At 41.4% G+C, this 72,089-nt stretch overlaps 1 long non-coding RNA gene across 1 annotated transcript; it reads right to left on the bottom strand.

The window, feature by feature from the left end:
* Window positions 1-47,001: 47,001 nt before the first annotated feature.
* Window positions 47,002-48,532, bottom strand: LOC138369847 (uncharacterized). The gene is made up of 3 exons (XR_011229989.1): window positions 47,772-48,532; window positions 47,501-47,629; window positions 47,002-47,120 (listed from the first exon to the last, which is right to left on the bottom strand). It is a non-coding gene; the product is annotated as an uncharacterized lncRNA (long non-coding RNA).
* Between the last annotated feature and the right edge of the window lie 23,557 nt (window positions 48,533-72,089).

Below are 72,089 nucleotides of genomic sequence, written 5' to 3'. Positions count from 1 at the left end.
CTAGGAGAACTACTTATGAAATGTCATCTCTGTGTAGAAACTGACCCAGGTGACGTCTACAGACTAGCAAGTTCCATAAGGAACGCCATTCAAAATTATGATCATGTAAAGACTGTAATCGAGTCCCACAGGAATTTACTCCAAGTCGGTCATACTGTCTCAGACCACTTACGTCTAACAGAATCTGATCTTGATAACTATGAACATTACGTTCAAACCAGGTTAGACCGATATAAGGAGAGGCTTGCGAGACAAGATATTCCCGAGTGGATGGAGTCGATCATTAATAGACCTGTATCCAAGTTAACACTCAGCTCAGATGAAATACCTGAACTACCTCAAGACGAGGAGAATCCTCTAATCAATACTGATCACTACACAGGATCCACAACTGAAGTTCAACCTTCATTTTCTAACCTCTCATCTAATACAGCTTCATGTGATGATTTGTTTATAGAGTCTGATCAAATTTCAGACCACTCTTCTCAATGTTCCCTGGATTCTATAAGTTCAATACATAAGGCTACTGAATTAACTAGCTTATCACCAGAACCCAGAGAAACAAGTGAAGCTGCAGATGAAACAAGTGAAGCTGCAATAATCAGTGAATCTGAACCAGAAAATGATAAAGCTAATGCTGCAGCAGCAGTCGAAGCTGTAATCAAAGCTGAGGCTAAGCAAGAAGCCTTGAGCAACACAAGTAATGGTCACAATTGCTCACAACAGCCTTCTAAAGCAAGTGCTAACAATGAGAAGACTATTATAAACCTTGTGCACCAATTATTAAATTTATCTTCACCAGAGCAATCAGTTGACTCTTTACAAGCCTTTAGTTTCCAGCTTGAGTCACTGATAAATTCTTTCAGTAAAGAGGTGGATCACCCAACTACTGAGTGGATGACTAAAATTATCATCCAGAGAAAATTGTCTGGTGACACACTTAATAAATTATATGTATGCCAGAATGGTAATACCCTGTCAATGCAGGATATATTTACAGGTTTGCGTAATATGAGCAATCATACAGCCGACCAAGCAATTAATGCTAAATCTGAATGCACCAAAACTGTACCTACATCAGTTTCCTTACCTGAAACTCCTAAAGTGACACTGTCACTAGGTAACAAAGGTGCTAATACTCAATGTAGCAACAATCAGTCAAATACTGATTCATCAGTGAGGCCTAAGAGTCCCACAGGTGCTCCTAAGAGACCTAATAGTCCAAAGAGCACTGCTAATAACTCCACAGGTGCTCCTAAGAGACCTAATAGTCCAAAGAGCACTCCCAAGAGCCTATTAATGGTTCCCCAGAGTACACCAAGTACTCACAAGAGAATAAATAACAAGCAAATGCAAGCAGTAAAACCATCACCACCTGCAAATACTGTTTTACCTAAATCGGTAACACCTAAACGATCTGTAGGATGGGGAATGTGCTTGTTTTGCAATCAAAAACATTCTCTGTACAAATGTACTAATTATCCTAATAGAGACACCAGAGTCAGACGACTCAAACAGTTACACAAATGTACTAGGTGTCTCAAACCACATAATGTTAACAGCTGTGACACCCCACTGAACACCTGCAATAGGTGTAGAAGGGGCAAGCATCATGCTGCACTGTGCAAATTAGTTAGGACTAATTATGTCAATCCTAGAATAGGACGTAGAGAATCTACACCAGTACAGTGCTGCAAGGTGCGAGATGTGTACAGCGTAACTTCACAAGCATCTCAAGTGGATGCTGCTTTGCCTACTGCCCAACTTCAAGTGAAGAACAGAGGAACCAAGATCACCATACGTGGACTATTTGATCAAGGTTCCCAGAGAACTTTCATTACTCAAAGGGCAGCAGAGGCACTTAATTTACAACCAATAGGACAGGTAAAATTAAACTTGTCAGGGTCCATGATAAATCGAGGAACCCATGAATACTCAGTAGTTCAACCGCTTGTACGACTAGGTAGTCATGCCAAGGCTGTCCAAGCCATTGTTGTAGATCAAATACCTTTAGACTTAAATATTAAGGGTCTGGGGTACACAGCCCACTTCCTGCAGGAACGTGAAATTAATTTGGCTGACAACAAGTTAACGTCTGACCGCCTTAATAATGTAGATGTACTAGTAGGAGCCGACTACTATTACCAGTTCATAACTGGACATGTTAAACGATTGGGAATGAATATGCTCCAATCTGCAGGTGGCTACTTACTTACTGGTAAAGTTCTGAATGTGAACAAGCCTAAACCTGCCAATAATAATAAATTAGTCAGCAGTAAATCAATTCTCCAGCAGCAAGCTAAAGGGAGAAACACAGCTGAGTAATAATCTCAGATTGAATGTAGTGCAATTGATACTCGCCGAGATGTTTCATAGCTCTCAGTGAAAACCAATGGTCCGTACTCAAACAAGTACAAGTCACAGCGACCAAACCATTGAATTCACTGCAGACCTAGAATTATTCTCGACAAGTAGTAATTGACCATACTCAGTCTTCCTAGGTAAATTATAATGTTGGGCTAGAGAATCTAGTACTCCCTAGGTAATTAATAATGTTAGGCTAGAGAATCTAGCACTCAATGCCACTGGCATTTCCTGAATTTAGTAATAAATTCACTAGGACCACTGGTCCACTATACTTGCGCTTAAAGGTTTGCCAAGAAAACCTTCTTAATACCATGTTTTCTGCACTAAGAGTTAGTGATAAATACTTGCATCAATTGTTTGAGTTGTTTTTTCTTTCGTTTCTGCTTATTTAGTGTAGGAGCGCAACACGAACAAACTTGCAAACTTACTAATACGTAAGCGAATTTACAGAGAACTAATATGTTTAATGCATTATCGTTAAACATCAGCATTGTTAATTAACATGCTTCATGAGCTTAATATAGCTCACCTTAGAATTAACGTAATAATATGAGTGCTTGTTCCCCATGCGTACGAGCTTAATATTGCTCGCCATGACAATCGAACGCTTTAATGTTCCCCATGCCACGAGCACTGCTCGTCATGATAAATTGAATGATGCAAAACTCCACCTCGTTAATTCGAGTTCACTGAACTCACCCTGTTAGCACTGCTAACGAGCTCACTGCAGCTCACCCTGTCAACACTGTTGACGAGTTCACTGAACTCACCCTGTTAGCACTGCTAACGAGCTCACTGTAGCTCACCCTGTCAACACTGTTGACGAGTTCACTGTAACTCACCCTGTTAGCACTGCTAACGAGCTCACTGCAGCTCACCCTGTCAACACTGTTGACGAGTTCACTGTAACTCACCCTGTTAGCACTGCTAACGAGCTCACTGTAGCTCGCCCTGTCAACACTGTTGACGAGTTCACTGTAACTCACCCCTGTTAGCACTGCTAACGAGCTCACTGCAGCTCACCCTGTCAACACTGTTGACGAGTTCACTGTAACTCACCCTGGTAGCACTGCTAACGAGCTCACTGCAGCTCACCCTGTCAACACTGTTGACGAGTTCACTGCAGCTCACCTTGTTAGCACTGCTAACGAGCTCACCGTAGCTCACCCTGTCAGCACTGTTGACGAGCTCACTGAAGCTCACCCTGTTAACACTGTTAACGAGCTCACTGTAGCTCACCCTGTCAACACTGTTGACGAGCTCACTGTAGCTCACCCTGTTAGCACTGCTAACGAGCTCACTGCAGCTCACCCTGTCAACACTGTTGACGAGTTCACTGTAACTCACCCTGTTAGCACTGCTAACGAGCTCAATATAGCTCACCATGTTCACGAGTTCAATATAACTCGTGAACAATGACCTGTTAATGAGCTCAATACTGCTCACAATGTTAATTCGAGTACATTTTTTGCTCACAATTAGCTTAGTCCAGGGGGGACTAAGGACATAACTCCGGGGGGAGGATTCTAGGGTCGTAGTGTACTGTGGAGTACTGACCTATCCCGAAGTGATATTAAGATTAGTATATTAGTATGTTAATATGTTAGTATGTTAGTACACACATAACGAACGTCCTGGATTTATCAAGGACTTACAAGAACTTGAGTCTTGCTATTTACATGTCAAATGAAACATGTTACTTATAGCCTACACAATATTTATAGAATTGAATAGAATATTTATAGAATTGAATATATATATATATATATATATATATATATATATATATATATATATATATATATATAATATATATATATATATATATATATATATATATATATATATATATATAAATATATATATATATATATATATATATATATATATATATATATATATATAATATATATATATATATATATATATATATATATATATATATAAATATATATATATATATATATATATATATATATATATATATATATATATATAAATATATATATATATATATATATATATATATATATATATATATAAATATATATATAAATATATATATATATATATATATATATAAATATATATATATATATATATATATATATATATATATATATATATATATATATATATATATATATATATATAATATATATATCATATATATATATCATATATATATATAATATATATATCATATATATATACCACGTTACATAAGAACAAAGGTAACTGCAGAAGGCCTATTGGCCCATACGAGGCAGCTCCTATCTATAACCACCCAATCCCACTCATATACTTGTCCAACCCGTGCTTGAAACAATCGAGAGACCCCACATCCACCACGTTAAATATATATATATATAAATATATATATATATATATATATATATATATATAAATATATATATAAATATATATATAAATATATATATATATTTATATATATATATATATATATGTCGTACTTAGTAGCCAGAACGCACTTTTTGGCGTACTATGCAAGGATTTGTCTTTGAAAAACACACATATACTCATATACTCAGCACAAAATTTGTGCTGAGTATACGAGAATACGCAAAATTGCAGGCAATGAGTCACAATAACGTGGCTAAAGTATGTTGACCATACCACACACTAGAAGGTGAAGGGACGACGACGTTTCGGTCCGTCCTGAACCGTTCTCAAGTCGAGATACGATCAAGCTCGTAGCTTGTAACTCTATCATTACCTAGCCTCTGAACTTTACATTTATCAGCATTAAACTGCATCTGCCAATCTTTTGACCATTTCAAAACCCTATTTAGAACACCTTGAAGTGATAATAAAAACATTAGAACATAAGAACAAAGGTAACTGCAGAAGGCCTATTGGCCCATACGAGGCAGCTCCTATCTATAACCACCCAATCCCACTCATATACTTGTCCAACCCGTGCTTGAAACAATCGAGAGACCCCACATCCACCACGTTACACGGCAATTGGTTCCACAAATCAACAACCCTGTTACTGAACCAGTATTTACCCAAGTCTGTCCTAAATCTAAACTTATCCAATTTATACCCATTGTTTCGTGTTCTGTCTTGTGTTGATATTTTTAATACCCTATTAATATCCCCCCTGTTATAAGAACATTAGAATATAAGAACAAAGGCAACTGCAGAAGGCCTATTGGCCCATACGAGGCAGCTCCTATTTATAACCACCCAATCCCACTCATATACTTGTCCAACCCGCGCTTGAAACAATCGAGAGACCCCACATCCATCACGTTACACGGCAATTGGTTCCACAAATCAACAACCCTGTTACTGAACCAGTATTTACCCAAGTCTGTCCTAAATCTAAACTTATCCAATTTATACCCATTGTTTCGTGTTCTGTCTTGTGTTGATATTTTTAATACCCTATTAATATCCCCCCTGTTATAAGAACATTAGAATATAAGAACAAAGGCAACTGCAGAAGGCCTATTGGCCCATACGAGGCAGCTCCTATTTATAACCACCCAATCCCACTCATAAACATGTCCAACCCATGCTTGAAACAATCGAGGGACCCCACCTCTACAATGTTACGCGGCAATTGGTTCCACAAATCAACAACCCTGTTACTGAACCAGTATTTACCCAAGTCTTTCCTAAATCTAAACTTATCCAATTTATACCCATTGTTTCGTGTTCTGTCTTGTGTTGATACTTTTAATACCCTATTAATATCCCCTTTGCTATGTCCATTCACCCACTTGTAAACCTCTATCATGTCACCCCTAACTCTTCGCCTTTCCAGTGAATGCAACTTAAGCTTTGTTAATCTTTCTTCATATGAAAGATTTCTAATTTGGGGAATTAACTTACTCATCCTACGCTGGACACGTTCAGGTGAATTTATATCCATTCCATAATATGGCGACCAAAACTGAACTGCAAAATCTAAATGGGGCCTAACTAGAGCAAGATATAGCTTGAGAACCACACCAGGTGTCTTGTTACTAACGCTGCGATTAATAAATCCAAGTGTCCGATTTGCCTTATTACGAACATTTATGCATTGATCCTTTTGTTTTAAATTCTTACTAATCATAACTCCCAGATCCCTTTCGCAATCCGACTTCGCAATCTCAACACCATCTAGCTCGTATCTTGTAACTCTATCATCATTACCTAGCCTCAGAACTTTATATTTATCAGAATTAAACTGCATTTGCCAATCCTTTGACCATTTCAAAACCCTATCTAGATCAACTTGAAGTGATAGTGAGTCCTCCACCGAATTAATTTCCCTACCGATTTTCGTATCATCGGCAAATTTGCAAATGTTGCTACTCAAACATGAATCTAAATCATTTATATATATTATAAACAACAGAGGTCCCAGGACAGAGCCCTGAGGTACTCCACTAACAACATTATCCCACTCTGACTTAACCCCATTTATACTAACTCTCTGTTTCCTTTGGAATAGCCATGCCCTAATCCAAGTTAATATAGCACCCCCAATACCATGAGCTTCTATTTTTTTAATTAGTCTTTCATGTGGCACTGTATCAAAAGCTTTGCTAAAGTCAAGGTACACAACGTCACAATCCTTACCACTATCAACTGCCTCAACTATGCTAGAATAAAAAGATAACAAATTTGTTAAACATGAACGGCCATTTATAAAACCATGTTGCGACTCAATTATTAATTTATGTTTTTCAAGATGAAGACGAATTTTATTTGCTATTATAGATTCGAGTAACTTTCCCACAATAGACGTTAGGCTAATTGGTCGATAGTTAGATGCAAGTGATCTATCTCCTTTCTTAAAAACTGGTATCACATTAGCAACTTTCCAAAACTCTGGCACTCTGATTGCCTGACTCTATTGATTTATTAAATATGGTTGGCAGTGGGTCACAGAGCTCCTGTTTGCATTCTTTAAGCACCCTGGCAAACACTTCATCCGGCCCTGGGGATTTGTTTGGTTTGAGTTTTACTATTTGTTGAAGAACATCCTCCCTGGTAACTGCAAAACTCGTCAACCTGTCCTCGTCCCCACCCACATAGACTTGTTCGGCTGAAGGCATATTGTTAAGTTCCTCTTTAGTAAATACAGATACAAAATATTTATTAAAAATACTACTCATCTCTTCATCACTATCTGTTATTTGACCTGTCTCATTTTTTAATGGACCTATCCTTTCCCTAGTCTTAGTACGATATAACTGAAAAAAACCTTTAGGATTTGCTTGCCCTGCTACGCTAACTTCATAGTTTCTTTTTGCTTTCCTTATCTCTGTTTTAACATTTCTAACCAGTTGTATGAATTCCTGTTCTAAAGTGACCTCCCCATTTTTAATCCTTTTGTACCAAGCTCTCTTTTTACCTATAAGGTTCTTCAAATTCTTTGTTATCAACTTTGGGTCATTAGTATTCGATCTATTCAATTTGTATGGTATACTACGTTCCTGTGCTTTGTTTAGAATATTCTTAAATAAGTTGTATATTGAATCCACATCGAAATCCCCATTTACGTCACCTATCGCTGGGTTCATGTCTCGTTCCAAGACCGGCCCCCACCCCATACCCAAGACTTTCCAATCAATTTGACCCTAAAAAATTTCTTAGGCTATTAAAATCAGCTTTTCGAAAATCTGGCACTTTAACAGAATTTTCTCCTATAGGTCTATTCCATTCAATGGTAAATCTGATTTCTTTGTGATCACTGTTCCCTAGCTCACTCCCTATTTCGATGTCATTAATTTGTGTTTCCCTGTTAGTTAACACTAAATCTAAAATATTATTTTCTCGTGTTGGTTCCTTAATGTGTTGCGTAAGAAAGCAATCATCAATTAATTCTAGAAAATCTTCTGCTTCACTATTCCCTGTTTTGTTCAACCAGTTTATTCCACTAAAATTAAAGTCACCTATGACGTAAATACTGTTAGATCTAGATGCCCTAGATATTTCATCCCATAGATGCTTTGCTAACATTCTGTCTAAATTTGGTGGCCTATATATAACTCCTATTATAATATTATTTGCTTTATCGTTTAATTCTATCCAAATAGTTTCTGTGTGTGGCTCAGTTTTGATTCCCTCTTTGAGACTACATTTCAAATTGTCCCTAACATATATGGCTACTCCATCTCCTCATCTAATATATCTATCTGTGTGAAATAGTTTAAATCCATTTATTTGATATTCAGCTAATAGTTCTCTATTTTCTACATTCATCCACGTTTCGGTAAGTGCAATAATATCTATTTTTTCTGTGCAGACAAGAGTATTTAATTCGTTAATTTTATTTCTTAGACTTCTACTGTTAGTGTAATATACCCTAAGTGAATTGTTATTTTGAGGCCCTTCTCTTTCCCTGATCATTTTGCTGGTGTTGATAATGGTAAGGATTGTGATGTTGTGTACTTAGACTTTAGCAAAGCTTTTGATACAGTGCCACATGAAAGACTAATTAAAAAAATAGAAGCTCATGGTATTGGGGGTGCTATATTAACTTGGATTAGGGCATGGCTATTCCAAAGAAAAGAGAGTTAATATAAATGGGGTTAAGTCAGAGTGAGATAATGTTGTTAGTGGAGTACCTCAGAGCTCTGTCCTGGGACCTCTGTTGTTTATAATATATATCAATGATTTAGATTCAGGTTTGAGTAGCAACATCTGCAAATTTGCAGATGATACAAAAATCGGTAGGGAAATCAACACGGAAGAAGACTCGCTATCACTTCAAGTTGATCTAAATAGGGTTTTAAAATAGTCAAAAGACTGGCAGATGCAGTTTAATGCTAATAAATGTAAAGTTTTGAGGCTAGGTAATGATGATAGTGTTACAAGATACGAGCTAGATGGTGTTGAGATTGCGAAGTCGGATTGCGAAAGGGATCTGGGAGTTATGATTAGTAAGAATTTAAAACAAAAGGATCAATGCATAAATGTTCGTTATCAGGCGTATAGGACACTGAGATTTATTAATCGAAGCGTTAGCAACAAGACACCTGGTGTGGTTCTTCAGCTATATCTTGCTCTGGTTAGGCCCCAATTAGATTATGCAGTTCAGTTTTGGTCGCTGTACTATAGTATGGATGTAAATTCACTTGAACGTGTCCAGCATAGGATGACAAAGTTAATTCCCCAAATTAGAAGTCTTTCATATGAAGAAACATTTATAAAGCCTAAATTGCTTTCACTGGAAAGACGAAGAGTTAGGGGTGACATGATAGAAGTTTACAAGTGGATGAATGGACATAACAAAGGGGATATTAATAGGGTATTAAAAGTATCAACTCAAGACAGAACACGAAACAATGGGTATAAATTGGGTAAATGTTCGTTATCAGGCGTATAGGACACTGAGATTTATTAATCGAAGCGTTAGCAACAAGACACCTGGTGTGGTTCTTCAGCTATATCTTGCTCTGGTTAGGCCCCAATTAGATTATGCAGTTCAGTTTTGGTCGCTGTACTATAGTATGGATGTAAATTCACTTGAACGTGTCCAGCATAGGATGACAAAGTTAATTCCCCAAATTAGAAGTCTTTCATATGAAGAAACATTTATAAAGCCTAAATTGCTTTCACTGGAAAGACGAAGAGTTAGGGGTGACATGATAGAAGTTTACAAGTGGATGAATGGACATAACAAAGGGGATATTAATAGGGTATTAAAAGTATCAACTCAAGACAGAACACGAAACAATGGGTATAAATTGGGTAAATTTAGATTTAGGAAAGACTTGGGTAAATACTAGTTAGGTAATAGGGTTGTTGATTTGTGGAACCAATTACCACGTAACGTGGTGGAGGTGGGGTCCCTTGATTGTTTCAAGCGCGGGTTGGACCTGTCGGTCAGGTGAAGTCACACGTCGGTCAGGTGAAGTCACAGTGAGAGGTTGTGTTAACCGGAGCTCCTGAGTGTTGTTATATTATCATAGCAATATGGAAGTTGTAGTGAAGGACCTGGTGACTCTAGTGGGAGCCCTGAGGACAGAGTTGGACTCTCTGCGGGAGGAGGTGCGTCAGCTTAAAAAACAACGAGAAGTAACGAAGGAGGAGACCGCAGTAAAGGAACCTCGTCTTGGAGAGTTGCGAAAGACAGGGGCCTTAAGAAGACTTTGATAAAGCCGCCTTCAAACGCCATAGCAACTTCAAATTCATTTGACGTTTTGGAGGACGAGTGCTGTGGAGAGACTGTGGATCGCGCAAAAGGGAAAGCAACGAAGAGAAAGGAAGCGCAGGCCCCTCAGAAAGTAAAGGAAGTACCTAAGCAAACATTAGTTGTGGGAGATTCCCAGATAAGGTATTTGGATAGAACGTTTTGTGCTAGAGATAGGGGGAACAGGTTAAGGGTTTGCTATCCCGGAGCTGGCATTGGTGATATTATAAACAACATGAATGATATTATGGCTGGTAATGGGAACAATCCCATTATTTGCATTAGCGTGGGAGGAAATGATGTTGGTCGAGTCAGGAGTGAGGAACTGATTCAGAGGTATAAAACAGCCATAGAGTTAGTTAGGAGCAAGGGAGGAATCCCGATCATATGTGGCATTCTTCCAAGAAAGGGTGTGGGAAATGAATGGATATCGAGGGCACTTGGTGTCAATTGCCGGCTGGAAAGATATTGCAAATCAAATGCAATATCTTTCATAGACAACTGGGAACACTTCTATGGAAGAAATGAAATGTATGCTCGTGATGGGGTGCATCTATCGAGAGCTGGGGTTGTTGCTGTTGCGAACTCGCTAGAAGAAGTGGTTAGAGGTGTTTGTTTGGGTTTAAACTGTTAGTAGATAGAGGTATGGGAATTGATTTGGAGGAAGGAGGTAATAAAAGTATGTGTTTGTGGGAGAAAGGAATTGGCAAAACGATCAGGGAAAGAGAAGGTCCGCAAAATAACAATTCACTTAGGGTATATTACACTAACAGTAGAAGTCTAAGAAATAAAATTAACGAATTAAATACTCTTGTCTGCACAGAAAAAATAGATATTATTGCACTTACCGAAACGTGGATGAATGTAGAAAATAGAGAACTATTAGCTGAATATCAAATATTTGGATTTAAACTATTTCACACAGATAGATATATTAGACGAGGAGGTGGAGTAGCCATATATGTTAGGGACAATTTGAAATGTAGTCTCAAAGAGGGAATCAAAACAGAGCCACACACAGAAACTATTTGGATTGAATTAAACGAAAAAGCTAATAATATTATAATAGGAGTAATATATAGGCCACCAAATTTAGACAGAATGGAAGCAAAGCATCTATGGGATGAAATATCTAGAGCATCTAGATCTAACAGTATTTATGTCATGGGTGACTTTAATTTTAGCGGAATAAACTGGTTGAACAAAACAGGGAATAGTGAAGCAGAAGATTTTCTAGAATTAATTGACGATTGCTTTCTTACGCAACACATTAAGGAACCAACACGGGAAAATAATATTTTAGATTTAGTGTTAACTAACAGGGAAGCGCAAATTAATGACATCGAAATAGGGAGTGAGCTAGGGAGCAGTGATCACAAAGAAATCAGATTTAGCATAGAATGGAATAGACCAGTAGGAGAAAATTCTGTTAAAGTGCCAGATTTTCGAAAAGCTGATTTTAATAGCCTAAGAAATTTTTTGGGTCAAATTGATTGGAAAGGCTTGGGTATGGGGTGTGGGCCGGTCTTGGAGCGAGACATGAACCCAGCGATAGGTGACTTAAATGGGGATTTCGATGTGGATTCAATATATAACTTATTTAAGAATATTCTAAACAAAGCACAGGAACGTAGTATACCATACAAATTTAATAGATCGTATACTAATGACCCAAAGTGGATAACAAAGAATTTGAAGAACCTTATAGGTAAAAAGAGAGCTTGGTACAAAAGGATTAAAAATGGGGAGGTCACTTTAGAACAGGAATTCGTACAACTGGTTAGAAATGTTAAAAAAGAGATAAGGAAAGCAAAAAGAAACTATGAAGTTCGCATAGCAGGGCAAGCAAAGACAAATCCTAAAGGGTTTTTTCAGTTATATCGTACTAAGACTAGGGAAAGGATAGGTCCATTAAAAACTGAGACAGGTCAAATAACAGATAGTGATGAAGAGATGAGTAGTATTTTTAATAAATATTTTGTATCTGTATTTACTAAAGAGGAACTTAACAATATGCCTTCAGCCGAACAAGTCTATGTGGGTGGGGACGAGGACAGGTTGACGAGTTTAGCAGTTACCAGGGAGGATGTTCTTAAACAAATAGTAAAACTCAAACCAAACAAATCCCCAGGGCCGGATGAAGTGTTTGCTAGGGTGCTTAAAGAATGCAAAGAGGAGCTTTGTGACCCACTGTCAACCATATTTAATAAATCAATAGAGTCAGGCAGAGTGCCAGAGTTTTGGAAAGTTGCTAATGTGATACCAGTTTTTAAGAAAGGAGATAGATCACTTGCGTCTAACTATCGACCAATTAGCCTAACGTCTATTGTGGGAAAGTTACTCGAATCTATAATAGCAAATAAAATTCGTCTTCATCTTGAAAAACATAAATTAATAATTGAGTCGCAACATGGTTTTATAAATGGCCGTTCATGTTTAACAAATTTGTTATCTTTTTATTCTAGCATTGTTGAGGCAGTTGATAGTGGTAAGGATTGCGATAATACCTTGACTTTAGCAAAGCTTTTGATACAGTGCCACATGAAAGACTGATTAAAAAAATAGAGTCTCATGGTATTGGGGGTGCTATATTAAGCTGGATTAGGGCATGGCTATACCAAAGGAAACAGAGAGTTAGTATAAATGGAATCAAGTCAGAGTGGGAAAATGTTGTAAGTGGAGTGCCTCAAGGCTCTGTCCTGGGACCTCTGTTGTTTATAATATATATAAATGATTTAGATTCAGGTTTGAGTAGCAACATTTGCAAATTTGCCGATGATACGAAAATCGGTAGGGAAATTAATTCGGAGGAGGACTCACTATCACTTCAAGTTGATCTAGATAGGGTTTTGAAATGGTCAAAGGATTGGCAGATGCAGTTTAATGCTGATAAATGTAAAGTTCTGAGGTTAGGTAATGATGATAGAGTTACAAGATACGAGCTAGATGGTGTTGTGATTGCGAAGTCGGATTGCGAAAGGGATCTGGGAGTTATGATTAGTAAGAATTTAAAACAAAAGGATCAATGCATAAATGTTCGTAATAAGGCAAATCGGACACTTGGATTTATTAATCGCAGCGTTAGTAACAAGACACCTGGTGTGGTTCTCAAGCTATATCTTGCTCTAGTTAGGCCCCATTTAGATTATGCAGTTCAGTTTTGGTCGCCATATTATAGAATGGATATAAATTCACTTGAACGTGTCCAGCATAGGATGACTAAGTTAATTCCCCAAATTAGAAATCTTTCATATGAAGAAAGATTAACAAAGCTTAAGTTGCATTCACTGGAAAGGCGAAGAGTTAGGGGCGACATGATAGAGGTTTACAAGTGGGTGAATGGACATAACAAGGGGGATATTAATAGGGTATTAAAAGTATCAACACAGGACAGAACACGAAACAATGGGTATAAATTGGATAAGTTTAGATTTAGGAAAGACTTGGGTAAATACTGGTTCAGTAACAGGGTTGTAGATTTGTGGAACCAATTGCCGCGTAACGTGGTGGAGGTGGGGTCCCTCGATTGTTTCAAGCGCGGGTTGGACAAGTATATGAGTGGGATTGGGTGGTTATAGAATAGGAGCTGCCTCGTATGGGCCAATAGGCCTTCTGCAGTTACCTTTGTTCTTATGTTCTTATGTATATGAGTGGGATTGGTGGTTATAGATAGAAGCTGCCTCGTATGGGCCAATACTCCTTCTGCAGTTACCTCTGTTTTTATGTTCATAAGTGATCTATCTCCTTTCTTAAGAATTGGTACCACATTAGTTACCTTCCATCTTGAGATTATCTTGAAATTATTTCGGGGCTTTTTAGTGTCCCCACGGCCCGGTCCTCGACCAGGCCTCCACCCCCAGGAAGCAGCCCGTGACAGCTGACTAACACCTAGGTACCTATTTTACTGCGAGGTAACAGGGGCATGGGGGGTGAAAGAAACTCTGCCCATTTTTTCTCGCCGGCGCCTGAGATTGAACCCAGGACCACAGGATCATAAGTCCAGCGTGCTGTCCGCTCGGCCGACCGGCTCCCGGGAACATCCATGACTCTGGCACTCTACCTTACTCTATTGATTTATTAAATATGGTAGAGAGTGGCTCGGAAAGCTCCTCTTTGCATTCTTTAAGCACCCTGGCAAACACTTCATCCGGCCCTAGGGATTTGTTTGGTTTTAGTTTTACTATTTGTTTAATTACATCCTCCCTGGTAACTGCTAAACTAGTCAACTTGTCCTCGTCCCCACCCACATATATTTGTTCGGTTGAAGGCATATTGTTAAGTTCCATGGTTCATCAACGAGTTTTGTAATTTCTTTTCACTTGAGAATGAACCTTGGAGGTTCGAAATGTTGTGCAAATTGTATAAATAAGTGTAATACATTCTATAGTAATTCACTTTTTTCTTCACCTTGAAATACCGAAAATGAGTTTTGGAGAACTTCTCTTTCAGCTAAGCCCTGATGTTAGGAAAATAGTTTGAGGGATAGAAGCTCTAAATCAGAAGATAGTAAATACAGAATATGATGTCATATTCAATGAAACATATTAATATATGCGAACATGCCTGAATGGTCCCCAGGACTATATGCAACTGAAAACTCACACCCCAGAAGTGACTCGAACCCATACTGCCAGGAGCAACGCAACTGGTATGTACAGGACGCCTTAATCCGCTTGACCATTCAGTCCTGGGGACCATTCAGGCATGTTCGCATATGTGTTTCTCACGTGTGGAACACACACACACACACACACACATATATATATATATATATATATATATATATATATATATATATATATATATATATATATATATATATATATATATATATATATATATATATATATATATATATATATATTATATATATATATACCTACCTTTAGTAGTATATATATATATATATATATATATATATATATATATATATATATATATATATATATATATATATATATATATATATATATATATATATATATATATATATATATATATATATATATATATATATATATATGTAACCTCTTGTTACCTTTTTTGTGTAATGACATTTTCAAATAAAGTTAGATAAATATACACACATACCAAAAGAATAGGGGTGATAGGAGAAGAAAATATCAAAGTGTTCAGTGAGGATCCACAAGGTCTTCTCTGAGTACTCTTTATTTTCTTCTCCGAGGCTATGGGTCCCCACACTTGCACCAGAGGTGGTACCCCTTCTAGGTTTAAAAGAGAATATATATATATATATTTTTTTAAGCAAGTAATATTATCATTTTATTAAGTCTTCAAAAGCTGGCATATTAAGAGAGATTGCTGACTTGGAGAAAATACATCGCATCGAATACATCCCAATAACAGAGATGCCAGAGACCTTTAACACCTTTATAAGAAACGGTCACCACATCCTTATTACAATAAATTTAATGGTCAAAATATCAATTGGACGTGATTTCTCACAAAAAGGTATTTGATATACAATATTTTTTTATTCAGATTCAGAATTTTATTTGACTTAGAGACAGTAATGCAAATCAATAAATATTTGCAACAGATTTAAATTTAATCGTGACTATTTGGCTCTCATTTAGAAGCCTGGAAGGAGTTAATAACACTGGAATAAAAAAGTCTGATTACATATAGGTAAAGTTTTATTTAAGAAATTGTGATAAAAATTCAACCTGTCCTCCTACAAAGAACGTCACTTTTCGTTCATATGCGTTACCTAAGGCTAAAAATTGTCATACTAGAAAATGGAATCGTGCAAAAAGTGTGCGTAATGTCACATTTTCTGCTTTGGGTTCTCTGGTAGGTTCGGGGAGGACACTTAAAATTTACCGTTTTCTTGACGATGGCAAACCTTAGGAGAACGGGCTGAATTGTTAGTTATTATATGACTGTAAATCATCATTACAAAAATAATGTATTAGGGTTCATTACAATATATAGTAAGTGAATATAATATTGGGACATAATTTAATTGTAGATCAGCCTTAGCCATAATAATAATATAATATATACTAATATAAATTTAATTTCCAGGTGTTCACTTAAAAATATCTTGAACTTCTAAAGTAATACAACATTAATACCTGTTTAGAATACGATCTAACAACGAGAAATGTCTTAACCAGAAAATTATTCTTGTAACCTCTAACCTTTTGTAACCTTTGAATAAACAATAAAGAAAAAAAAAAAAAAAAGAAGGGGGTGGTAGGAGAAAAGCACACAGAAACTGTATTGGAGGGAACCCACATTCCCTCCAATTCGTTGTGTGTGGTTTCCTCCGAGGCTATAGGGCTATGCAGGCGATGAGTCACAATAACGTGGCTGAAGTATGTTGACACACTAGAAATTTCTACACACTAGAAATTGAAGGAACGACGACGTTTCGGTCCGTCCTGGACCATTCTCAAGTCGATTGTGATGAGGAGGTAGGGACAGGCAATAAATAGGCAAGAGAGAGCTTAGGAGGAAAGTCAGGTGTAGGGGATAGTAGTAATGGAAACTGCAGCAGGCCTATTGGCCCATACGAGGCAGCTCCTATTATAACCACCGAAGGAGAAGTAATAGGAAAAAGAAGAGGATAGCAAGGGAGCGTAGGAGAAGACAATGAACAGAAAAAGGGAGAAGAGAGAAAGAAAAGGAAAGAGAAAGAAAGAAATGGAAGGGGGAAAGCTTATGTTAAGTCACGTTTGTTAGAAAGATTACAGCATTTGAGTATATACTGTGAAAGGGAAGAGTCCACAGCAACAAAGCCAGGACTCAAGTTCATGTTGGGTACATTGTTTATAAGAGCCGATTCTACAAGACGGCGTCTGTGTAGAGTAGAGGCAGGAAAGATTATTTTGGAGGAAGACCAATCAATGGGATGATTAGAATCCCTCACATGGCAGAAGAGAGCATTGTTAGTGTCTGCAGACTTAACACTTCTCTTGTGTTCTTTAAGTCTGTCATTTAGTGTACGGCCAGTTTCGCCAAAGTATTGGAGAGGACAAGATGAACAGGAAATAGAGTAGACACCAGCAGCATTAGAAGCAGGAGGAGCAGTGTGAACTAGATTGCTACGAAGTGTGTTAGTTTGTCGAAAGGCTAGTTTAATGTCAAGAGGACGAAAGGTATTGGTAAAAGTTTTGAGTTCAGATATGAAGGGAAGGCATAGTACAGTGCTAGTAGTGTTGGAAGCAGGTTTAGGATGAAAGAAATTTCGTTTAGCTTGAGAGTGGGCACAGTTGATGAAATGCAAAGGATAACCAAGGCGAGAGAATGATTTGTAGATAAAGGCAATTTCAGAATCAAGAAACTGAGGGTCGCTGATGCGTAGAGCGCGGAGGAAGAGAGAGACGAGGACACTTTTCTTAACAGAAGGAGGATGGTAGGATGGCAGCCTTTCCTCGCCTCTCTTAACAATCTGGCTCCTTCTATCCATTTCAAAGTTGAGTGGGAATCTAATTCCCTCCTTCCTTTTCTTGATGTTCATGTTCACAGCTCTGTGTCTGGGTTCTCTTTCTCTGTCTACGGTAAACCCATGCATAGTGGCATGTACATTCACTTCTTTTCCTACCATCCTCCTTCTGTTAAGAAAAAGTGTCCTCGTCTCTCTCTTCCTCCGCGCTCTACGCATCAGCGACCCTCAGTTTCTTGATTCTGAAATTGCCTTTATCTACAAATCATTCTCTCGCCTTGGTTATCCTTTGCATTTCATCAACTGTGCCCACTCTCAAGCTAAACGAAATTTCTTTCATCCTAAACCTGCTTCCAACAATACTAGCACTGTACTATGCCTTCCCTTCATATCTGAACTCAAAACTTTTACCAATACCTTTCGTCCTCTTGACATTAAACTCGCCTTTCGACAAACTAACACACTTCGTAGCAATCTAGTTCACACTGCTCCTCCTGCTTCTAATGCTGCTGGTGTCTACTCTATTTCCTGTTCATCTTGTCCTCTCCAATACTTTGGCGAAACTGGCCGTACACTAAATGACAGACTTAAAGAACACAAGAGAAGTGTTAAGTCTGCAGACACTAACAATGCTCTCTTCTGCCATGTGAGGGATTCTAATCATCCCATTGATTGGTCTTCCTCCAAAATAATCTTTCCTGCCTCTACTCTACACAGACGCCGTCTTGTAGAATCGGTTCTTATAAACAATGTACCCAACATGAACTTGAGTCCTGGCTTTGTTGCTGTGGACTCTTCCCTTTCACAGTATGTACTCAAATGCTCTAATCTTTCTAACAAACGTGACTTAACATAAGCTTTCCCCCTTCCATTTCTTTCTTTCTCTTTCCTTTTCTTTCTCTCTTCTCCCTTTTTCTGTTCAATGTCTTCTCCTACGCTCCCTTGCTATCCTCTTCTTTTTCCTATTACTTCTCCTTCGGTGGTTATAATAGGAGTTGCCTCGTATGGGCCAATAGGTCTGCTGCAGTTTCCATTACTACTATCCCCTACACCTGACTTTCCTCCTTAGCTCTCTCTTGCCTATTTATTGCCTGTCCCTACCTCCTCGTCACAATCGACTTGAGAATGGTCCAAGACGGACCGAAACGTCGTCGTTCCTTCAATTTCTAGTGTGTGGTCTGGCCAACACTATAGGGCTATGGGTCCCCCTTCTTCCAGCCAGAGGTGGTACTCCCTTCCCTATTTATAATATATATATATATATATATATATATATATATATATATATATATATATATATATATATAACTGAAAACTCACACACCCCAGAAGTGACTCGAACCCATACTCCCAGAAGCAACGCAACTGGTATGTACAAGACGCCTTAATCTACTTGACCATCACGACCGGACAAAATGAGGTGATAGCCGAGGCTATTTGAACCACCCCACTGCCGGCACTCGGATAGCAATCTTGGGCATAGCATTTTACCAAATCACCTCATTTTTTGGGGCGCACGAGAGGAACACAAATGTGAACAAGCCTGAATGGTCCCCAGGACAATATGCAACTGAAAACTCACACCCCAGAAGTGACTCGAACCCATACTCCCAGAAGCAACGCAACTGGTATGTACAAGACGCCTTAATCCACTTGACCATCACGACCAGACAAAATGAGGTGATAGCCGAGGCTATTTGAACCACCCCACCGCCGGCACTCGGATAGTAATCTTGGGCATAGCATTTTACCAAATCACCTCATTCTTTGGGGCACACGTGAGGAACACAAATGCGAACAAGCCTGAATGGTCCCCAGGACAATATGCAACTGAAAACACACACCCCAGAAGTGACTCGAACCCATACTCCCAGAAGCGACGCAACTGGTATATACAAGACGCCTTAATCCACTTGACCATCACGACCGGACAAAATGAGGTGAGAGCCGAGGCTATTTGAACCACCCCACCGCCGGCACTCGGATAGTAATCTTGGGCATAGCATTTTACCAAATCACCTCATTCTTTGGGGCACACGTGAGGAACACAAATGCGAACAAGCCTGAATGGTCTCCAGGACAATATGCAACTGAAAACTCACACCCCAGAAGTGACTCGAACCCATATTCGCAGAAGCAACGCAACTGGTATGTACAAGACGCCTTAATCCACTTGACCATCACGACCGGACAAAATGAGGTGATAGCCGAGGCTATTTGAACCACCCCACCGCCGGCACTCGGATAGTAATCTTGGGCATAGCATTTTACCAAATCACCTCAAAGCCCAAATCAATAACGGCTTCTCCAATGGTTTCATCGAAGACATCATAAGAAGGAAAGTGAAAAGCCATGCAACCTCTGAAGAGACAACTAACACAACACCTATACCCCCTATTAGACTATTTTACAGGAACTTCTTTTCCACAGCTCGTAAAACGGAGGAAAGGGTTCTGAAAGATATTGTTAATAGAAACGTTATCCCTACAGACAAAAATCAGAGGATACAACTGACGATTTACTATAAAACCAGAAAAACGGCCAGCCTACTCATGAGAAACTCTCCAGACACAAAACAGAACGCTTTAAAAGAGACTAATGTCGTCTATGCCTTCAAATGCCCACTTGGGGACTGTAAGCTCCAAAAAACCCAGTATATAGGCAAGACAACAACATCTCTTTCTAGGCGTTTAACGATGCATAAGCAACAGGGCTCCATTAAGGAACATATAATCTCTTCCCACAACCAAACCATCGCCAGAGAAATCCTAGTAAACAACATAGAAATCATCGATAGATACAGTGATAGTAGGCGGCTTGACGTTTGCGAGGCACTACACATCATGAAGTCAACACCAGCAATCAACAGCCAATTATTGCACAACTATATTCTACCCACCTCAAGACTCCGCTCCAATATAGAAGCATCAAGAAATATGGACCAATAGGCTTTCTACAAACACTTCTATTCAATACCCATTGTTTGTGTTCTGTCTTGTGTTGATACTTTTAATACCCTATTAATATCCCCTCTTGTTCTGTCTTGTGTTAATGCCACATCACCCCTCCCACCTCACTCAAATGTAGATATAAAATCGGAAATACGTAAGTTCTAATCAGTTGTGTATTTGTGAACTAAAGTCTTTGAAAATGTAATAAGTTTTACGAAACGCGCCCGTGACGCGTCAGACTAGAAATAAAAATGAATTTTGGAGAATTGATTTTTGATTTACCTCCAACAGTGAAGCGTAATGTACGAAAGATTAAGAAAATTCGTGTTAGAATTATCAATCTTACTTTTTCGGTCATATTTCATAATATATGTCTACAGGAAAGACTGCTACCAAAATATATATATATATATATATATATATATATATATATATATATATATATATATATATATATATATATATATATATATATATATATATATATATATATATATATATATATATATATATATATATATATATATATATATATATATATATATATATATATATGTCGTACCTAGTAGCCAGAACGCACTTCTCGGCCTACTATGCAAGGCCCGATTTGCCTAATAAGCCAAGTTTTCCTGAATTAATATATTTTCTCTAATTTTTTTCTTATGAAATGATAAAGGTACCCATTTCATTATGTATGAGGTCAATGTTTTTTTATTGGAGTTAAAATTAATGCAGATATATGACCGAACCTAACCAACCCTACCTAACCTAACCTAACCTATCTTTATAGGTTAGGTTTGGTTAGGTAGCCGAAAATGTTAGGTTAGGTTAGGTAGGTTAGGTTGTCAAAAAACAATTAATTCATAAAAACTTGGCTTATTAGGCAAATCGGGCCTTGCATAGTAGGCTGAAAAGTGCGTTCTGGCTACTAGGTACGACATATATATATATATATATATATATATATATATATATATATATATATATATATATATATATATATATATATATATATATATATATGTCGTACCTAATAGCCAGAACGTACTTATCAGCCTACTATTCAAGGCCCGATTTGCCTAATAAGCCAAGTTTTCATGAATTAATGTTTTTTCGACTACCTAACCTACCTAACCTAACCTAACCTAACTTTTTCGGCTACCTAACCGAACCTAACCTATGAAGATAGGTTAGGTTAGGTTAGGTAGGGTTGGATAGGTTCGGTCATATATCTACGTTAATTTTAACTCCATTAAAAAAAAATTGACCTCATACATAATGAAATGGGTAGCTTTATTATTTCGTAAGAAAAAAACTAGAGAAAACATATTAATTCATGAAAACTTGGCTTATTACGCAAATCGGGCCTTGCATTGTAGGCTGATAAGTGCGTTCTGGCTACTAGGTACGACATATATATATATATATATATATATATATATATATATATATATATATATATATATATATATATATATATATATATATATATATATGCGAACAAGCATGAATGGTCCTCAGGACTATATGCGAATGAAAATTCACACCCCAATATATATATATATATATATATATATATATATATATATATATATATATATATATATATATATATATATGCATATATATATATATATATATATATATATATATATATATATATATATATATATATATATATATATATATATATATATATATATATATATATATATATATATGTCGTACCTAATAGCCAGAACGCACTTCTCAGCCTACTATTCAAGGCCCGATTTGCCTAATAAGCCAAGTTTTCATGAATTAATGTATTTTCGTCTACCTAACCTACCTAACCTAACCTAACCTAGCTTTTTTTGGCTACCTAACCTAACCTTACCTATAAATATAGGTTAGGTTAGGTAGGGTTGGTTAGGTTCGGTCATATATCTACGTTAATTTTAACTCCAATAAAAAAAAATTGACCTCATACATAGAGAAAAGGGTTGCTTTATCATTTCATAAGAAAAAAAATATAGTAAATATATTAATTCAGGAAAACTTGGCTTATTAGGCAAATCGGGCCTTGAATAGTAGGCTGAGAAGTGAGTTCTGGCTACTAGGTACGACATATATATATATATATATATATATATATATATATATATATATATATATATATATATATATATATATATATATATATATATATATATATATATGTCGTACCTAATAGCCAGAACGCACTTCTCAGCCTACTATGGAAGGCCCGATTTGCCTAATAAGCCAAGTTTTCCTGAATTAATATTTTTTCTCTAATTTTTTTCTTATGAAATGATCAAGCTACCCATTTCATTATGTATGAGGTGATTTTTTTTTATTGGAGTTAAAATTAACGTAGATATATGACCGAACCGAACCAACCCTACCTAACCTAACCTAACCTATCTTTATAGGTTAGGTTAGGTTAGGTAGCCGAAAAAGTTAGGTTAGGTTAGGTTAGGTTGGTTAGGTAGTCGAAAAACAATTATTTCGTGAAAACTTGGCTTATTAGGCAAATCGGGCATTGCATACTTGGCAGAGAAGTGCGTTCTGGCTACTAGGTACGACATATATATATATATATATATATATATATATATATATATATATATATATATATATATATATATATATATATATATATATATATATATATATATATATATATATATATGTCGTACCTAGTAGCCAGAACGCACTTCTCAGCCTACTATGCAAGGCCCGATTTGCCTAATAAGCCACGTTTTCATGAATAAATTGTTTTTCGACTACCTAACCTACCTAACCTAACTTTTTCGGCTACTTAACCTAACCTAACCTATAAAGATAGATTAGGTTAGGTTAGGTAGGGTTGGTTAGGTTCGGTCATATATCTACGTTAATCTTAACTCCAATAAAAAAAAATTGACCTCATACATAATGAAATGGGTAGCTTTATCATTTCATAAGAAAAAAATAGATAAAATATATTAATTCACGAAAATTTGGCTTATTAGGCAAATCGGGCCTTGCATAGTAGGCTGAGAAGTGCGTTCTGGCTACTAGGTACGACATATATATATATATATATATATATATATATATATATATATATATATATATATATATATATATATATATATATATATATATATATATATATATATATATATATATATATATATATATATATATATATATATATATATATATATTATAGTGCGTGGATTGGTTGTGTTGTCGTTGTTGTTTCTGCTTTATGGACAACCGAACCCACAACTCGGTAGAGTGCTTATACCTCACTAGGAGATCACACCAGGCGCTTCTGGCTCTTGGAGAGAGGCTGAACGTCACACGTTTAGGGGATGCGGCTCCAACACTTAGCCTCGTTGTCACGTGCACACACCCACTCGAGCCGCTGTGACTCCCCACTCTCTCCTTATGTGATACGATCTCAATCCCCTTTAACTTACTAGTTTTCGTCCTACCCTGTCCACAGCGGTGGTTCTTGGTTCTTTCTCTCTCTCTCTCTTCCTTTACTATTTCCTGGGAAGCCTCACTAGGACAAGGGCAAACACCAGCAAATTGGAATACATTTACTGGACAAAGCACATACACAATACATACACACATATAATAATAATGAATCCTATACTCTATACTATTACAATCAGGTTGCACTCCAACACCATCAGAACTCTATCATCAGCTTCTCAAGTGGTATCCTATCTCCTGGTTCACCACCTGATACTATCAACCTCCTCAAGTTGATCAAGTCTACATACACTGTTGCACCATCAGCAAGAGAATATATATATGTATCTATAAATGTGTACAAAGAAAATCAGCATGTGAATGCAATAACATATATCAGTATAAATGTTCCTTGGTACACAACAATGATCAGTCGATCACTCTATCAGTCCTAGAACACATACATCTATAGGTAATCCAGCCTTCGACTGTAACTCTAAACTTCAGTATAAAACACTCCTTGACATAAGAATGCAAACAATCACTCACCTCTCACTGCGTCTTGCATGCTAATGACAACCAAACACTATCAACTCCCTACAAGTAATCCACCAGAACTTCCCTTCCACCTCTGGAAGTTCACTACCCTGATATCTTTAGGTTCTTCTGGGCTTAACTACCAGGATCCTCTGCAGCTCCTCCAGGCTGCTATCATGAAGTTTCCTTGAGCAACTATGGTGCTTCACCCTTCTGCTAGGGTCCTCCACAGCTCTCCTGGCTGCTACACCATGAAGTTCCCTCGAGCAACTATGGTGCTTCACCACCTCTACAGAAGCACGTGACACTCCTCTTCACTGCTTCTCCTCACAGCTCGAGGTCCTCTCCTCCACTATCTTGGAGTCTCATCAATTACGTCATCTGTGCTGGCTTCGAAGTTCTCAGCAACTTCTTCCCCAAAGACAAACCTGCACTCCAATAAAAATGTTTTTCCTTTAACACATAAACAAAAATAATCACACAATATGTTTGCCTCCAACCTCTATCTGTCCTCTACATACTGTGAGAGTGGACTCCCCCGTTGGGCAGGTCTATGCTCCACCTCGGCTGGTGGGCCTCACTCACTCCGGGAGGGGCCTCCGCCGTCGGGAGCGCTCAGTCACCTGCTAGCGCTCAGAGGGGACGGACGTCGCTCCGTGTTTCTCCCTCTCCACTCTCTTATTTTAGGCTTTCTGCCTTATCAAAACATGTCTAACTTATAAATAAACATCGCTACTGTCGCTGGGCACACGACCAACTACAAGAATCACTATGAACTGGCTTAAATCGTGCTTACCACAGATTATCTGGTCGAGGGCGCTTCTCCCTCTGACGAAGCCTGGTCAGGGCGCTGCCACGGCCCACGATAATGTCTCTGGGCGGTTTAATAAACACTCCTCGTCGCCCAGGACTTGAGACCACAACGTTCTCAGCTCAATTCCACAGCTGGCACGTCTGCACACTTCTCTTCTCTTGGAGATATATCACTAGGGGTTCCTTCTTGACGGGAGCTCAATGGAGCGCGACTTTCCCCCTGCGATGTCTGGCCTCAAGTGAGGTCAAAGCCCTCCAGAAGCGAGCCGCACGCCTCCAGCAAAATGTCCACATCTCCAAGCCCGTCATTTATCTGTTTCCTTATGCACTGCCCATAATCTAAAATTGTTATTTAAATCCAACCAACTATTTTACATGTGTTATCACCTCCATATTTCCTAGACCTTCCGGTTAGGTCAGGCTTACTGAATAACTCTCAAGGGGGAGACTCGTTTCTCCTGTAGGCTGAGATCATAACACTCCCCTCTCCTTATTTTTGAGAGTTATTCCAGTGGCAAAGCTCGGGATAATACATCCGCCACCACACTGTCTCGTTCTTCAACCGATATACTCCTTTAGGAGTCTACAATTAGTTCGTTGCTCCTTGCAACATCTGGCTCACAACTCGCCAGAAACATGATCTTCTCACAAACGTTTTGACCTCTCTGGCACCTCTTGGCTAGGCTGTCCTCTTAGGACGCCTGCACTCCATTGGTCCACTCTACTTATTGTTTCCACCCTCCATTTCCTCGTCTTCCTCTCTTCACGTCCAGAGTCAGACATCTACTGTCTGTACCTCCTCTGTCGTCTTCATACTTCCATCTACTGCCATTATACTTCCGTCTCCTGTCATCATACTTCACTCCCTCGTCTTCACCGATGATCCTCCCTTTCGTCTCCTCATTTATCCGAGACCTCATCCTGTTTGACTTCTATGGAGTCCTCGGCTTTCTTCTATTCCTCCATGCTTGTATCATCATCCTCTTCTCACGCTTCTCACCTCTATACAACTCCCTTTCTTCTCCTTCAACTCTTCTTCGTTCCCTAAAAGTTTCTTCGAGCACTGTACTACACTCAACAGCACTCGACCGTACATGTTGCTCTACCTCTCCTACAATGCTCATAAGCGTCTCTCCACACATACTCTCTCTTCTCCTTTCATTTCCTCGGCTATTACTCTTCTTCACTATCTCTTCTCCAAGTTTTTTGTGAAACATGTCAACTCCTGACACCTCAAACAACTTAACTCTGCTATCCAAATGCCTCTGTGCTCGTGGATAACTTGACGCTCTACTCCCGTCCTCAGTCTGTCCACATCCTTGTTCATTTCTACTCAGCACAGTTGCATTCATCTTCCGACTCTTAATTTCAGCAGTCTGGGCTCTACTCAGTTCCGCTCTCTTCACATGATTCTTCTTCGGCTGGGTCATCTTCACTTTTGACCTCACCGAGACTTCATTTTCCTGGGCTGGACCTTCATCAAACAGGCGTGCTATATCTACGTCGATACCTTCTACCGGTTTAATCGACACTGTCTCACCTTCTCCAGTGTCTTCCTCGTCGGCCACCTCTGCCTTCGTCACTACCGAGACAGGGTTTTCAATGGCTTGGCGGTCTCCTGACTCATCTCCTCGGATGTCAGTCAGGTTCACACTCTCAGGTGTTCCACCAGTGCTGTAGCCGTCTGGGCACTCCTCTGGCACAGTCTCCGCCATGACTCTTGTCAACACCTTTGTCCCGCACAAGTCATTTCCCAGGATCACTTGGACTCCTGGAATAAGTATGTCGGGGCACACTCCCAACATCACCTCTGCCGACACATATTCCGACCTTAACTGGACAGTACAAACGGGCATGTCACTCTCAGACAATAACCCAAATACTTTCATCTTCCCACTGCCAGCTAGCCGTCGATCATTCCCAATCAGGCTTCTCGCAATCAAGCTCTGATTAACTCCGGTATCTCTTAAGATACCCACTTCTACCTCAGGTTGGCCTCCTATACTGATCCAACCTTTACTAATGAACGGCCTATACCTCTCGTTCACTACGTTCACCTTCTGTGGTTTGTCTTGGAACACCTTAGCATATTTAGTTCGGGGATCACACATGGCCAGGGTCACAACTCTTTTGCCCTGCCGACAGTTTCGCATCACGTGACCCAATCCGTTACAATTGTAACACCTCACCTGGGAGAAGTCTCTTCTGTATGTACCAGAGTGGCCCTGACTTTGTCCACTCGCATGAGAGTTCCTTGGGCCAGGTACACTACTCGTACTCTGTGGAGCTTTACTGGACTCTCGATTTCCCGGATAACGATTAGTTTCCCGTTTAGCTCCTCCATCTTCACTTTCAGACGAAGTGCGCCACCTACTCTTCTGAGTTTTAGAGTACTCACGTTTATCCGCCCATTTATCAAAATTCTTCTCACCCCAGACTCCTCTGGGTCTTTCATAATTTTTATCTCCCCAGACTCCACTGGATCTGCAATTGCTGCGTCTCGCCTCGCTTCTCACTCTGTTCTCCCTCAAGCTCTTATATGCTTCCGTAATCATATCCGCCCTATCTGCGGCATCCTTCACGTCCTTTATCCCTGCTTCTTGGATCTTGAACTTTGTTTCGGGATGCATCATTTCTAAGAACTTCTCCATGACCATCAGTTGCTTTAGGTCAGCGTAAGATCCAACTCCAGCAGCCTCAATCCACTTCTGGAATCGTCTTTCTAGATCCCTTGCTGTCTCAGCAAAGGTACATGCTCCAAGTTTGATCATTTCTCTGAAGCGCTTCCTATAAGCTTCTGGGGTTAGCTGAAACGAGCGCAATATGCTGCTCTTTACCGTGGCATAATCCTGGTTCTCTTCCAATGACAATTGGGTGCACGCCTCCCTGGCTGCACCGGTCAATCTTAACTGGACCAGCTGGGCCCATTCCTCCTGTGGCCACTCCTTGATGCTGGCTACCTTTTCAAAGTGCTCGAAAAAGCTCTCTGCTTCTTCGGGAACAAACAATCGAATGTCCTTCTCCCTAACCCTAACATCTGGTGAGTGTGATACCTGGGTGGTGCTCTCTGGCAACCCATGTTCAATCCTTTGTTCAGCCAAGGTTCTGTTCGCTTCTATCTGCATTTGTTTTGTTTTCTCTTTTTCTTTCTCTACCTCTAGTCTTACTTTCTCTTTTTCTTTCTCCATATCTAGTCTTGCTTTCTCTTTTTCTTTCTCTTGTTCCAACTCCAGTTCTCTTATTCTGGTTTTCTCTTTTTCTTTCTCCACCTCTAGCCTGGTCTTTTCTTTTTCCTTCTCAGCTTCATTTTTCATCTGGAGTTCTAGTTTCATCTTTTCCAGCTGGAACTGTCTCTCCTTGTCCTCACGCTGCATCTGGAGCACTAACTGGAATCTCTCCAAGCTCCTATTTCGGCTACTCCTGCTACTGCGGCTACTCTTGCTGCTCCTACTCATTCCCTGGGATCTCACTTCATCCTGCCCATCATCCTCCTTTCCACTTTCAGCTCCTTTTTGGGCTCCTTGCTCTGCTGCTTCACTTCTGGCTCTCAACTGCCTCAGGATCTCATCCTTCATCCCAGCTACTTTAGATGCTTTCAACATGATGCCACATTTTTCTGCTATTTGTTTTAATTGATCCCTCGTGCAACCTTCCAAGTCCTCAGGCTTGCCTGACTCCACAATCGCTTGCACCTTATCCATATTTGTCCTGTGAGTCTTCCCAAGAGAGAGAGTATACACCTGCGGTCACACAGTTTATTTCAGCAAGGGTGTACAAATCCATTCTTGGACAGGGTGTGGGTGTGTCAGTTCACTCTCCCGGACAGGCCCCCAATTTATTATAGTGCGTGGGTTGCAACCAACTATTTTACATATGTGTTATCACCTCCATATTTCCTAGACCATCCGGTTAGGTCAGGCTTGCTGAATAACTCTCAAGGGGGAGACTCGTTTCTCCTGTAGGCTGAGATAATAACAATATATATATATATATATATATATATATATATATATATATATATATATATATATAACTGAAAACTCACACCCCAGAAGTGACTCGAACCCATACTCCCAGAAGCAACGCAACTGGTATGTACAAGACGCCTTAATCCACTTGACCATCACGACCGGACAAAATGAGGTGATAGCCGAGGCTATTTGAACCACCCCACCGCCGGCACTCGGATAGTTATCTTGGGCATAGCATTTTACCAAATCACCTCATTCTTAGGGGCACACGTGAGGAACACAAATGCGAACAAGCCAGAATGGTCCCCTGGACAATATGCAACTGAAAACTCACACCCCAGAAGTGACTCGAACCCATACTCCCAGAAGCAATGCAACTGGTATGTACAAGACGCCTTAATCCACTTGACCATCACGACCGGACAAAATGAGGTGATAGCCGAGGCTATTTGAACCACCCCACCGCCGGCACTCGGATAGTTATCTGTTATATAAAGAATTACTAGTTATATAAAGAATGAGGTGATTTGGTAAAATGCTATGCCCAAGATAACTATCCGAGTGCCGGCGGTGGGGTGGTTCAAATAGCCTCGGCTATCACCTCATTTTGTCCGGTCGTGATGGTCAAGTGGATTAAGGCGTCTTGTACATACCAGTTGCGATGCTTCTGGGAGTATGGGTTCGAGTCACTTCTGGGGTGTGAGTTTTCAGTTGCATATTGTCCAGGGGACCATTCTGGCTTGTTCGCATTTGTGTTCCTCACGTGTGCCCCTAAGAATGAGGTGATTTGGTAAAATGCTATGCCCAAGATAACTATCCGAGTGCCAGCGGTGGGGTGGTTCAAATAGCCTCGGCTATCACCTCATTTTGTCCGGTCGTGATGGTCAAGTGGATTAAGGCGTCTTGTACATACCAGTTGCGTTGCTTCTGGGAGTATGGGTTCGAGTCACTTCTGGGGTGTGAGTTTTCAGTTGCATATTGTCCAGGGGACCATTCTGGCTTGTTCGCATATATATATATATATATATATATATATATATATATATATATATAATATGTCGTACCTAGTAGCCAGAACGCACTTTTCAGCCTACTATGCAAGGCCCGATTTGCCTAATAAGCCAAGTTTTCATGAATTAATATATTTTCTCAAATTTTTTTTCTTATGAAATGATAAAGCTACCCATTTCATTATGTATGAGTCAATTTTTTTTTATTGGAGTTAAAATTAACGTATATATATGACCGAACCTAACCTATCTTTATAGGTTAGGTTTGGTTAGGTAGCCGAAAAAGTTAGGTTAGGTTAGGTTAGGTAGGTTAGGTAGTCGGAAAACAATTAATTCATGAAAACTTGGCTTATTAGGCAAATTGTGCCTTGCATAGTAGGCTGAAAAGTGCGTTCTCATATATATATATATATATATATATATATATATATATATATATATATATATATATATATATATATATATATCACCTCATATATATATATATATATATATATATATATATTGTGACGATAATCTCCTTCAAGAGATTGAGCCTGCTCTTCCCTCCACAATTACGTCGATACAAATATATAAAACTACTATGGAAGAAATGTCCAACAACGACAACATCTCCAAGGTTTGCCAGAGCGCAAAACGTATGCAGCCAGGGACACTTGCTCAGACTCAAACCGCCAAACTACCTGTCTCACTGCCGGCTCCTCTGATTGGTCGCCGGTCGGGCTGCAACTGCACTCCTCCCCCCCATACTACTTGATGTCTGGGGCCGCCACGACCTCAGTCCTCAGAATATTCCGTGCTTTCACAGTTAACACTTCTCCCTGCTAGACGTAAGCTTTAGCGTACGTATACTGAGAGAGGTGATAGCTTAAAGCCAATATTCCAGCACCTTTCATATACTTGAATATTGCACTTCTTGTTATTTTGTCTTAACGTAACTTTTCATTGTGTCATTTAATTATTCTTATTATTTTGATTGATTGATTTTATTATACGAATTTGTTTGTCCATTTTATTCATGTTTTATTTCTTTAACGTAATTAAAATTCCATTGTTAAAATTTACTTGTGTTTTGTGTGTCTTCTCCTTACCTTACCACAGACGAAGTTCCAGATTTTCTATTTTTTTTTAATACTATGTGACGAGGCCATACCCCTAGCTTTGAACAGCCGAACACCAACGCGTTACCGTCACATATTATATGGGGGCCTGTCCTAGGAGCTTCACTCAGGTACTGGTGCCAAGTGGTAATTTATGGTAAGCGTATTTAACTTTGTTAACGTATCTTTACTATTTTTCATATTCGATTTCATTTTTATAAGGTGCGGTGTATTGTGCATTACGAGAGTAACATATGGTGAAGGTGAGACAACTTTGGATTACGTGGTGACTGTAGGCCTCAGTCATACTCTTAATTGGTCATCTCTCCCTCCGTGTTATTACTCGTGTTTACCATCTTTGTCCTGTGGATATTTCTCATTTTTGACAGATCATCATATTGGTACCCTGGTACTGTGGTCTGCCCAGGGTCAAGAGTACCCAATCTTCTGCAATCTGACTGTAGGAGGACAAAGAGGGCCATAGTTCCTCTAGCTCAAACTGTAGTTGTTGAATTGGGACCTCAGCAGCAGTTCTCGTCACCAGTTGACACCTCGCACCCCTACACGTCAGTCAGAGATGATGATACATACAACGGTAGGGAATTAGCTTACTTTTTCAGAGCACAAAAGTTCGCTAATTCTGTAAGTATCATATTAAATTCAGTAGGAAAAACTTGCTTTATGTCCTATAGAGACTTGGCAAGGTATGCCTACATCCTTGGACTACCAATTTTACTTTTGAGGCATTTAACTGTTTCATTTGTTTTCGAAACTCTGTTTCATTTGTTAGTAGGATTTTCTTGCCCTTATCCTCTTACATGAGTACCGGGTACAAGATTTCCTGCGCCCTTGATTTAATTTAATCATTTAACATCTTTTACTTAACTTTAATTGTTAAAGATCCCACAGGATAGGTACCAGTTGCCACGTTGTCCTGTTTCTGACATTCACTATTGAATATTCGTGTACCTTTATTTGCTAATTTCACCATGTTTCGTCTCCAAGCTTTCTGTGCAAATCCAGCAGGTGAAATAGGGACTTTAAGTCGTGCCAAGAAGACTGAATTACAAACTCTTGCACATGAGTATCAACTAGAAGTTCCCTACCAAGCCAACAAAAATGACCTACACATCCTGTTGCTGGATTACTATTTAGAGCAAGGTAAGATAGACTCTGAAACTCATGAAACTTACTATATTGCAGAAAAAACTGATTTTGCAACGCTGAAACTCAAACTAGAGCTGGCCAAGATTGAACGCGAGCAGCAAAGGGAAGCCCTCGAACAACAAGAACGAGCTGCTGCCATACGAAGGGAAGAACAAGAACGTGAGATTGCCTTACTCCAGGAGCGGGAACGCGTACGGCTTGAAACCAAACAACGCGAGTTGGAGATACAACGCGAATATGACAAGCAACAAGCGACTCTGGCTCTAGAGTGTCGTCAACGAGAATACACGTTGGAAACTTCACACCTCGCTCAACGCCAGCAAGCTACTGCCAATCTTCCCGTCAGTTTTAATATATCACATGCAAGTAAGTTAATGCCATCCTTTGTAGAAGCAGAAGTTGACGTGTTTTTTACCAACTTTGAAACTCTTGCTAATCAACTCAGTTGGCCTGTCGACCAATGGGCCACACTTCTCAGAGTCCATCTTACAGGTAGAGCGGCAGTCACACTCAGTACTCTGGCGTCTGAGAATGACTACCACACTCTGAAACAAGCAGTGTTGGACGCCTACCTACTTTCCACAGAAAGGTATAGAAGGAAATTCCGTGACCACCTGAAGGCAAGTACCACTACCTTCCTTGAGTTTGCTAACACGAAACGGAGGTATTTCATGAAATGGCTGGAAGCAGCACATGTCTCTACTTTTACAGAACTCGTCAACCTGATGCTTGTTGAAGAATTCTTGAGACGTGTGCCGCCACCTGTCCGCCTCTACTTAGCAGATAAAGAAGAAACCGACTACCTGAAGTGTGCTAAGTCGGCTGACACTTACAGCCTCATCCACAGGCTGACACCCGAACCATCCTCCAGTAAGAAGTCGTGGTACAGTTACGAGAAAGTGAGCCCCGATCAAGCTGGTTCACAACTGTACTGCAAGTATTGTAGACTCTATGGACATACCATAGACAAGTGTGGTAAGTCTCAATACAAGGGAACCACTGACCAACAAAAACCCAAACCAACTCCTCCTAAGTCCGGTAAGCCTGTGATGAATGTTGGTGTTGATGTTAATGATCTTTCTCTTTTCAGTAACCACCTGTATACTGGAACTGTCTTTGCCAACGGTTCAAATCCGGAGGGACGTTTCAAATTGAAGATCTTGAGGGACACAGCGGCTCTTCAATCGATCATCTTGAAGTCGGCTGTGCCCAACATCGTCTACACCGGAGAAACTGTCTTCATCACTGACCTCACTGCTACCACTCCATACCCTCTCGCCAGAGTCCACCTGGATTGTCCCTACGTGAACGGGGAAGTCCAAGTCGCCGTCAGGGAAAAGCCTTTTCCCATGCCTGGAGTGCAACTTCTCCTAGGCAACGACTTGGCAGAAGACCTGCAACCGACCAACCTGATCGTCATGGACAAACCCCAGGTGTGTAACTCTGTGCCAATAAACCCTATTCTAGAGTATGTTCCAGCAGAGGTTCAAGAGAGTGATGAAGTTTCTCCTCCGGTTCTCGTGACCACCCGTGCACAAGCCGCACGTCCACAGCCAGCTGACTCTACTGCTACCGCTGTCCCTCAAGACCCTCAGAAACTCCCCCCGCATCTGACCAAGTTGGAGTTCCGTAAGTTGCAGAGGGAAGATCTTACTTTAACACCATTGTTTTTCCAGGCTGAGACTCAACCCGACAGTATTCCTGGGTTCTTCCTAGAGAACGACTTGCTCTACCGCAGATATAGACCCAGTAAACTGAAGGAGGAGGACGATTGGGCCAACATCGAACAACTTGTGATTCCCACCAGCCTGCGGCCCACTATTCTACACCTGGCCCACGGAGCACTCTCCCACTACGGCTTCAACAAGACTTACCATGGAATTCGTCAAGACTACTACTGGCCAGGTATGGTAAATAACGTCAAACAGTACGTAAAACAGTGTCATACATGTCAGATGGCAGGCAAACCGAACATCTCCATTCCCAGAGCGCCACTGATTCCCATACAGGTGCCTGCGGAACCTTTCCACAGACTCATAATAGACTGTGTCGGTCCTTTACCTCGGACCAGTTCAGGTAACGCCTACATCCTAACCATCGTGTGTCCTACCACCAGATTTCCCATAGCAGTTCCAGTGAAGAACATCACGGCTGCTACGGTTATAAAACATCTATTGAAGATCTTCACTCAATACGGATTTCCCAGGGAGATTCAGAGCGACTGTGGTACCAACTTCACCAGTGATCTCTTCAAAAGGACACTGGAGGAGTTCAACATCAAACAGGTATTGTCCAGCCCCTATCATCCTGCTTCACAGGGTTCTCTTGAACGTAGTCATCAGACAATCAAAGCACTCTTGAAAAAGTTTTGTAGTGAAACCTCTAAGGATTGGGATAAGCAGATTGACCTTATAATGTGTATTTACAGAAGTCTCCCCAATGAGTCCCTAGGAGTATCTCCTTATGAGATGCTCTACGGCCGTAAGTGCCGTACTCCCCTTAAGGCTTTCAAAGACTCTCTCAGAGATGCCACCTTCAGTGAGCATCAGAATGTGCCCCAGTTTCTTCAAAACCTTCAACACATTCTAGAGAGAGTCCACCGTTTTGCCCATGATAATCTATTGAAAGCCCAGGAGAGAATGAAGACTCATTACGACCAGACCAGCAAAGTAAGAAAATTCAAGCCGGGAGACTTCGTCCTTGCCTGCTTCCCTATCCCAGGTTCACCTTTACAAAACAGGTTTTCAGGACCCTACTGCGTCAAAGAGTGCAGGAATAATAACAACTACGTAATAGAGACTCCAGATAGGCGGCGGAAGACCCAGCTGTGCCACGTCAACCTCCTGAAGCAATATAATGGTACTCCTCCCACTGTCCTAATTAACTATTCCACCTTCACAGAACCCTACATCCACAGTGAGACCATCCCAGCTTCTCCTCCCGAAAGCACTGACAAAGAGTCAGCGCTTTCTAATTCCGAAATCCTTAATGATCTTCCCAAATGCTTTCAGGATAATAATCGTGCTCCTTTGCCCTATTCTAATTCCACTCTCACCTCGTCAGATAAGCCCTTCATCCTCCATGTCGACGCCAGTGGTACCGACATTGGTGGTGTCGTGATGCAGCAACGAGGCGAGGAGAATACACCTGTCAGCGACTACTGCTACAAGGAACTACGGAACAATTGGCAAGGAGCTACTCTTCCTCATCCTGAAGCTTCAGCACTTCACTCCACACCTGAAAAGTGCTCGGTCCACCATCAACATGGACCACACCACCCTACACCTCCTGCAGCACGCCCACTTCCCATCTCAACGTCTTCTACTATGGGCTTGCTAACTGCAGAAATTCAACCTGGAGACACGCTATACCAAGAGTCTGACAACATCTTAGCCCATGATCTCTCCAGAGTTTATGAAGTAGAAGCGACTCCATCTAATACTCCACCACATAACGACGTACTTCTTCCAGAACCGCAGGCTTCGGGGGAGAGTTGTGACGATAATCTCCTTCAAGAGATTGAGCCTGCTCTTCCCTCCACAATTACGTCGATACAAATATATAAAACTACTATGGAAGAAATGTCCAACAACGACAACAACATCTCTAAGGTTTGCCAGAGCGCAAAACGTATGCAGCCAGGGACACCTGCTCAGACTCAAACCGCCAAACTACCTGTCTCACTGCCGGCTCCTCTGATTGGTCGCCGGTCGGGCTGCAACTGCACTCCTCCCCCCCATACTACTTGATGTCTGGGGCCGCCACGACCTCAGTCCTCAGAATATTCCGTGCTTTCACAGTTAACACTTCTCCCTGCTAGACGTAAGCTTTAGCGTACGTATACTGAGAGAGGTGATAGCTTAAAGCCAATATTCCAGCACCTTTCATATACTTGAATATTGCACTTCTTGTTATTTTGTCTTAACGTAACTTTTCATTGTGTCATTTAATTATTCTTATTATTTTGATTGATTGATTTTATTATACGAATTTGTTTGTCCATTTTATTCATGTTTTATTTCTTTAACGTAATTAAAATTCCATTGTTAAAATTTACTTGTGTTTTGTGTGTCTTCTCCTTACCTTACCACAGACGAAGTTCCAGATTTTCTATTTTTTTTTAATACTATGTGACGAGGCCATACCCCTAGCTTTGAACAGCCGAACACCAACGCGTTACCGTCACAATATATATATGTATATATATGTATATATATATATATATATATATATATATATATATATATATATATATATATATATATATATATATATATATAAATATATATGTATATATATATGTATATATATATGTATATATATATATATATATATATATATATATATATATATATATATATATATATATATATATATATATATATATATATATATATGTATGTATATTGTGACGGTAAAGTGTTGGAGTGTTGATGTTCGGCTGTTTCATTAGCTGGGGGCAAGGCCTCGTCACATTACAGAAAAAGAAAGAAGATCGTTTGCCCGTTTGTCTGTGGTAAGGTAATGGGAAGACACACAAAACACAAAGTATAAACAATGAAATTTTCATTACTCTAGAAAACAAGATATCAATAAAGACAATCTCTTGGCTTACGTAAAATTCAAAACAAGTCAACAAACAAAACAACATGAATAATTAATGGCAGTAAAAATTTACTTTAAGACAAAATAAAGTGCAAGTAATAGTAATATAAACCAGGTGCTGAGAATACTGGCTTCAAGCTGCCACCTCCCTTAGTACACGGCAGCCAGAGCTTTGTCTACTAGAGAGAGATGTCGACTCCAAAGAGCACAGAGATATTCTGAGGAGTACGGCGTGTGTTGGCCCAGACGTCGACTCAGGTAGTAGCGTGAGTGCAGGTGCGGCGACACACCAGCCAATCAGGAACAGGCAGGCGGAGAATGAGTAGTTTGCTGGTTTGACGGCAGGCGGGAGCCGGTGTGTCTGGTGGTGCAAGGTACGCTTTGCTTCCTGGGCAAAACGTTTGGCGATACTGGTGGACGTATCTTCAATATAGTGTCTTGTACTTGAATGATGTAAATTTTGTAGGGAAGAGCAGGCTCAATCTCTCTTGAAAGAGATTATCGTCACAACTCTCCCCCGAAGCCTGCGGTTCTGGAAGAAGTTACGTCTTCATGCGGTAGAGTGATAGTTGGAGTTGCTTCTACTTCATAGACTCTGGAGAGGGCGTCGGCTATGATGTTGTCAGAACCCTTGATATAGCAGATCTCCAGGTTGAAATCTTGCAGATATAAAGCCCATCGTAGAAGACGTTGGTTATTGAATTGGGCTTGATGTAAGAAGCGGAAAGGATTGTGGTCTGAGTAGATGGTGGTAGACCTGGCACCTTGTAGGTATGGAGCAAAGTGATGGAGATTCAGGACGATGGAGAGTAGCTCCTTCTCGATAGTGCTGTAGTTCCTCTGGTGGGGTTTCAACTTGTAGCTGTAGTAGCTGACAGGTAGAACCTCCTGGCCTCGTTGCTGCATCAGGACACCCCCGATGCCGGTACCACTGGCGTCGACATGAAGGATGAAAGGCTTGGTGATATCTGGCGAGGCGAGAATAGGATTAGAAGATGGTAACGGAGCACTATTATGGTCCTGAAAATGGTTATGAGGATCAGTTAGGATTTCCGAATTGGAAAGCGCTGACTCAGTGTCAGTGCTTTCGGGAGGAGAAGCAGGGAAGGTCTCACTGTGGATGTATGGCTCTTTAAAGGAAGAATATGTTATTAATACAGTTGGAGGAGTACCGTTATATAGCTTCAGGAGGTTGACGTGGCACAACTGGGTCTTCCGCCGCCTATCTGGAGTCTCTAGAACGTAGTTGTGGTTGTTTCTGCACTCCTTGATGCGATAGAGTCCTGAAAACCTGTTTTGCAAAGGAGAACCTGGGATAGGGAAATAGGCAAGCACGAAGTCTCCCGTTTTTTTTATTTTCTTACTTTGCTGTTCTGGTCGTAATGAGTCTTCATCCTCTCCTGTGCTTTCAATAGATTATCCTTGGCAAAGTTATGCACCCTCTCTAGAATGTGTTGTAGGTTTTGAAGAAACTGGGGCACATTCTGATGCTCACTGAAGGTGGCATCACGTAGAGAGTCTTTGAAAGCTTTGAGAGGAGTACGGCACTTACGTCCGTAGAGCATCTCATAAGGAGATACTCCTAGAGACTCATTGGGAAGACTTCTATAGATGCACATTATCAAATCAATTTGCTTATCCCAATCCTTAGAGGTTTCATTGCAAAACTTCTTCAGGAGTGCTTTAATAGTCTGATGACTACGCTCAAGAGAACCCTGTGAAGCAGGATGATAGGGGCTGGACAATACCTGTGTGATGTTGAACTCTTCCATTGTCCTCTTGAAGAGATCACTGGTGAAGTTGGTGCCACAGTCGCTCTGAACCTTCCTTGGAAATCCATACTGGGTGAAGATCTTCAATAAGTGTTTCACAACCGTAGCAGCGGTAATGTTCTTTACTGGAACTGCTATGGGGAATCTGGTGGTAGGACACAGGATGGTTAGGATATAGGCGTTACCAGAACTGGTCCGAGGTAAAGAACCAACACAGTCTGTAATAAGTCTGTGGAAAGGTTCCGCAGGCACCTGTATGGGAGTCAGTGGTGCTCTGGGGATAGAGATGTTCGATTTACCTGCCACCTGACATGTATGACACTGTTTGACGCTATTTTCCATACCTGGCCAGTAGTAGTCTTGACGGATTCCGTGGTAGGTCTTGTTAAATCCGTAGTGTGAGAGTGCTCCGTGGGCCAGGTGTAGAATAGTGGGCCGCAGGCTGGCAGGAATCACTAGTTGTTCGACGTTGGCCCAATCGTCCTCCTCCTTCAGTTTACTGGGTCTATATCTGCGGTAGCGCAACTCGTTCTCTAGGAAGAAGCTAGGAATACTGTCAGGTTGAGTCTCAGCATGGAAAAATAATGGTGTCAAGGTAAGATCTTCCCTCTGTAACTTACGGAACTCCAACTTGGTCAGATTCGAGGGTAGTTTCTGAGGGTCTTGAGGGACAGCGGTAGCAGTAGTCAGCTGGCTGTGGTCGTGCAGCTTGTGCACGGGTGGTCACTAAAACCGGAGGAGAAACTTCATCACTCTCTTGAACCTTTGCTGGAACATACTCAAAGATGGGATTATCCATTACAGAGGTACACACCTGGGGTTTGTCCATGACGATCAGGTTGGTCGGTTGCAGGTCTTCTGCCAAGTCGTTGCCCAGGAGAAGTTGCACTCCAGGCATGGGAAAAGGCTTTTCCCTGATGGCGACTTGGACTTCTCCGGTCACGAAGGGACAATCCAGGTGGACTCTGGCGAGAGGATAAGGAGTGGTAGCAGTGAGGTCAGTGATGAAGACGGTTTCTCCGGTGTAGGCGATATTGGGCACAGCTGATTTCAAAATAATTGATTGAAGAGCCGCTGTGTCCCTCAAGATCTTCAGTTTGAAACGTCCCTCCGGATTTGAACCGTTGGTAGTGACAGTTCCAGTATACAGGTGTTAACTGAAAAGAGAAAGATCATTAACATGAACACCAACATTCATCACAGGCTTACCGGACTTAGGAGGAGTCTGTTTGGGTTTAGTTGATTCAGTATTACCTTTGTATTGAGACTTACCACATTTATCTATGGTATGTCCATAGAGTCTACAATACTTACAGTACAATTGCGAGCCAGCTTGATCGGTACTCACTTTCTCGTAACTGTACCACGGCTTCTTACTGGAAGGTGGTTCTGGTGTCAGCCGGTGGATGAGGCTGTAAGTGTCAGCCGACTTAGCACACTTTAGGTATTCGGTCTCTTCTTTATCTGCTAAATATAAACGGACAGGAGGGGGCACACGCCTCAAGAATTCTTCAACTAGCATGAGGTTGACGAGTTCTGCAAAGGTAGAGACATGTGCTGCTTCCAGCCATTTCATAAAATATCTCCTTTTGGTATTAGCAAATTCGAGAAAGGTAGTGGTACTTGCCTTCAGGTGGTCACGGAATTTTCTTCGATAGCTTTCGGTGGAGAGAAGGTAGGCGTCCAACACTGCTTGTTTCAGATTCTGGTAGTCATTCTCAGACGCCAAAGTACTGAGTGTAACTGCAGCTCTACCTGTGAGATGTACTCTGAGAAGGGTTGCCCATTGGTCGGCAGGCCAACTAAGTTGATTAGCAAGGGTCTCAAAGGTGGTGAAAAATACATCAACTTCTGTCTCTACGAATGGTGGCATTAACTTACTTGCATGTGAGCAACCCGTTCTCGCAAATTCGTAAAGTCAATATTGACTTATTAACTACGTGCATAGGTGATATACTAAACATAATAGATACCCTTAAAAAGATTCATAGAAAACACCGACCTTACCTAACCTTGTTAGTATCTTAAGATAAGCATCTTATTGCTTCGTAATTACAATTATTACTTAACCTATACCTATTATAGGTTAGGTAATAATTGTAATTACGAAGCAATAAGATGCTTATCTTAAGATACTAACAAGGTTAGGTAAGGTCGGTGTTTTCTATGAATCTTTTTAAGGGTATCTATTATGTTAAGTATGTCACCTATGCACATATTTAATAAGTCAATATTGACTTATTAAATTTGCGAGAACGGGTTGCAACGAGATATTGAAACTGACAGGTAGACTGGCGCTAGCTTGCTGGCGTTGAGCGAGGTGTATAGTTTCCAACGCGAGTTCTTGTTGACAAAATTCTATAGCCATAGCAGCTTGTTGTTTGTCATGCTCGCGTTGCATCTCCAGGTGGCGTTGTTTTGTTTCAAGCTGTATTCGCTCACGTTCACGGAGTATTGCAATCTCACGTTCTTGTTCTTCTTTCCTCATTTGTAGAGCTTCTTTTGCCAGGGCAGCTTCTCGTTCTTTTTCTTCCTTTCGTATGGCAGCTGCTTCCCTTTGCTGTTCTCGTTCGATCTTGGCAAGCTCTAGTTTGAGTTTTAGGGTTGCCAAATCAGATTTATCTGCAATAAAGTAAGTTTCGTGAGTTTCAGAGTCAATCTTACCTTCCTCTAAGAGATGATCCAATAACAGGTTATGCAGTTCATTTTTGTTGGATGTACGAACTATAGGGGACAAAACTTTGACCAGCCACTTAGAAAGTTTATAAGCCGCCGAACTAACGGAACTGATAATCGGTCTAACTGGATTATAAGGTTTATGGGTTTATTTATAAGACCATAAGGTTTATTTATAAGACCATACATGTAAGGTAGAGAGGGAGATCGACTTGTTAGCTTAGAAATCAACTCTTTATCGCACACAGTTTTGAGAGTTTTGTTAAAATGTGCGGTCACTTTTTCAGTAGGATCTCTGTTAACCAACAGGTAAGTATCCCTATCTTCCAAGAGTAACTCCATTTTTCGATCATATTCATCCATATTCATAATAACTACTGCATTTGACTTATCAACTTTGGTAATGTGTAATGAACTAACTTTTTTGAGATTTTTGAACAAATCGACTTGGACAATTAGGAACAGAATTGTTAAGTAAAACACCATATATCATACCTTTGCACTTTTTTGTTAGCAGTCATTCTTGTAAACTTATGCTGTTAAATATGACCGAAAAGGTAAGATTAATAATTCTAACACGAATTTTCTCTATATTTCTTATGTTTTTCTTCACTGTCGGTGGATAATAAGAATATCAATTCTCCAAAATTCCTTTTTAATTGTCTGACGTCTGAACGTGTTTCGTAATGCTTATTACATTTTCAAAGATTTAATTTACACACAGATTCATCGAACTTATACTCATTTTGGGTGAGGTGATATGGTACAAAGTTTTAAGTGAGGTGATAGGGTACAAAGTTTTGGGTGAGGTGAACAAACTTATGACAAACACAAGACAGAACACGAAACAATGGGTACAAATTGGATATGAAAACTGCAGAAGGCCTATTGGCCCATACTTCCTCTTGTTGCTTCCATATTGGTTCGGTGTCTTGAAGTGGATAGAATATAGTTGTGCATTAATTGGCTGTTGATTGCTGGTGTTGACTTTTTGATGTGTAGAGCCTCACTGATGTCGAGCAGCCTGCTGTCACAGTACCTATCGATGATTTCTGTGTAATTTGTGAAGATTTCTCTGGTGATGGTCTGGTTGTGAGAAGAGATTATGTGTTTCTTTGATGGAGCCCTGTTGCTTATGCATTGTTAATCGCCTGGAAAGAGACGTTGTTGTCTTGCCTATATACTAGGTTCTTTGGGGCTTACTGTCCCCAAGAGGGCATTTAAAGACATAGACGACGTTGGTCTCCTTCAAGGCAATCTGCTTGGTATCTGGAGAGATTTTCACGAGTAGATTGGCCGTTTTTTGGTTTTATAATAAATTGTCAATTGTTTGACAATTTAACAATTAACAATTTATTATAAAACCATATATATATATATATATATATATATATATATATATATATATATATATATATATATATATATATATATATGTCGTACCTAGTAGCCAGAAAGCACTTCTCAGCCTACTATGCAAGGCCCGATTTGCCTAATAAGCCAAGTTTTCATGAATTAATATATTTTCTCTTAATTTTTTTCTTACGAAATGGTAAAGCTACCCATTTCATTATGTTAGAGGTCAATTTTTTTTTATTAGAGTTAAAATTAACGTAGATATATGACCGAACCTAACCCAACCTATCTTCATAGGTTAGGTTAGGATAGGAAGCCGAAAATGTTTGGTTAGGTTAGGTAGGTTAGGTAGTCGAAAAAACATTAATTCATGAAAACTTGGCTTATTAGGCAAATCGGGCCTTGCATAGTAGGCTGAGAAGTGCGTTCTGGTTACTAGGTACGATATATATATATATATATATATATATATATATATATATATATATATATATATATATATATATATCGTACCTAGTACAGTACGTACAGACTGGCGAAGCGACTCAACGGCCTGCTGACTCCTTATGTCCCTTGCGCCTTCAGCCTGAAGTCTCCAAAGGAATTTGTTGACTTACTGCGGGGCACACGGGCCACAGGGATAAGAGCCTCGTTGGACGTAGAATCACTGTTCACCAACGTACCTGTGGACGAGACAATCGGGATGATAGGCGACAGAGTGTATCGTGATCCAGCCTGTACTCCTCTTGACATACCAGAAAATATTCTAAGGAAACTACTCCAAGCTTGTACTAAAGAGGCACCCTTCTTGAGCCCGGATGGGCACATGTATAAGCAAGTAGATGGGGTCGCCATGGGTTCTCCCCTAGGTGTCCTGTTTGCAAACTTCTACATGGGTACCATCGAGCAAAAAGTCTTAGTCGACATGAACTTGAAACCGGCCATATACTGTAGGTATGTTGACGACATTTTTACACAGGTACCTGATGTCAGACATCTGCAGGAGCTGAAGGAGGCGTTTGAGCAGAGTTCCGTGCTGCGTTTCACTTACGAGATGGAAAAGGATGGGAAGCTGCCCTTTCTAGATGTAACAGTCATGGAAAAGAGCGGAGGTTTCCACACTGCAGTCTACATTAAGGAAACGAACATAGGAATGTGCCTACATGCCAACAGCGACTGCCCAGACAGGTACAAGAGGAGTGTTGTTAACGCATATGTCGACCCTTCTCTCAGCCACAGCTCAGAATGGAAACAAGTCGACGAAGAACTCTGTAGGGTAAGGCAGGTCCTAGTCAACAACGGCTTCTCCAATGGTTTCGTCGAAGACATCATAAGAAGGAAAGTGAAACGCCATGCAACCTCTGAAGAGACAACTAACACAACACCTATACCCCCTATTAGACTATTTTACAGGAACTTCTTTTCCACAGCTCATAAAACGGACGAAAGGGTCCTGAAAGATATTGTTAATAGAAACGTTATCCCTACAGACAAAAATCAGAGGATACAACTGACGATTTACTATAAAACCAGAAAAACGGCCAGCCTACTCATGAGAAACTCTCCAGACACAAAGCAGAACGCTTTAGAAGAGACCAACGTCGTCTATGCCTTCAAATGCCCTCTTGGGGACTGTAAGCTCCAAAAAAACAGTATATAGGCAAGACAACAACATCTCTTTCTAGGCGTTTAACGATGCATAAGCAACAGCGCTCCATTAAGGAACATATAATCTCTTCATTAAGGAACATATAATCTCTTCATTAAGGAACATATAATCTCTTCCCACAACCAAACCATCGCCAGAGAAATCCTAGTAAACAACACAGAAATCATCGATAGATACAGCGATAGCAGGCGGCTTGACGTTTGCGAGGCACTACACATTAAAAAGTCAACACCAGCAATCAACAGCCAATTAATGCACAACTATATTCTACCCACCTCAAGACTCCGCTCCAATATAGAAGCATCAAGAAATATGGACCAATAGGCTTTCTACAATCACTTCCATTCAATACCCATTGTTTCGTGTTCTGTCTTGTGTTGATGAAATTAATACCCTATTAATACCACCTCACCCCATCAACCTCACTCAAATATAGATATAAACAAATCGGAGATGTGTAAGTTCTATTCAGTTGTGTATGTGTAAACTAAAGTCTTTGAAAATGTAATAAGTTTTACGAAACGCGCTCAAGTGTCGCGTCAGACTAGAAATAAAAATGAATTTTGGAGAATTGATTTTGAATTACCACCAAAAGTGAAAAGAAATGTACGAAAGATCGAGAAAATTCGTGTTAGAATTATTAATCTTACTTTTTCGGTCATATTTTATAACATATATATATATATATATATATATATATATATATATATATATATATATATATATATATATATATATATATATATATATATATATATATATATATATATATATATATATATATATGACATATATATATATATATATATATATATATATATATATATATATATATATATATATATATATATATATATATATATATATATATATATATATATATATATATATATATATATATGTCGCACCTAGTATCCAGAACGCACTTCTCAGCCTGCTATGCTAGGCCCGATTTGCCTAATAAGTCAAGTTTTCATGAATTAATTGTTTTTCGACTACCTAACCTAACTTTTTCGGCTACCTAACCTAACCTATAAAGATAGGTTAGGTTAGGTTAGGTAGAGAAACTACTTCGTAGTTTTTTTTGCTTTCCTTATCTCTTTTTTAACATTTCTAACCAGTTGTACGAATTCCAGTTCTAAACTAATTTCCCCATTCCTAATCCTTTTGTACCACGCTCTCTTTTTATCTATAAGGTTCTTCAGATCATTTGTTATCCACTTTGGATCATTAGTATTCGATCAATTCAATTTAGATGGTATAATACGTTCCTGGGCTTTGCTTAGAATATTTTTAAATAGGTTATATTTTGAATCCACATCGAAATCCCCTTTTACGTCACCTGTCGCTGGATTCACGTCTAGCCCACACCCTATCCCCGAAACATTCCAATCTATTTGACCCAAAAAATTTCTTAGGCTATTGAAATCAGCTTTTCGAAAATCAGGCACTTTAACAGAATTTTCAACTACAGATCTATTCCTTTCTATGCTAAGTCTGATTTCTTTATGATAACTGTTCCCTAGCTCACTCCCTATTTACATGTCCTTAATTTGTGTTTCCCTGTTAGATAATACTAAATCTAAAATATCATTTCCCCGCGTTGGTTCCTTAATATGTTGCGCAAGAAAGCAATCGTCAATTAATTCTAGAAAGTCTTCTGCTTCATTATTCCCTGTTTTGTTCACCCAGTTTATTTCACTAAAATTAAAGTCACCTATGACATAAATACTGTTCGATCTCGATGCTCTAGAATTTCATCCCATAGATGCTTTGCTTCCATTCTGTCTAAATTTGGTGGCCTATATATAACTCCTATTATAGTAATATTTGAATTTTCGTTTAATTCTATCCAAATAGTTTCTGTGTGTGTCTCAGTTTTGATTCCCTCTTTGAGACTACATTTCAAATTGTCCCTAACATATATGGCTACTCCCCCTCCTCGTCTAATATATCTATCAGTGTGAAATAGTTTAAGGGGGCGATAGTTAGGGTTCATAAAAGTTGTTCTAGTGCAATGAAAATTTATTGACGTGTTACACGTGAAGAGGGCTGCAAGTGGTCCAAGTTTCAGCATCGCAGCCTAAATAGAGAGGGAGAAAAAAAAAAAAAACTTTTTTTAACCATTTTTTTACATGTTTTAAAGTTGATATAACAAATACAAATATCAACTGATATTATTTCTATGATACTCAGCTATCACAATACTATATAATAAAGGTTGTCTAGTGGCATTATTATCCCAAACCTATTTAGTGCAATAATACAAATTTTCAAAGTTCACCCAAAAAATTATGCAACAAAATGATGTTTATAAATATATATAAAATCAATAAATGATCTTAGGGGAAATATATAACTTGAGTTTTTAGAGGCACAGACTCTACATATAATGTGCAAGTTCCATGTAAATTGAATAATAAATAAAAAAGTTATTCAACCATATAGTTGCAAATTAGTTACCTGTAAAAAATGAAGGTCAAAGTTCAGCCACCTTTGGCTGAGGTTGATGAACTACCAATTTCAATCAAAATTACCACCCTTGTAGATTGGCATTCCTTCAGTAAGGTGTGTAAGTTCCATGAAGATTGCCTGATAAAAAAAAAAAAAAAAAAATTATTAAAAAAAAAAAATTAAAAAAAAAAAATAAAAAAAATTAAAAAAAAGACAGCAGCTTTATATTTACAATTATTTATGATATAGTATCAAGATATAAAACATAATACATACTAACCTAATATAATTGGTCTGAAATATGCAACATCTTGCAACATCAAGAGGGAGAACGTCTTGAGTTGCAGGTCTAAGATCTTGAGTGGCAGGTGCCGCAGGTGGTGTGGCAGGTGCCGCAGGTGGTGTGGCATGTGCAGCAGGAGGTGTGGCAGGTGCCACAGAGGTGTGGCAGGTGCCACAGGAGGTGTGGGTGCCTGGGTGTGAGGCGAGGTAGTGTGTTGTGGGGGCGGGAGGCTGCCCTCTCTCTTCACTCAAGGGAACTCTTGTTTTGCCTCAGTGTGGCTTTACGCTCCTTCTTTACTTGGCTAACGCGTAGAGCTCTTGCCTTTAGAGCTTTCTTCTTGTCCGATACTATATCCATTGTGCAGTATATGCAAGAAAATACGATCTGTGCGAGCGCGTCAGGCATGCGACCGCCGGCACAGACACTGAGAGGGTGACTAAGCCAGTAAATCGGATTATAGCCCCTCCCTCTCACAGAAGACAGTTGCCAGCGAGTGTGTTTATAATTTGTATATGCATAACAAGATATTCTCCACTCTATTGCGAAATACTAGACGCTTACAACGTATGACGCATCACCCTACGGCGCACCCGAGCCGCGAGGACCAGATTTCGGGCAATTGCGGCTGGAAAATTTGCTGTAATTACGTTATTTATTATCATAACATTAAACGGTTTGCACCACGGTGTTGCCAGAACGTTGTAGTATTTTTATAAATTTTTCGTGTTTGGCCGAATTTTTTCGGCCAAACAATGATAACGCCCTCTTAAATCCATTTATTTGATATTCAGCTAATAGTTCTCTATTTTCTACATTCATTCACGTTTCGGTAAGTGCAATAATATATATTTCGTCTGTACAGATAATAGCATTTAACTAGTTTATTTTGTTTCTTAGACTTCTACTGTTAGTGTAATATACCCCTAATTGAATTGTTATTTTGAGTCCCTTCTCTTTCCCTGATCATTTTGCCAATTTGTTCCTCCAACAAACACATATTTTTATTACCTCCTTTATCCCTATCAATTCCCATACCACTATCTACTAACAGTTTAAACCCAAACAAATGCCTCTAACCACTGGTTCCAACTAGTTCGCAACAGCAACAACTCCAGCCCTCGATAGATGCACCCCATCGCGAGCATACATTTCATTTCTTCCATAGAAGTGTTCCCAGTTGTCTGTGAAAGATATTGCATTTGATTTGCAATATCTTTCCAGCCGGCAATTGACACCAAGTGCCCTCGACAACCATTCATTCCCAACGCTCTTTCTTGGAAGAATGCCACATATGATCGAGATTCCTCCTTTGCTCCTAACTAATTCTATGACTTTGTTAAATTTCCTTATCATTTCCTCACTCCTAACTCGTCCAACATCATTACCCCTTGCACTAATACAAATAATGGATTTGTTCCCTTTTCCCGTCATAATATCTTTCATATTGTCAACAATATCTCCAATTCCAGCTCCCGGATAGCAGACCCTTAACCTGTTCCCCCTATCTCTGGGACAAAACGTCCTGTCTAAATACCTCACCTGTGAATCTCCCACAACCAAAATTCGCTTCGGTACCTCCTTAACTTTCTGAGCACTTTGAGGGGCCTGCGCTTCGCTGCTCTTCGTTGATTTCCCTTTTGAGTGAACTGCAGGCTCACCACAGCACTCGTCTTCCAACACGGCAAATGAATTTGATGTCCTTAGGGCGCCTGTAGGCGGCCTTGTCAAGGTCTTCTTAAGACCCCCGTCCTTAACGACTTTCCACGACGAGGTCTTGTTAATATTGGTCTCCTTCGTTTCTCCCCGATGATATTCTGTATTTACTATCTTCTGATTTAGCACTTCTATCCCTCTAACGATTTTCTTAGCATCAGGGCTTAGCTGAAAGAGGAGTTCTCCAAAACTCATTTTCGTAATTTGAAGGTGAAGAAAAAAGTGAATTACTATAGAATGTATTACACTTATTTATACAACTTGCACAATGTTTCGAACCTCCATGGTTCATTCTCAATTGAAAAGAATTTTCAGAACTGGTTGATTTGTACCCGCACTGGGTCAGGTGATAAGACAATAAAGGTAAAAACAAAAGGGGTACATAAGGGATAAATGGGGGATGAAGCACATAAGAACATAAGAATAAACATAACTGCGGAAGGCCTATAGGCCCATACGACGCAGCTCCTATCTACATACAAAGATTAATCAGGTGTAATTGGCCTGTTATGTTGAACAGTGTCTTCTGTGTTGGCATTGTTATGTTCTGGTCTTGTCCTTACTCTCATGGTGGGTAGAGTAAATAGTTCCATGATTTGGGTGTTCATGGTAGGGTGTTCTATTCATATGTGAATTTCTTCAAGAATTTGTAATCTTCTTGCATCTTGGGTTTTGTCTATTATACAGGTATTTTTGTTCAACATTTCTCTTGTTAGGGTAATGTCATGGGCTTGTCTCATGTGATACCTGGGGGCACCGGATTGAAGATGACATGTCAAACGCTTCGTCAGCTTGGTCGAAGTCATACCTATGTACTTAGATTGAAGGTTACATCCTTCGTTGGGGCAAGTGTACATGTATACAATGCTTGACTTCCGTCGGTTTCGGGCTGTTTTTGATAAGGAGTTCAGAAGTCTTCTTGGTTTTGTAGAATATGATCAGGTCTATGTTTTGGTTAGGAGTAATGCTTTTTACGGATTATTTCTTTCTTACGGATTACTCCTTTACGGATTATTTCTTTCATTATTCTTTCCTCTTTTATATGTTCACGGTGCATGGTTGATTTGTAATATAATTTTATTGGAGGTATTGTGGTTTCTGTTCTAGGTTCTGGATTATACCATCGGTCCAAGTGTCTTCTTATAGCAGCGTTTATTTCCGCGTTGCTATATCCGTTGTTCACCAATACCTGAGTTACTCTTTCAAACTCTCTACTCATGTTGCTCCATTGAGAACATTGAGAACACTGGCATTATGGAAAAAATAGTGAAGGGGGGGGGGGGGGCAAATAGCTTTCCTGGCTCGAAATAGGAAGTGATGTATCATTGTTCTTATGACCACAGAAAAAAACTAAAATTTGAGAACGCTATTGAGAACACTGGCTTTGTATCTTTGGGGGGCACTCACTTCTACCGTTCAGGCATAATTCTTTGTTGGTGGGCTTAGTATATACGTTGGTGCTTAAAGAGGTTCCTGTTTTTCTTATTAGTACATCCAAGAATTGCAGACTGTTATTTTCACTATTTTCATGTGTAAATCGGAGTACTGACTCTCTCTCTAGATGGCTTTTTAGATCAATTAGTTCTTTTGAGTCTTTTACTATGACGAATATGTCATCTACAAAACGGTAATATACAGTTGGTTTTAGTCTGCTACTGAAGACTGTCTTCGATGGTTCCCATATAAAAAATAGCAAATAAAACTCACAAGGGGGAGCCCATTGCTACTCCGTCTATTTGTAGATACATGTCTCCGTGTGGACTGGTGAAAGGGGATTCCTTTGTACATGCTTCAAGAAAACTTCAAGTGTGGCTCAGGTATGTCTAATTTGGGGGTGCTCTCGTCTCTGTGTACTCTGTCCAGTATCATTCCTATTGTTATGTCGACTGGGACGTTGGGAAATAGGGATTCGACGTCCAGGGAAGCACTGATTCCATCGGGCTGAGTAGATTTGATTAATTCTAGGAAATCTGCTGATGATTGTAGACTATATTTGCTTGGAGTGTATGGAGATAGGAGTTCGTTAAGTCTTTTTGCCAGGTGATAGGTTGGAGTTGGTATTTGGCTGATTATTGGGCGTAGTGGGTTACCTGGTTTGTGTGTTAACATTGCCATAGGTATATCCTAAGCTATAGTCGCCTTAAAGTTATAGTGAAATGCACACTACCTTTCTTTGCGTTGATTGCAGAAATTGTTTTGTTTACTTTGCGTTTACTTTATATATATATATGTTTACTTTATATATATGTATATATATATATATATATATATATATATATATATATATATATATATATATATATATATATATATATATATATATATATATATATGTTGTCACGTGGGGGGTGGTGGGCCGGGGCTCTGCTAACACTTAGCTGCTAGGGGCTCAAAAGGCCCAAATACTTAGCCCCTCCGACTCCCTGGATTCACCGGAGTGTCCTTGGTCACACAAGAGAGGACCAACAATGCCCACCTCCGCAGGTCTTTGCTTCCACCACAAAAGGGGTGCCACTGATTCACCCTGGAAGCCCTTCAGTCAGACACGGGGAAACTGCTGTTAACAGCTCCGGCCTATACCCGTGGGGGAGTGAAGGAAGACTCAGGCTTACCTTATAACCATAACCTCCCTGAGTCTTGCCTGCCAGACAAAAAAGGTTGCAGGAACTCCTTCCCCGCCTGTCTTCTCTATCTTCTTCTTAGCAAGGTCGCCAGCTGGGTTATTATATCTGCACCCCAGCAATGCAGTTCAGTGGTTGTATTATATATTGTTTGTAACCAGAAGACTGCTACTCCCATAGATCTGCTACTAGACTGTTGGCCCAGGGTACTCTCCCAGGAAGGTCTGTGTGGCTTTACCTCTCTCTAGCCACTACGTTAATAGTTGCCACCATTCAGGCACTGATACTGATCGGATGGCTAAGGGTACACTTTTATGTAAGTCTGTGCTGTCTTTACCACTCTCCAGGCAATAAGAACTGCTATAGAGAACGTAGTGTTCCCTAGGTGGTACTATGATAACCTTCGTGTATGCTCATAGAGAATTATCATAAATGGAGGCACACTTAAACACAGTGATAAAATGTGTGAATTTACTGATGCAAATTACATGAACACACACACAATTACAAGTAATACATGAATATGGAAATATGGATAATAAGTCTGGAGATCGTCAGCCTCTTCTTCCACGACCTCCAACACTCCTTCAACTGGGCAGAAAGACAGGAGTCCCACACTCTCACAGGAGGGCCCCTTCACCACGTCGGCGCCTCTTCTTCACTGTCCTGCCATCCATACACACTGTCCTCTCTGACAGTCCTGGACACAAGCTGTCTTGCAGCCTACTCTACTACTAAAGTATTAAAGTCCTGTTGCCACATACATAAGCAAATATTGTGGCCTAACTAGCCTACTCACACAAGGGGTAATGGGAGAAAAAATGATCTACCTTACATTCCTGGCTCACGACGCCTGTCCCTCGATGGTGTGAGGTTCCCACGCTTCCTTGGGTCGATCCTTGACGATCCAGGACGTTCCACAGGTCCTCATGTGTCGTGGAGCCTTCGCGTCGTCGCCGTTCCAATCCCTGAGATTCAGCTGCCCCAATCCTGGTTCATCGATGGGCGCTGAGCTAATCACTATTTTTCCCACACTCGCCCCTTCCACAAGGCGTTGCTCCTTGTCCTAGGCACGGTGTCGTCCTTCCAAGACCCTCAGTGGATGTGACCCGGTCACAGCTAGGCTTGCCCGCCACACCTTTTCTGACCCTCAACGTCCAACGTCGCCGCCCTGCGTCGTCGCCGAATATTTTCCAAGTTTGGCCCTCTTTCGCTCAATAAACTTGGTTCCTTTTGCTTCCCAGAAGCGCGGGGTCTCCAATATATCCGATGGGCTGCAATAGCCAGCACTAATCCACCAAGAAAGGCTTGTAGAGCCTCTAATCCTGGAGAGCAGACCGAGGTGCGCCCTGTCGCTTCCAAGGTTGGGTCACTTCTGACGTTGGCGCCGCCCGGGGCACTCGGTGACGTCATGGCGGGCCCTGATTTGTCGCCCGCGACCTAAGTCGGCCAATCCGCGATCGGCTAGTGTCCCTTCCAAAAGGTCATATCTGCATTAGGGGATACTCTTTCATTTTATAACAGGGCGCCAATTTCCCTTTATTTACAACTTATAATGTAACTTCCTGCCCTTTACTGGCAGTCGGTCTGGTCGCCACATATATCATTAGACTCCCTGAACCTCAGAGAATCAGTAGGGAGAGCTGATATGACTCTTTAAGCCGGCAAACGAAAGAGATAGGAGAGGGCACCGTAACATACCCCTCCCCTTAAAATAAGAGTCATATCGGAAGAGCAGCACTCAAGAGGGCAACCTATACTCTTGCTCCCTCCGTTCCTGAAGTGTCACTCCTCCAGTTGGTGATGTGGCTCGTACCCCCTTGCCAGTCACTCGCCTCATTATATCTCCACCACACATAGGAACGGGTGTGATGAGTGTTCCCTGAACACCTATAAGATATCCTCTCTCCGTGCCACGAGTGTACTCCCACGGCTCGTTACCACTGTAAGATTCAGTGCATGCAGCGCCTCCACCGCGTCGTGCACTCCGAGATAGTCTTGCACTTTCACTGCGTCCTACAGGTACTCCATGTTTCCTCTCATGATCTCCTCTTTGCCAATCTTCTCTTTTCTCGGTTCCTCTTCTCCCATAGGTGCGTTGTACTCCATCCAGCAGCTTCCTCTCTTCCACACTAGGCTTTTGCGATGGCCCAATGCCCCTCTGGTTAGGCTGGCGCCTACCCTGGGTGTACCTATTCCCTGCTTTCTTCGTATTGCCTTTCCTATACCATTCGCTCCTTCGTTCCCGACGAACATCTTCACTCCTCCATGAGATTTTCTTCCCTGCAGACGTCTTCTTCGGTTCGTGGTTGGGCTCTTCCACCTCCCTGTGGCTCACCTCACCACGGTGGTTCATCTTGCACCTACCACTATTCATCTGGCCGGCATAGGGTGCACTGCGTCGTGGCTCCTCCACTCTGCCGTTCGCTCATCCACTGAGCTTACTTTATTTACGTTTCTGTGTGGAGGGAGTGCGGTCTGCAGCCTCTTCACCGCCCCAGGCGTTTGTACAGCTGCTCCTCGCCACTCCTCCACACGCATCATCAGGCTTAGTCGGAGGTCCTCGTCGGGGTTTTCCACGACCTCCGACGACCTCTCTGCACTCTCGCCCTCGTGGTCGTCGTCTCTGGCGACGTTTCCCCTGGCGAAGTCGGCTACCTCACTATTATTTGAAGCGACCGATACCTCACCTGGCAGGGTTGTACCGCTGCTTGAAACATAGGCACTCCTGGCCCAATCGGGTTGTATCCTGCTTCCTCCGAGGTCATTACCCAGCACCATTTATACATGCTCTAGGGGTAACTTAGGGGCTACAGCTACTATAGCTTTCTCGACTCCGCAGTCGGCAATCAGCTGTACTTCGTGAAGTGGTAACCTGTATTCCTCCCCCACACTGCGTATCCTCACCACTCCCACAGGTGAATCCTTAAATTCCTTGGGGAGAATACTCCTGGTCACCATACTTATGTCAGCACCCGTATCTCGAAGCACGGCAACCTCCACTGGGTCTGACTTTCCAAACTTCACGTTGGCCCCGAAAACGAAGGGATGTTCACCCAACTTCATTTCCCAACCACTCACGTTGGGTCCACTATAATATGGGGTGTGCACAAACACTCTCTCCTCTTCCAACATTAGTCCTATATTCCTTTGGTGCTCCTCACACTCGCGGGCATAATGTCCTCTCACACCACAGTTGAAGCATCGGCTGCCTTCCCTGGGCGGCCACTCGCCAGTCCCTCGGGCGGTACCACATGCAGACGTCCCCTGGGTCCTCCTTGGACTCCCTGTCGTCGTGTCCGGGACTGCAGCACTTGCTCCCGAGCTAGGTCCACTGCTCACAGCTTGGGGCTTCCTCCCCGCGTCCCTTGAGCTCTTGAACTGGGTTACCTCATTGGGTACACTACTCTTGGGAGAGTCCCCACCCGTCCTCGCTCCTCCTGAACTCCTAAAGTTCCCTCCCGACCTGGGGTAAGGCGAGTGTCTGGGCGGCCCCTCCCTCCTGAGATGTATTGCCTCCTCCAGCATGTCGGCTCGGTCCGCTGCAGCCTTTAGGTCCTTAATACCTGCTTCTCAAACCCTTACTCGCAACTCAGGATGGAGCACCGACATAAACTTCTCCATCACTATCAGTCGTTTGATATCATCCGCCGACTCCGCTTCCTCCGCCTTCAACCATCGTAGGAATTTCCGTTCCATATCCCTGGGGGTCTCGGCGTAAGTCTTTCCCGACGCTCTCGTACACTCTCGGAACCGCTTCCGGTATATCTCCGGAGTCACCCGGAATGAGTGGAGCACCGCATTCTTAATCGCGTCGTAACTAGTACACTCCTCTAGGTCCAGCATGTTATAGGCTTCCCGGGCCTCACCAGTCAACCTGCTCTGGACCAGAGCAGCCCAATCATCTTCTGGCCACTCCTTCAGAGTTGCTATCCGTTCAAAGTGTTCGAAGAACGCCTCAGCTTCTTGTGGTTCGAACGTAGGTAAGTCACGTTCCCTTACCTTGAGGTCATCTCGCCGTGCAGGTAGTGAGGGCAGACCACGCTCAACGCGACGCAATTCGACTTCTTTCTTTGCCTTTATCTCCTCCAGTCGCAGTTGTCTCTCTCCTTCTTCCTGCTGCAGCCGAGCTTCTCTCTCACGCTCCTCTCGCTGCAGCCGTGCTTCTCGCTCATGCTCCTTTCGCTGCAGCCATGCCTCTCGCTCACGCTCCTCTCGCTGCAGCTCAGCCGCACGTTCCTCTCGCTGCATTTGCGCTTCTCTCTCCTCTCGTCGCAGCTGGGCTTCCAGTTGCATCTTCATTATTTCCAGTTGCAGGCTCCTCTTACTACAGCTGGACCTTCCACTGCTCCCATGTTCACTGTGAATTCTCTCCACACTGGTAGGCGCTTGGGGTGGCTCTAGTCGGGACGGTTCACCTTGCGACGGCTCTCCTCGGGACGGCTCCTCTTGAGATGGCTCCTCTCCCGTCGCCTCCTCTCGAGCTGTGAGCTGTGCCATGATCTCTATCCTTTGCTCCGCTACCTTAGTCGTCCTCAACCTGATCCCAAAGTGGTTTGCCACTTGTTGGAGCTGGGCCTTGGTACACTCCTCCAAAATTCTCTCGTCCCTTGTGTCAATAAATTTCTTTACTTTGTCCTCCTCCATCTCTATATCATTGAGCATACATGACAGCACAGACAAGTTAGTAGGCACTAATTTCACCGTTTCAGTCCCTTAGCCGGTTGAGTAACAGTACTACTGAATTCACTGGCCACACTGTATTAGTACCCTGGCAACACTTGTCTTGAAATTTGGGTCACACTGTAGCTTGATCCTCGCTTCCTGGCGAAGTTCCCAGTTCTTGGCTACCGGGGTTCGAATCCTGGCGAGGTCACCAGTTCTCTGTCACGTGGGGGGTGGTGGGCCGGGGCTCTGCTAACACTTAGCTGCTAGGGGCTCAAAAGGCCCAAATACTCAGCCCCTACGACTCCCTGGATTCACCGGAGTGTCCTTGGTCACACAAGAGAGGACCAACAATGCCCACCTCCGCAGGTCTTTGCTTCCACCACAAAAGGGGTGCCACTGATTCACCCTGGAAGCCCTTCAGTCAGACACGGGGAAACTGCTGTTAACAGCTCCGGCCTAGACCCGTGGGGGAGTGAAGGAAGACTCAGGCTTCCTTATAACCATAACCTCCCTGAGTCTTGCCTGCCAGACAAAAAAGGTTGCAGGAACTCCTTTCCCGCCTGTCTTCTCTATCTTCTTCTTAGCAAGGTCGCCAGCTGGGTTATTATATCTGCACCCCAGCAATGCAGTTCAGTGGGTGTATTATATATTGTTTGTAGCCAGAAGATTGCTACTCCCATAGATCTGCTACTAGACTATTGGCCCAGGGTACTCTCCCAGGAAGGCTTTACCTCTCTCTAGCCACTACGTTAATAGTTGCCACCATTCAGGCACTGATACTGATCGGATGGCTAAGGGTACACTTTTATGTAAGTCTGTGCTGTCTTTACCACTCTCCAGGCAATAAGAACTGCTATAGAGAACGTAGTGTTCCCTAGGTGTTACTATGATAACCTTCGTGTATGCTCATAGAGAATTATCATAAATGGAGGCACACTTAAACACAGTGATAAAATGTGTGAATTTACTGATGCAAATTACATGAACACACACACAATCACAAGTAATACATGAATATGGAAATATAGATAATAAGTCTAGAGATCGTCAGCCTCTTCTTCCACGAACTCCAACACTCCTTCAACTTGGCAGAAAGACAGGAGTCCCACACTCTCACAGGAGGGCCTCTTCACCACGTCGGCGCCTCTTCTTCACTGTCCTGCCATCCATACACACTGTCCTCTCTGACAGTCCTGGACACAAGCTGTCTTGCAGCCTACTCTACTACTAAAGTATTAAAGTCCTGTTGCCACATACATAAGCAAATATTGTGGCCTAACTAGCCTACTCACTCAAGGGGTAATGGGAGGGAAAATGATCTACCTTACATTCCTGGCTCACGACGCCTGTCCCTCGATGGTGTGAGGTTCCCACGCTTCCTTGGGTCGATCCTTGACGATCCAGGACGTTCCACAGGTCCTCAGGTGTCGTGGAGCCTTCGCGTCGTCGCCGTTCCAATCCCTGAGATTCAGCTGCCCCAATCCTGGTTCATCGATGGGCGCTGAGCTAATCACTATTTTTCCCACACTCGCCCCTTCCACAAGGCGTTGTTCCTTGTCCTAGGCACGGTGTCGTCCTTCCAAGACCCTCAGTGGATGTGACCCGGTTACAGCTAGGCTTGCCCGCCACACCTTTTCTGACCCTTAACGTCCAACGTCGCCGCCCTGCGTCGTCGCCGAATATTTTCCAAGTTTGGCCCTCTTTCGCTCAATAAACTTGGTTCCTTTTGCTTCCCAGAAGCGCGGGGTCTCCAATATATCCGATGGGCTGCAATAGCCAGCACTAATCCACCAAGAAGAGGCTTGTAGAGCCTCTAATCCTGGAGAGCAGACCGAGGTGCGTCCTGTTGCTTCCAAGGTCGAGTCACTTCTGACGTTGGCGCCGCCTGAGGCACTCGGTGACGTCATGGCGGGCCCTGATTTGTCGCCCGCGACCTAAGTCGGCCAATCCGCGATCGGCTAGTGTCCCTTCCAAAAGGTCATATCTGCATTAGGGGATACTCTTTCATTTTATAACAGGGCGCCAATTTCCCTTTATTTACAACTTATAATGTAACTTCCTTCCCTTTACTGGCAGCCGGTCTGGTCGCCACATATATCATTAGACTCCCTGAACCTCAGAGAATCAGTATGGAGAGCTGATATGACTCTTTAAGCCGGCAAACGAAAGAGATAGGAGAGGGCACCGTAACAATGTTAAACATATATTTAACATATTCAAACAACGAGGAACATATTCATCTACAATCTTAACCCCACGACTCAATGAAGCAGCAAAACAACTAAAAAATCTGAAAGACGTAACAATAAGAAAAGCCAAGACAGCAGCATATGTATTGATTCCTACCCAAGAATACATGAACAAAATTAGCGACATCCTTAGTGATGACACCAAATTTCAACGAATCACGTGGATCCCTGTGGAAGACCTTAAACGCAAAGTAAACAAAACAATTTCTGCAATTAACGCGAAGAAAGGTAGTGTGCATTTCACTAAATATATATATATATATATATATATATATATATATATATATATATATATATATATATATATATATATATAGATATATATATATATATATGTATATATATATATATATATATATATATATATATATATATATATATATATATATATATATATATATGTATATATATATATATATATATATATATATATATATATATATATATATATATATATATATATATATATATATATATATATATATATATACAGCAGCCCTAAGTTAAATGTGTATGACACCCTTCTGAAATCCATGCTGGTGAAAGTCCTGAACCTGCCATTGGACGACTCTCAGTGGGTGCAAGCAACCCTTCCTGTAAGACTCGGCGGCCTTGGTGTCCGCACAGCCTCCCAAATTGCTCTCCCAGCTTTCCTTTCCTCCTCCCATGCATCGCACGACCTCGTCAGAGATATTTTACCTGCAACCCTGAGAGATTCAGCAGGAATACACGATCCTGCTTTCACTGAATGTTCAAATCAGTGGGATGTTCTTGCAGCCCCAGCAACCATTATAGAGCCAACAAAACAACACAAACAGTCCGGCTGGGACCACCCTCTAGTGGAAAAAGTAGCTGATGCCATGCTCAGCGTCGCAACATCAGACAAGGAGAAAGCCCGCCTCAGAGCAGTGCGTTCCCCCCCATGCAGGAGACTTCCTCCTGGCAGTACCCATGTCAGCAATGGGCACGCGCCTAGATCCAGAATCCCTTCGTGTAGCAGTGGCCCTCCGCCTTGGTGCCCCAATTCACACTGAATACAAGTGTATTTGCAACAGGGTGGAAGCAGACCAATACGGACTGCATGGGTTGCATTGCGGAAGCACAAAGGGCTGGCATGCAAGACACAACGAGGTCAATGACATCATCAAGAGAAGCCTCGTCTCAGCTAGGTGCCCAGCAGAGAGAGAACCTCGCATCCTAGGGGTCCAAAACCCGGATTTCCCCACACTTCGCCCTGATGGCATCACCATATACTCATGGAAGGAGGGTAGACAGTTGGTGTGGGACTACACATGTGTATCCACCCTGGCTAACACCTATGTACACTTCGGAGCTGATCAAGCAGGTGGGGCGGCCATCCACAGGGAAACAGCTAAATCACTCAAGTACAGGCGACTGGAAGGTCAATACCTCTTTGTTCCCATAGCGTCTGAGACGCATGGCCCCTGGGGCAAGAGTGCCTTGGGATTTCTCAAGGAATTGGGTTCCAAGCTCATTGACGTCACCAGAGACCCAAGGGCTTCCAGTTTTTTGTTTCAGCGTCTCAGTGTGGCGATCCAGAGGGGAAATGCTTGCTGCGTCCTCGGTTCCTGTCCAGAAGCGGAGGAGCTCCAAGAGATCCATAACCTTTAGGTTTGTATGTTTTGTAACGTTTAAATACACAATAAAGGAAAAAAAAAGAAAAACAAAAAAAGGGAAGGGGGTGGTAGGAGAAAAGCACACAGAAACTGTATTGGAGGGGACCTACATTCCCTCCAATGCGTTGTGTGTGGTTTCCTTTGAGGCTATGGGTCCCCCTTCTTCCAGCCAGAGGTGGTACTCCGTATATATATATATATATATAACTGAAAACTCACACCCCAGAAGTGACTCGAACCCATACTCCCACAACTGGTATGTACAGGGACGCCTTAATCCGCTTGACCATCACGACCGGACATAAGGAAGTGATAGCCGAGGCTATTTGAACCACTTCCCCGCCGGCACTCGGATGGTAATCTTGGGCATAGCATTTTATCAAATCACCTCATTCTTTGGGGCACACGTGAGGAACACAAATGCAAACAAGCCTGAATGGTCCCCAGGACTATATACAACTGAAAACTCACACCCCAGAAGTGACTCGAACCCATACTCCCACAACTGGTATGTACAGGGACGCCTTAATCCGCTTGACCATCACGACCGGACATAAGGAAGTGATAGCCGAGGCTATTTGAACCACTTCCCCGCCGGCACTCGGATGGTAATCTTGGGCATAGCATTTTATCAAATCACCTCATTCTTTGGGGCACACGTGAGGAACACAAATGCAAACAAGCCTGAATGGTCCCCAGGACTATATACAACTGAAAACTCACACCCCAGAAGTGACTCGAACCCATACTCCCACAACTGGTATGTACAGGGACGCCTTAATCCGCTTGACCATCACGACCGGACATAAGGAAGTGATAGCCGAGGCTATTTGAACCACTTCCCCGCCGGCACTCGGATGGTAATCTTGGGCATAGCATTTTATCAAATCACCTCATTCTTTGGGGCACACGTGAGGAACACAAATGCAAACAAGCCTGAATGGTCCCCAGGACTATATACAACTGAAAACTCACACCCCAGAAGTGACTCGAACCCATACTCCCACAACTGGTATGTACAGGGACGCCTTAATCCGCTTGACCATCACGACCGGACATAAGGAAGTGATAGCCGAGGCTATTTGAACCACTTCCCCGCCGGCACTCGGATGGTAATCTTGGGCATAGCATTTTATCAAATCACCTCATTCTTTACATACCAGTTGTGGGAGTATGGGTTCGAGTCACTTCTGGGGTGTGAGTTTTCAGTTGTATATAGTCCTGGGGACCATTCAGGCTTGTTTGCATTTGTGTTCCTCACGTGTGCCCCAAAGAATGAGGTGATTTGATAAAATGCTATGCCCAAGATTACCATCCGAGTGCCGGCGGGGAAGTGGTTCAAATAGCCTCGGCTATCACTTCCTTATGTCCGGTCGTGATGGTCAAGCGGATTAAGGCGTCCCTGTACATACCAGTTGTGGGAGTATGGGTTCGAGTCACTTCTGGGGTGTGAGTTTTCAGTTGTATATAGTCCTGGGGACCATTCAGGCTTGTTTGCATTTGTGTTCCTCACGTGTGCCCCAAAGAATGAGGTGATTTGATAAAATGCTATGCCCAAGATTACCATCCGAGTGCCGGCGGGGAAGTGGTTCAAATAGCCTCGGCTATCACTTCCTTATGTCCGGTCGTGATGGTCAAGCGGATTAAGGCGTCCCTGTACATACCAGTTGTGGGAGTATGGGTTCGAGTCACTTCTGGGGTGTGAGTTTTCAGTTGTATATAGTCCTGGGGACCATTCAGGCTTGTTTGCATTTGTGTTCCTCACGTGTGCCCGAAAGAATGAGGTGATTTGATAAAATGCTATGCCCAAGATTACCATCCGAGTGCCGGCGGGGAAGTGGTTCAAATAGCCTCGGCTATCACTTCCTTATGTCCGGTCGTGATGGTCAAGCGGATTAAGGCGTCCCTGTACATACCAGTTGTGGGAGTATGGGTTCGAGTCACTTCTGGGGTGTGAGTTTTCAGTTGTATATAGTCCTGGGGACCATTCAGGCTTGTTTGCATATATATATATATATATATATATATATATATATATATATATATATATATATATATATCGTACCTAGTAGCCAGAATGCACTTTTTGGCCTACTATGCAAGGCCCGATTTGCCTAATAAGCCAAGTTTTCCTGAATTAATATATTTTCTCAATTTTTTTTCTTATGAAATGATAAAGCTACCCATTTCATTATGTATGACGTCAATTTTTTTTTTATTGGAGTTAAAATTAACGTAGATATATGACTGAACCTAACCTACTTTTATCGGTTAGGTTAGGTTAGGTAGCCGAAAAAGTTAGAATAGGTTAGGTTAGGTAGGTTAGGTAGTCGAATAACAATTAATTCATGAAATCGTGGCTTATTAGGCAAATTGGGCAAATCTCACAATGTGAGAACGCACTTCTCAGCCTATTATGCAAGGCCCGTTTCCCTAATAAGCCAAGTTTTCATGAATTAATGTTTTTTCAACTACCTAACCTACCTAACCTAACTTTTTCGGCTACCTAAAATAACCTAACCTATAAAGATAGGTTAGGTTAGGTATGGTTGGTTAGGTTCGGTCATATATCTACGTTAATTTTAACGCCAATAAAAAAAATTGACCTCATACGTAATGAAATGGGTAGCTTTATCATTTCATAAGACAAAAATTAGAGAAAATATTTTAATTCAGGAAAACTTGGCTTATTAGGCAATTCGGGCCTTGCATAGTAGGCTGAGAAGTGCGTTCTGGCTACTAGATACGACATATATATATATATATATATATATATATATATATATATATATATATATATATATATATATATATATATTTATATATATATATATATATATATATATATATATATATATATATATATATATATATATATATATATATATATATATATATCACTCAAGTACTCAAATAATTATCAGAAACTTACATTGAACAACACTATATATATATAACAACACTATATATATGAACAACACCATATATATATATATATGGTGTTGTTCATATATATGGTGTTGTTCATATATATAGTGTTGTTATATATATATAGTGTTGTTCAATGTAAGTTTCTTGATTATCCTAGGATAATCAAGAAACTAACAACGTTATATGGAGGACCTATGGCAATTCCACGACCAAGAGATGGCTTCCTGAACCTTGCAGGAATCAACCTCACTGATGACCAAGTCACTCTCCTAAATCTGGGTATAAACTGTCACGTTATGTCCAGACCGAGTGAGATGGCCCGGAAAGTGGAGTTGGAGATTCTGTTGGACGACATATTCGACCTCGAAGCACAAAAGAAGGTCACCACCAAAGATACCTTACAAGTAGAACTTATTGCGGAAGGAGGAAAGAATCGAGGCAACTACAGAAGCACCATACTGTCCCCCGAGCTCGAAGCGGCCGCTAAGAGCCTTCGTGAGAACAAGGAGATAGTTGTCAGGAGAGGCGACAAGTCGCCAATATACGTTATTCTTAAAAAAGACAAATATCTGGCGAAAATGAACCTCATACTCTCTGACCAAACTAAATTCCAAAGGGTAACGAAGGACACTACAGCCGAACTGAAAGCAAAGGTCAACAAATTGATCGAAACTGTGAACGCCAAGAAGTCTGGACTCCACCTGCCAAAGATTATTGGGGAATATAAACCTGGATATGCGTATGGAAATGTCAAGACACACAAGCCTGGAAACCCACTTCGGCCAATCATCAGCCAGATACCCACACCCACGTGCAGACTGGCGAAACGACTCAACGGCTTGCTGACTCCTTATGTCCCTTGCGCCTTCAGCCTAAAGTCTCCAAAGGAATTTGTTGACTTGCTGCGGCGAACACGGGCCACAGGGATAAGAGCCTCGTTGGACGTAGAATCTCTGTTTACCAACGTACCTGTGGATGAAACAATCGGGATGATAGCCGACAGAGTGTACCGTGATCCGGCCTGTACTCCTCTTGACATACCAGAAAACAGTCGAAGGAAACTACTCCAAGCTTGTACTAAAGAGGCACCCTTCTTGAGCCCGGTTGGACACATGTATAAGCAAGTAGATGGGGTCGCCATGGGTTCTCCCCTAGGTGTCCTGTTTGCAAACTTCTACATGGGTACCATCAAGCAAAAAGTCTTAGTCGACATGAACTTGAAACCGTCCATATACTGCAGGTATGTTGACAACATTTTTACACAGGTACCTGGTGTCAGACATCTGCAGCAGCTGAAGGAGGCATTTGAGCAGAATTCTGTGTTGCGTTTCACTTACGAGATGGAGAAGGATGGGAAGCTGCCCTTTCTAGATGTAACAGTCATGGAAAGGAGCGGAGTTTTCCACACTGCAGTCTACACTAAGGAAACAAACATTGGAATGTGCCTGAATGCCAACAGTGACTGTCCGGACAGGTACAAGAGGAGTGTTGTTAACGCTTATGTCGACCGTGCCCTCAGCCACAGCTCAGAATGGAAGCAAGTCGACGAAGAACTCTGTAGGGTAAGGCAGGTCCTAGTCAACAACGGCTTCTCCAATGATTTCGTGGAAGACATCATAAGAAGGAAAGTGAAACGCCATACAACCTCTGGTTGTATGGCGTTTTATCAGGTTTATGTTTTGTTTTTAGGTTTTTGTTTTTATTTTTTAGGTTTTTATTTGATAATAGGTTTTAATAAACCTATTATCAGGTTTATGTTTTTTTTAGGAGTAGTGCTTTTTACTCCTTTACGATTTATTTCTTTCATTATTCTTTCCTCTCTTATATGTTCACTGTGCATGGTTGATTTCTAATATAATTTTATTGGAGGTATTATGGTTTCTGTTCTAGGTTCTGGATTATACCAACGGTCCAAGTGTCTTCTTATAGCAGCGTTTATTTCCGCGTTGGTACATCCGTTGTTCACCAATACCTGAGTTACTCTTTCAAACTCTCTACTCACGTTGCTCCATTCAGAGCAGTGGGTAAGCGCTCGACGAATATAAGCATTGAGAACACTGGCTTTGTATCTTTGGGGGGCACTCACTTCTACCGTTCACGCATAATCCTATGTTGGTGGGCTTGGTATATACGTTGGTGCTTAAAGATTTTCCTGTTTTTGTTATTAGTACATCCAAGAATGGCAGACTGTTATTTTCACTATTTTCATGTGTAAATCGGAGTACTGACTCTCTCTCTAGATGTTTTATTAGGTCAATTAGTTCATCTGAGTCTTTTACTATTACGAATATGTCATCTACATAACGGCAATATACAGTTGGTTTTTGTCTGCTGCTGAAGACTCTGTCTTCGATGGTTCCCATATAAAAATTAGCAAATAAAACTCCTAAGGGGGAGCCCATTGCTACTCCGTCTATTTGTAAATACATGTCTCCTTGTGGACTGATGAAAGGGGCTTCCTTTGTACATGCTTCGAGAAGACTCTTCAAGTGTGGCTCAGGTATGTCTAATTTGGGGGTGCTCTCGTCTCTGTATACTCTGTCCAGTATCATTCCTATGGTTGTGTCGACTGGGACGTTGGTAAATAGGGATTCAACGTCCAGGGAAGCGATGATTCCATCGGGCTGGGTAGATTTGATCAATTCTAGGAAATCTGCTGATGATTGTAGACTAAACTTACTTGGAGTGTATGGAGTTAGGAGTTCATTGATTTTTTTTGCCAGGTGATAAGTTGGAGTTGGTATTTGGCTGATTATAGGGCGTAGTGGGTTACCTGGTTTATGTGTCTTAACATTGCCGTAGGCATATCCTAAGCCATAGTCGCCTTGAAGTTTATTGAAATGCACACTACCTTTCTTTGCGTTGATTGCTGTAATTGTTTTGTTTACTTTCCGCTTAAGGTCTTCCACGGGGTTCCTCGTGATTTGTTGAAATTTGGTGTCATCACTAAGGATGTCGCTAATTTTGTTCATGTATTCTTGGGTAGGAATCAGTACATATGCTGCTGTCTTGTCGGCTTTTCTTATTGTTACGTCTTTCAGATTTTTTAGTTGTTTTGCTGCTTCTTTGAGTCGTGGGGTTAAGATTGTAAATGAATATGTTCCTAGTTTTTTCCTTGCTTCTGCTAGTAGTTCAGCCTGAAGTGTGTCAATGGTGATGACTTTTTTGTTGTCTTCTAGCTTATGGATATCGTCCAGAAGAATTTCGAAGCTTCCTTCTTCTTGAAGGAAGAAGGAAGAAGCTTCCTTCTTCTTGTTTAGTTGATGCCGAATGAGCTCTTGCCTATACCTATAGGTAAACTCTGTATTGCGGACTGCTGGGTCATGTGGGTTTATATTGGTGTATACTGGCAGCAGGTTTTCTTTCAAACATGTTTCATTGAATATGACCGCATATTCTGTATTTATTATTTTCTGGTTTAGGGCTTCTATCCCTCTAACTATTTTCTTAGCATCAGGGCTTAGTTGAAATAGGAGTTCTCCAAAACTCATTTTCGTACTTTTAAGGTGAAGAAAAGAAGTGATTTAATATAGAATGTATTACACTTATTTATACAATTTGCACAACGTTTCGAACCTCCATGGCTCATTCTCAAGTGAAGAGATCTTAGATGATGATGATGATGAAGATTAAGCCACCCAAGAGGTGGCACGGGCATGAATAGCCCGTAAGTGGTACAAGATATCTTACAATGCTGGTTGATTTTATTCCCGCACTGGGTCAGGTGATAAGACAATAAAGGTGAAAACATGGGGGGATACATAAGGGATAAATGTGGGGTGAAACATAGGGGGCTCCCAGTGCAGCTCTCATAGCATTGTTTTGGGCAACTTCAAGCTTTTTCCACTGTTGGTGTGATAGATTTGTGAGTGCAGGTGCGGCATAATCGATCACTGATCTGACTGCCTGTACATAGTATGTGCGAAGGACTTGCAGATTGGCTCCTCCAGAAAGGGAGGTTAGCGACCTGAGGATTGCCGTCCGGACCGCAGTTCGCTCTCTCAAGTATGTGACCTCAGCATTAAAATTCATGTGTGTGTCCAGGATGATTCCTAGATACTGATAGGTGTCGACCCATTCTATTGGTTGACCCTGTACTGTGAGTTGGATGTTGGGCTTCGCTATTTTTATGGGCATTGCCTTTGACTTTGAGAGGTTGAGTTTGATCCCAATCTGTTTTGCCTCTTTACTGATGCAGATTTGGGTGCAAGGCGCAAAATTGGAAACGGGTTTGGAGACGGGAAATGGAGACGGGTTTGCCCTCTCTACAAGAAAGAATATCACAAAGGACAGCTACAATTATCAGTAAGATAATTATTTCTTCTGATCCAATCCCAGTACGGCAGGCTTTGGTGGTTGGACTAGGCCAAAACAATGGAAACTCTTGGGTTGCAAGAGCAGGAAAAGTCCTAAACAGACTACATTTAAAAAACATGATTCTTGATAGAGAGGGTGATCATCCACACCCAAATTACACTCCTTCCGCGCCGTGGGAAGAGCCTACTTTCAAAATAGTAATAGAAAGTCTCCCAATGAAAAAGGCTGCCTATGATCCGACAATCCTAAGGCGCATAATAGAAGAGCAAATGTATAGCATAGCAGTAGCAGGAGCCACCCACATCTTCACAGACGGATCGGTGGACACAGAAAATGAGAGTGCTGGCGCTGCTCTTTGCACGACCAGCGTTCAGGCATATTGGAGACTGGGAGGACTAATATCATCAACCCAAACTGAGCTGTTTGCCATACAACAGGCATTCGCATATGTGATTGCACAAAACACTCAAAATGCAATCATACACACAGACTCAAAAGCTGCACTTCAAATACTAGGACAAAAACAGTAGAAAGATAATGTGGAAATAATTACCACCATTTTGTATCTTGGAGCAGTCGCTAAAGGCAAAGGGCTCAACATAACTTTAAACTGGATCCCATCCCATATTGGAATCCCATTAAATGAAAAAGCTGATGAAATTGCTAAATTGGCAACTCGTCATCCAGTGATACATAAAACAATTCAACCCAGCCTAGAGAACATAAAAAACATCATCACCAAAAAACTCTCACATCTCAACAAAGCCTACCTGCACCAGAGAATAGCTGAAGGTTTGCCATCTGCAACATGGTATCTTCAGGCAACCAAATTAGAAAGGTTAAATATCCTAAAAGGAATCCACAGGGAAATAGCAGTTAGGCTATATAGATTACGTCTAGGTTACAGATGCAACTGGGAGATTGGTGAACCCCGACAGAGAGAGTGCATCTTCTGCCAAACTGTCACAGAAAAGCCATTACTTCACTATCTTCTGGAATGTGAAGCAACCAATGACCTTAGAAGAGCTTTAAGAGTTCCTGAATCATGCAGTGGCTACCCTGAAGCCATCAACACAGCCACTCTCCTGGTCAACAAAGGTGTCCAGCAGCTGGACACCCTCATAAAGACTGTGAAGCAGTATCCTCCCCCGCGATAACAGCTTGATGGTTAAATGCAACCTCAGAATATTAAAAAAAAAAAAAATGTACCACTTACGGGCTATTCATGCCCGTGCCACCTCTTGGGTGGCTTAATCTTTATCAATCAATCGGTGAAAGATAAGAATGGAGGTAACTTCAGAAGGCTTATTGGCCCATACGAGGCAGCTCCTATCTACATACGAAGATTAATCCAGTGTAATTGGTCTGTTATGTTGGACATTATAAAGGCAGTTCTTGCCTTTATAAAGGCAAGAACTTTAATTGGTTGTTGGCCAATTTATCATATGCCGCTGATGATATCCTTTTGATGTGGGCCTCTGGGGACAGGTTCGGTGTTATATCAACCCCCCAGATCTTTCTCTCTAGTTGACTCTTGCAGGATATGTTATGATCCCAGGCAGCCGAAAAACGAGTATCCCCTTTGAGAATTATTCTATCAAGCCTGACCTGACTAGAAGGTCTAGGAAATATAGAGGTGAAGATACAGATGTAAAATAGCTGGTTGGATTTGATAAACAATTTGAGATTATGGGCAGTGAATAAGAAAATAGATAAATGACTGGTTAGGAGATGTGGATAATTTGCTGGAGGTGTGAGGCTCGCTTAGAGAGGAGCTTAAGTCACTTGAGTACCAGACATCGCGAGGGGAAGCTGCGCTGTGTGAGTGAAGTGTGCAGACGTTCCAGCTGTGGAATCGAGCTGGGAACGTTGAGATCTCAAGTCCTGGACGGCAAGGAGAGTTTGTGAAGCAGATGAGAGACATTTTCGTGAGCCGTGGTAACGCCCTAATAAGACTTCGTCAGAGGGGAGAGCGCCCTCGACTAGACAATCTGTGGTAAGCACGATTTAAGCCAGTCTATAGTGATTACTTGTAGTTGGTCGTGTGCCCAGCGACAGTAGCTTATGTTTATTAATAGGTTAGACCTGTTTTGGTAAAGCAGGAAGCATAAATAAGAGGACGGAGATGAGAGAGACAGTTGGAGGGACGAGCAGCGCGTTCTCTCCCGTCGACCGCCTGAAGCCAACTGACTGGTGGGGGAGGACCCTCCCAGAATTGAGGAGCCGCCCGCCTGGCAAGGCGAAGCATGGACCAGCCCAAACAGGGGAGTCCACTCTCACAGTATGTAGAGAGCAGATAGATGTTGGAGGCAAACATATTGTGTGGTTATTTTTGTTTATATGCTTAAGGGGAAACGTTTTTATTGGTGTCAATGGGTTGCAGGTTTGTCTTTGGGGAAGAAGTTGCTGAGAACTTCGAAGCCAGCACAGAGGGAGTAGTTGATGAGACTCCAAGGTAGTGGAGGAGAGGACCTCGAGCTGTGAGGAGAAGCAGTGAAGAGGAGTGTCACGTGCTTCTGTAGAAGTGGTGAAGCACCATAGTTGCTCGAGGAAACTTCATGGTGTAGCAGCCAGGAGAGCTATGGAGGACGCTAGTAGAAGTGGTGAAGCACCATAGTTTCTCAAGGAAAACTTCATGGTGTAGCAGCCTGGAGGAGCTGCAGAGAATCCTGGTAGTTAAACCCGGAAGAACCTGAAGAGATCAGATGAACTTCCAGATGTGGAAGGGAAGTTCTAAATGATTACTTGTAGGGAGGTGATAGAGTGTTTGGTTGTCATTAGCGTGCAAGACGCAGTGAAAGGTGAGCGATTGTTTGCCATTCTTGTGCCGAGGAGTGTTTATACTGAAGTATAGAGTTACAGTCGTAGGCTGGATTACCTACAGACGTATGTGTTCTAGGACTGATAGGGGATCGATTGATCATTGTTGTATATCAAGGAACATTTATACTAACATTTATGTTATTGTATTCATACGCTGATTTTCTTTGCACATGTTTACAGATATATATTCTCTTGCTGATAGTGCAACATTGTGTTATAAGACTTGACCTACTTGAGGAGGTTGGTAGTATTAGGTGGTGAATCAGGAGATAAGATACCACTTGATAAGCAGATGATAGAGTTCTGATGGTGTTGGTGTGCAACCTGAATGAAATAGTATAGAGTGTAGGATTCATTATTATTATTATTATATGTGTATGTGTGTTGCGCATGTGCTTGGTCCAGTAAATGTAATCAAATTTGCTGGTGTTTGCCCTTGTCCTAGTGAGGCTTCCCAGGAAGTAGTAAAGAAGGAGAGAGAGAGAGAGAGAGAGAGAGAAAGAACCAAGAACCACTGCTGTGGACAGGGTAGGATAGAAAACTGATAAGTCAAAGGGGATTGAGATCATCTCACATAAGGAGAGAGTGGGGAATCACAGCGGCTCGAGTGGGTGTGTGCACATGACAATGAGGCTAAGTATTGGAGCCGTATCCCCTAAACGTGTGACGTTGAGCCCCTCTCCAAGAGCCAGAAGTGCCCAGTGTGATCTGGTAAAGTATAAGCACTCTACCAAGTCGTGGGTTGGGCTGTCCGTAAAGAAGGAGCAACAACAGCAACAACACCACCAACACACAATATAATTAATTGGGGGCCCTGTCCGGGAGAGTGAACTGTCACACCCACACCCTGTCCAAGGGTGGATTTGTACACCCCTTGTTGAAACAAATACACTGTGTGACCGCAGGTGTATTTTCTCTCTCTTCGGAAGACTCACAGGACAAGATGGATAAAGTGCAAGCATTTGTGGAATCAGACAAGCCTGAGGACTTGGAAGGTTGCAAGAGGGATCAATTAAAACAAATAGCAGAAAAATGTGGCATTAGGTTGAAAGCATCTAAAGTAGCTGGGATGAAGGATGAGATCCTGAGGTAATTGAGAGCCAAAAGTGAAGCGGCAGAACAAGGAGCCCAAAAAGAGGCTGAAAGTGGAAAGGAGGATGATGGGCAGGATGAAGTGAGATCCCAGGGATCGAGTAGGATCAGCAAGAGTAGCCGCAGTAGCAGGAACAGGAGTCTGGAAAGGTTCCAGTTAGAGCTCCAGATGCAGCGTGAGGAGAGACAGTTCTAGCTGAAAAGATGAAATTAGAACTCCAGATGAAAAATGAAGCCGAGAAGGAAAAAGAGAAAACCAGGTTG

Source organism: Procambarus clarkii, chromosome 30 (genome assembly GCF_040958095.1).
Source record: "Procambarus clarkii isolate CNS0578487 chromosome 30, FALCON_Pclarkii_2.0, whole genome shotgun sequence".
Taxonomy (NCBI): Eukaryota; Metazoa; Arthropoda; class Malacostraca; order Decapoda; family Cambaridae; genus Procambarus; species Procambarus clarkii.
This window is presented reverse-complemented; position numbering and strand designations above follow the sequence as displayed.